This window comes from Melanostigma gelatinosum (assembly GCF_949748355.1).
Source record: "Melanostigma gelatinosum genome assembly, chromosome: 12".
Lineage (NCBI taxonomy): Eukaryota > Metazoa > Chordata > Actinopteri > Perciformes > Zoarcidae > Melanostigma > Melanostigma gelatinosum.
The window spans coordinates 10,709,608-10,770,555 of record NC_136645.1 but is presented as its reverse complement, the minus strand read 5'-3'; the positions used below and the strand labels follow the sequence as shown (position 1 = coordinate 10,770,555).

Here is a 60,948-nt window from a genome sequence, read left to right as displayed (position 1 = left end):
TGACATATTCATATATACCAAATACCATCACATGACACCAGGACCTACCCTGAATACTCTCTCTCTCTCTCTCTCTCTCTCTCTCTCTCTCGCTCTCGCTCTCTCTCTCTCTCTCTCTCTCTCTCTCTCTCTCTCTCTCTCTCTCTCTCTCTCTCTCTCTCTCTCTCTCGCGCATCCTATATGCTAATCAGCTGGTAGTTTCTATCCAGCCTCAGCATCCTCCCCCTCCCAGAAGAGGAAAGCCGACAGCCGGTGTGCGCGAGGTGTTTTTGTCCGCTACCATGGTGGAAATTACGGATATCGCGTGCCTTCTCGTCCCGCTGGTGATGCTCGTGGGGTCTACCTTCCAGACCGACGTGAAGAGCGTCAAAGAGGCGGAAAAACCGGGGAATTTCATGGAAGATGAGCAATGGCTGTCCACCATTTCACAGTACGGCCGCAAGATCAAGCACTGGAATCGGTTCAGAGATGTAAGTCCGCCGTGTTGATTGTGAGATGCGCGGTAATGCGGTATAAGATGCGCTGATGGGGAATGTGCACGGCCATTCAGAAACAGTAATAACAGTTCTCACACACTTTCTTAGCCTGCATAATACACACAAACTTGGTTCTGTTGTTGGAACATAACACACACAGTTGAAACACACACACGCTTTAGAGCAAATGTTTAAAAATAAATGTATATTATATGTGAATCGGATAGTTTGGGATAATGGTTGTCCCGATGCCATACTGGACGTTTCACTTATCTGACTCCTCGAAATTCAGGATATCTAAAGTGATATTTAATATAGCTTGACCAGGATTGCTCGGTCAAAAATAAAACCACAGTTATTACTCTTCCCACTTTTAGTATACCCGGTTAATATTAAGCAATTACTGTTTCAGTCCCACTTGCACAGCAGGAGTATATGCCTATTCCATCATACTGCCCTTAATATGGGTTAACTCAGATGTGTTTCCAGACATGTCCCGGGAGATTTCACGAACAAGAGAATTAAGCAATTAAAGCAGAGAGGCGGGAATTGATCGATGTGCATATTCACCTATCAGACTGAACTGGGTTGCACGGATTGATTAAAGCCTGCAGGCTATGGACGGTGATATATTGCTGTGTCAGTGAATGTACGGACATCATTTTGCCTGCAGGCTCTGTGAAATGATTACTAATGACCCCAACAGGATTTGGACAATAGTGCATTTGGATTATGTACCTTATAACTCCTGTTAATTGGGTTTTAATAGATCCAGGGTGGTAACTATCACGTGATGGGTATCATTATTGGATTTGAAATGTGAGCAGCTGGCTTCGGCCCCAGCATGCATGAGAACAATGCCAGATCTTCTTCTTTACATGTAATAACCATCGCAGAGAGGCTTTAGTGTCATTCTTGATCCGCATTCATACACCTCCTCGTGGACGTCCCTGAAGAAAAGGTGAATGCGTGTGAAGACTGGCAGCCGCCCTCCTGGGATCGGATTACTTTGACTGTTATTACTTGAGGTGAATGTCCTCGGGAACTGTACTAAGGGAAGTAATGAAATTGTAGGCATGGAAAGATTAAGTCAGAATTATTGTGGGATTATAACTCACTGGACGCTGCTCTATATTCACACAGCTTTGATCCAAAATGTTTGAGCGGCAACTTCACTCTGAATTCAGCACATGAATAAAAACACAAACACACACAGAACATGTGGAGCATCGGAAGATATAAGCGGTTGTTCTTAACTTTGCTTCAGGGGTTGCCATCTCGTGTAAAGATGTCACTTGCTCTGATGTCCCTTTTGTTCCCCTCTTGATTTAACATCAAAGCTGCTGGGTAACACAAAGAGTTCCAGTTGCACACTGGCTCTTTCATGTTCATTATTCCCAGAGGTGATTGTCTTAATGTGCGCCTGCAAGTGCTTAAGCGTGATTTTGTCAAGGCTGTTGCATCCGTGCGCGTTAAAGGGCAGGAGTGGTGGTGTCTCTGGTGATGATGATGATGATGATGATGATGACAGGGGAAACATCAGAGAAGCGAACCACTGACACTCCCGGGGGGGGGGGGGGGGGGGATCGACAATAAAAACCACTTTGATTTCAGCTTGCTGCCGTAGCAACAGCGGTCTCCGTGTTATGGAGTTGAAACGGAGCGTTCATCACTGAGGGTTTGATGACTCTATCCCCCTCACCAGTCCTGCTTCAGGGTGGAATCAGAGGAAACATCCTCTTTTAGGATTTTTTCATATCCTTCAAAATGCAAACTTCTTCAACTCAAACACGATTTGTGTGAGTATTTCCTTGATGATTCAGAATGAAAAAAAATAAATCGGAAACAGAAAATGAGCAGTTCAGTCTTTGTAAATGATATGGTTTATAAAGGACTGCCGATGACACAGTTATATTTTGAGATTACACTCTTTGATGTTGACTTGCACAGTCCTCTGAGAGCTGAATGTTGAATATTAATCCGACACTGGAAAGCAATAATCAAAGCTGCACAACATGAAAGACGACCTCTTTCATTCTCTCTTTTGCATGTACACAAACACACACGGATGCAAATCAAAGCATCACACGCATAAACACACACAATGCATATAGGCTACAGAACACACACTGTAAATATTTCACATGTATTCTCTCATGAACTGTAAAAGCAGAATCTGGATAAGAGGCTCTTTGTCTTCCAATAAAAATAGCTCTCACACTTCAATTCAATCTATTTCACAGGAAGACAAGGCGATTAGATTGAACAGTTACAGTCAACACACGATAGAATGGGATACCTTCAATCCTTTAATCTGACAGGTGCACTCAACAGTTCATTTCACTAATGCACCAAATCCAGTGAAAAAACAACAACAGGGGAACGGGGAAGGCATAGAAACTGAGTTCAGAGCTACAACCCGAACACTTGGTGTTATTTGTTCAATTCTTATAAGACATGAAGCACTGTTGGTTGAAATTAAAACAGATATAACATGGGATACATTTCTTTATTCCCTCTATTATTCTAAACAACCAGAAAGTTATTACAAATAATTACTAGGCCGCTATAGAATGGATGAATGAAGGATGGAGACAGTTTCTAGAAACAAATTGCAGATATAGAATCATAAAAATCCATCTTTCATCATGTACTCACTTTTATTTTCAGCTTCTTTTTTCAGACCAGACACTTAATACAATTTGTTCAGGAGACATGAATTCAGAGCCTCAATTATACGGACAATTAGATGTCAGCTGGGAACATCTCAGTCCAATCTATTTTCAGCGTGAAATTAAATGGGGAGAGTAATGCATTTTATGCATTGCGGATCCAATTTGGTATGTCTACCAAAGGCAAAATCAACAGTAAATTAAATTTTTTTGCTCAACTTTCCTTGGAATTACGATTCTGTCCATGAAATTACCAAGCTGTGAAATTGTTCCGGTATGTTTTATTCCTGTTGATTCAAGATAAACTCAGATATGACTGAAAATGGATAATGATTAGGACTGCAAACTAGAAGGAAGCTGTTTATTGTCAGCATCCCTCCCGCATGCAGGCATAGAGCTCAGTGTTTATGATGTGATTTTTGGTTAGCACTGTCTGTGCCTGGTAAATCCTTATCTTATAAACACATGCCTCTCCACTATACAGGCAGCTCTGGACCACTCGGTACCAATCCTTCCTGCACCTAAAACATTCACTTCAAGAAACTCAAAAACATCACATCCCTGTGCAGTAAATCTACAGAATGGGGAAAGCATTTTGCGGAAGGTTCTGGCAATCTGGCAAGAACATTTGACGAGAGGTTCACCACAGCTATACTCCCCTGCCTGATTTTAGCCTTAAAGTGGCACCAATCCACCACCATTTTAACACTCTGTCAGTGCTCCTTTTTTATCATTTCACTGTAGCATATAAAACATCATTGTGGATAATGGCATTTGCAACAGTGGAGCCAAATACTCCATTGAAGACCAGAAGAGCAGTAAATTATCATCACCGGCCCTGCGCTCAGGCTGGCTTTCCTATTGTGCAGCCGCTCTTCTACATCACGCTCTCCGATGTTAGGAAAGACTGCCACTGAAGCATTAAAGCTATGATGATAAGAGCTTATCAGGAATCCATTAGTCTATCTCGTCATACTTTGTTCTGGCATGAGTCGTTTCTTATCATACTCCAGATTCTTTATGGATCTGCAATCGTCCGGAGCTGTGTCGGCGTAGCAGATGGATCTCGATCCCTTCCAACAGTTTTGTGAGAGTTTGTCCGGACTACTGGTGCGCTGTGTGGTGTCTTGGCCTATAGGTGGTCTGTGATTGAATAGAAGAAGAAAAGAGAAACAGCTTGTCATCATGCCACGCTTGCAAGGCTACAGCTGCTCTTCACTGCAGTACAATAGCCACAGTTGAAGGGCACAAGGTGCCGCAGAGAGACAGGGAGGGGATTTTCTAAGACGTGACGAAAGCTGATAAATATCTAATTTGTGAACACAGGTGTTACTAATAGCTGCAGGGAAAAAAAGACACTTTTGTACAACATTCTTCCCTACAGAGGCTAGAAATTCCTGCTCTTCAGCATTTCACATGTAAGACTTGTCGGAGTGACCTGCTTCTGTGTTGGCTACATCTAGGAGTCGGTATGCCAAATAGATTGTTTGCTGCAGAGAACCCCCAACAACCAGGAATCTGCCTGTAATGAGCTCTTTGTGGGATACTGCCAATGACCTCCTGTAGTTAGAAAACCTTTATGTGCAGTAAATAGCCCAGTCATCTGCAGTAAAAGCCCCAACATTGTTTGATGTTAGTTTGATGTTAGTTTGTATGAATTCAGATACAAAACTGGACAGTTTGTAACTCGAGTTGTAGGCTGGGATTCAGGATTAACTCTCATTTGAAAATGTACTTGAATTATTACGAGACTGTGTGGGGCTTGTTGGGATTCTGTAAGGCCGGTTCAATAAATCACAGTGGTTTTTCTTTTAAAAGTGACAATAACTCTAATGTCAGTAGCTGTCCATACAGTAAATGTCACCCATGTGTTGATTACCTTTGAGCTTGAGCCAAACTATAGTCACAACCAGTGCAAGATCAGCTCCCATAGGAACAGTATAGCTGAAAATTTAGAACAGGTTAGAAATGGTTCAAAATATAGTCGCGCAAAACTGGAGCTTTTAGCACCTGAGAGCTATTGAGTGGGCTTGTTGAGAAAGTGTACGCTGTAATCAAACTCAGAAAGAACGCACACAAACCCACAGTGTTTGGAGGGGAGACGCTTGTTTTGAAACGAGCTGGTCGTCACAGAACTAACTTGAGACAACACATGCTTTGAGGGCTGCAATAAGAGCGATACTCAATTTCTTCCCTTTCTAAGAGCAAGGAAGGGATTCGGGTGTGTTTGACTGCTCCTACACCAACCGCTAACATGTCAGGCTAACTAGTTCATAACCTAACTTGTTATCATCGTAACATTTTCAAGATTCAAAATTATTTGTAGCTTTCAAATTATACAGTAAAATACAGTCGTAATGTGAATCTGAGTAAGCTCACTGTACTTGTTAGGCCCCAGCAATGACAGCCAGTCTGGCTCTTCCACTTGATGGGCCAGGTTTCTGTCCTATGTTGCTGCTGATCTGGTTGAGACTCTCTTATTGTATTACATTGTTTTTGACTCCCCTGTCTCCAATCATTGGCTGATTCTTATCCTTCTTGTTGCTCCTACCAAGGCCACTTCATTGATTTTCCATTGTTGCATGTCTGTTTTTCAGTTGAGCATGGGGTTTTCACTGAAGTGTGAAGGTCCTGCCGGTGTGTAACAGATTCTCCTGTGAGTTGCAGACTGTTTTCTTTTATTCTCTGCAGGGCACTGAATTCACAAGGGCTGATTTTATTTATAGATAGTGAGTACAGGGTTGGCATGAGTGCACAGAGACACAAAGTAAGATTTTTCTTTTACGCTGTAACTGTAGGTGTGTCTGTTGTGTGGGCATGACTTGTGCATGATGCAAAACTCTAAGGACGACGCAATAAAGTTTAAGATTTGCATCAGAATTTCTGTGAAATTCGTTGAATCCAGTAGATTTTTTCTCCTCTGCCTTTGAATATGTATATATATATATTTGGTGAAAGGGAAAAAGCAGTTCACAGTTTCCGTAATTGAGCGCAATTTTCAGCCAGCTTTTGTATTTCACCTTTTATCCGTCCTCCGTCACTCATTTCTACTTGAGGCTGAAGAGTGTAAGAGTGCATGTGAAGAGCCTTTCTTAAATGAGGCAGGGAATTATTATGGAATCAAGATAATTATCATGAATGAATACCTTTTGCCCAACACCTTCAGAATGAAAGAGGTTACTCATATACATATAACAATGAGGAGAAGTGGAATGCAGACAACAGGCTATGTCAATGCATCTGTCATAGTGTGTTTTATGATAGAAATGGTAATCTATCTGTAAACTGAAGCATAACAAAGGGACGCTCTAGGTTGTAATTGCATTTTTTGTGCAACCAGGTGCATCTAATGTCTCGCACACACAATCCACATATGGAAGTGTTTGGTGTAAATTTAAATTGTATTACACAAATCTGAGCACAATCGGAATTTTGGTCAGACTTAAACCTTCTTGTCCGAAGGTCCTCAATCATTCTCTGTGTGATTTTTTTCAATTTGTGGCTTAACATAGTATTTGAAAGCTCTGGGATTATTAGAAAAAGGAACGCTCTGTAATGATGAAGTCCAGCTCGCTGTCACTACTCGCAGTTTACAATTGCAGTCCCCAGAGTGGAAATACACCAGAGGCTCCGCAGATACAACATATCACAAAAACAGGATAAATCCATACAGAAATCAATCAGGATATCAGTGTAATGGAAACCAGGGTAATAATTGGCCATTTTCATGTTCAACTACCTTTAAAAGGGTGAAATTATAAAAACAATGCTTGGAGAATTATGTGCATGTAGCCATGGATGTAAAGTTAGTTCCTAATAAAGACCAATGAAAAATAATTCACCAAGACAATTGTACTCAGAGTGAAGAAATTAAGATTGACTCCCTCCTGCCGGGGAAGCAGACCAGATTCTCAATGTTTGATGCTCTGCACCAGCTCAGAGCCCTGTGTGCATGCAGAAAACAGCATTCTTGCTTCTTGTGCCCTGCAGCCCAGCGTGCATGCAGATAAGAGGAAAATAGGAAGAGAGTATTTTTGTGGGGGTTTTGTTTCATCTCGGGCTTGTCTCACGTGATCTGCAAACTCAAGCTAAGAGGTTGTGTGAACAGCAGCTGAGTCTTAGTGTGAATCTCAAGGTGGGAGGAAGTGATATTGTGCTGTGTGTAGCATCGCTGCTGAAGACAACCTCGGGGCAATGTCATTTTTTCATTTGATTCGGGGTTATATTTTTTACTACAACGGTCCAAAAGAGTTTATTTCAGTCGTGTGTTTCCACGAGATGTGTGTACATAAAACATCAGTGCATTTGTCATGTAAAGAAAATAGATGTTTGTGGCTTTTTTTTTGATAGCTGAAACCACTGCAAGTTCTTTTTTCACTATTTAAGATTGGGATAATTAGGAAGCTTTGCTGCTTGCTGATCAGCCTATCGATGCTTTCCATCTCTGTGAGACGTCCTCATGGTACATGGTCAGCCTCTCCACCCGCATCTCTCGGTGACCCTCCTCTTTGAGGGGGTGCGTGCGTTTACCTAAGGACCATTCGCTGTCGACAGAGTTGACTGGGAAGAGGATGGAGAAGAGGAATTCATTAGCAGAAGTGGTGGCCTTGCAAGCCTGGTCCTCGATGATTTCTGGAGGGAGATTAAGGAGGACCTTCAGTGTAGAGTGGCACTCAGTCTCTCTCTGCATAACAGGTGACTGTCTGAATAAACCCCAGATATTAACGCTAATTGTGAGAAAAGGTCTTGTATAAACCTTTATCCGGCAGACGGATCCCCGCATAACAGTGTTATTACTGTGTCCTTTGTTACCGATGAGGCGGTGATGCACTTCGCTGTCACTGTCAACACGAACAAACCCCTCAGGATAACCACAGTAAAAGCAGAATGCATCTGACAGTTCACATTTACCTGGAAACACCTGTCAGTCACACACACACACACACACACACACACACACACACACACACACACACACACACACACACACAATCTATCAGATAGAAACACACATTCATTTCAACGGGTTTCCTGTTTGTTCTTCTTTTTTAATCCGCCCAACAAACACGATATCTGTCGCTTTTTGAAGAGATATTTTTGTGTTTGTGGTGACGCTCTGCAGTTCCACTTGAGATGAGCCCAATTTCTACAGTGCTCATCGGGTCACGATCCTCATCCTACAGATATGAGGGATTGTGATCTGTTATTGTGGAGCTACAGGCAGCAGGGTGACCAGTCTGCCATGCGTGATGTGGAGTGTAAGCGTCCCCGCTCTTAGAGAGGAGATCTTTCTGATGTTAGATCACAGAGCTCCTGAATACAGCTGACTGCGGAGCTCTCGGCTTGCATCCGCTAATCACGTAGACCTGTGTGAAAAACGGCAGTGGTTTCTGCTTTGTGAGTCATATTTTCGAGTGATATAACTTCTCTGCCGTGTGCCAAACTTGTCACCAGGCTCTGCGACTCATGCTCACTTTCACTGTGCACTCAGGAGGATTTATTTCCCCTGAATATATATTCTGCAGCCTCTCTTTTATGAAATCATTGATTCCCAGTCCTGTCAGAGCAGCAGGAGAGTTCCCTCATCGGTCCTGGCAGGAACACAAACACAGAAAGGCTGCTAAATAATGCAGGCGCTGATGCATCAATAAAGGAGACAGGAGAGGCGTCAGATTAATGGCAAGGACGTAAACCCTTTGAGGTCCTACTGATAATGCGTGACTCCATCAGGCCCGACAAGGTTAAGCAACATAACCGGCAATTATTCATATCACTTTACTGGAGTGTTGAGTTCAAATCCAGACACCAGACAGTTTACTGGAAAGGGATTTGAAGGGGAAATGCACTTGCCGCTGCAGCGAGTATAGAGGATGAGCAGAGCAACAGCAGCGCAGTTTGGTTGGTTTAAAGACTCGAGTGGAGTCCTTGCTAGTGATGAAAATATTTACCTCTGCGAAATGAAACTGCGGGTCAAAGAAGAAGGTTCTAAGCTCTCATGAGGGCTGCTTATTTCATGTGTTGTGTCAGGATTTATCGCCTCCCTGGGAGCTGTTTGGCACACGCTTCCAGTTCAGTAAATGTTTACGGTGATGAGTGACTCATCTCCAAGGAAGAGGGGGGTGGCTGATTGTAAATATCGTGAAATGACTCATGTTTATTATTTCAGATGCAACAGGATGCTCAAAAAAGCTTCACATCTGTACATGTCTCCCGTGGGATGTTTAAAGCAAATACGATCATAAATGTGTCTCATTTAGTGCTCATGCACTGCTATGAATGTAGAGTTAATTGAAGTAAGTTTCAAGTTTCCGCAAGAGAAAATTAGTCGGAAAGGTCCATTCTTTCAATTTTGTATTCACTTATTCTACATTTGTTTAACATTAAAGGCCCTGGTAACAAAATCCCTTCATAAGTCTTACTGTGACTTACAAGAACATGCACATTTCTGACAAAGCACAAATTCAATTCTACAGATTTACAGAACAACCTTCGCATGAAAAAGATTGTTTGAAAAATAAAACAGCTTGGAAGCCCTTTTAGCTGCTGTACAACTAAACTCAATGAGAAGAACGTCTCAGTACAAAGCCCAGCGGCGAAGAAAAGAGAATGTCAACTTGAAGAATCCGGGATGATCTTCCTTCTGCAGGTTCAATTTGGGGATCACGGGTCAAGTTATTCGTTTCTCCTCCAGGATCCAAAAACAGTCTGTTGTTTGAACAGTCTGTTGTTTGACCAGAGAAGTTAGGTATGTTACTCAGGGTTTATTTTTTCTTGAAGGCATCAACGTTGTTTCACCTCATTTCACAAACGTGAGTCGCATGGACGACACAGGGTGAAGGTATGCGCCGATGTACATCTTGGTGACGTCGTGGCTGTGTCACTCTCTGGGGTTCCCGTGGGGCTCGGCCAATGAGGCACCAGTGTTGTGGTTTAAACCAGATCTTACGCTTAGGAGGGAACGCCTGATGGGGGTTTGGCGCGGTTTAAATCGCACATCCCTAATATGTTTTTTACTTGCTATTCTCACTGATTTTAACTGGGCAGGATTTGGAAAAGGTGATGTCATGTATGTCTGTGCACCAATAAGAGTTCTGGGTCGCTGTCAATCGAATCGAATAAAGTGTTTGATCAATAATATCTTGATAAGGATGTCGTTCCAGCTTTGATGTTGTTGCCTCTTTAGTTCTGCACTAAAATGAACATAAATTGTCTTTTTTTTTAACCTTTCAGTGTCATTGAATGCAGTTTAATACGCTGTATCTAAAATTACACTTTTCTTCTGAACTAATATTTGGTCTTTTCTCTCCTTTTGCTGTCATTTCACCAGGAGGTAGAGGTCAGTTTGTCCAGCTTTTCGACACTGCTTCTCCAGCTGCCTTTGTTAATATGTCTTATTCATTCATGACTCATTTCCTTGTCTTTATCTCTGATTCTTAGAATCCAAATTGGATTCTTTGAATCCAAATTTCAAATCTCCTTTAACTTTCCCATTTTTATGAGAATGACTCATGTTCTTATTAAGTGTGTGTGTGTGTGTGTGTGTGTGTGTGTGTGTGTGTGTGTGTGTGTGTGTGTGTGTGTGTCACACATATAGACATCGTGTGCAGATTTGTTGGGCTCATTTCCATACAGATGTACAACTACAGTCATACCCACATGTAAACTATATAATAATCATGTAAACTACTTCACTTCTCCTCTATGATGATGGAGTGTTGATATGCTGTCAACAACACTGCACTCAGGCCTTCATTCTGTGCATCTGATGACAAATAATTGTTTTCTTCATGTTTCCTTAGGATGATTATGTCCGTACCTGGGATGAAAGTCAAGATTCTAACGACAGTAAGTCTCCCACCATCGCATCTCTTTCCCAATGTGTGGTCAGTGGAGTCCTTGGATGCCGTTTAACATGAACATTTTGATGGAATACTTCTGTTAAAGCATCATGTAAATCCACAGCTGTGTAGTTGCCTCTTCATGAAGATAAAGATAAAGAGGTTTTTGTTGTCATCGTAGTGATACGAAGAAATTCCGTTTGAGCTCACACGCTCTCCTGTCGGGCAGTTTTCAGACTCTCTGTTTGAGCTCGCCATTATTTGTAAATGCCCGAGTGCAGGACGAGTCTTAAACATTTAAAACCATTTTATTTGACAAATCTTTTTCTGCACTCAAAGTGTCTAATCTCGCACACTGATGCAGTGAAAAGCAGTGAAAGCAAAGCCACGTGATTTATTAAAACCGAATGTCATTGACCTGTCGTGCTCCTATCGTGCTTCTCGGACCGTCAGCGGTTCATCCAGTTAGACGGCGCCGTGTATGCTCTGTGTTTGTGTTCTGGGGTCGGCCACTCGCTGGCCACACTTAGTTGTTCCTCGGCGAAAAAAAGGTTGAAAGATGTTATTGCTCAGTTTTTTCTGCTTGAGTGGATCCGATATGCGTCCCCCTCCCAGGAGATGCTAAACATTGGCTCGACTCCAACCCATCAGCACTTTGTTCTGCTCCCTCCTTTTTTTCCACTTTCTCTGCTGCAGTCAAGCAAGTGAGTAGAGGCTGACCGTCGGAGGTCTCCTCCTCCACTCCTGCTGAGACTCTTAATTGAGCCTCTGCAAGATGAATTCATGACAGAGTCGTGTCCTCAACCATTGTCGCTTGATTTGCAGCTTAAATGAAGTCGGCTGAATGGCAGAGTCCATTAGCGCAATTTCCAAGGGCTCAATGAAGGACTAATTATGATTTCCAATGAAAGGCCAGAGAGGGAAGTAAAAGCACAAGAAGAGAGTGACAGAGGTGTGAGCTAATATGCCTCGATGTAGCGTAAAGTGGCTGACGTCAACATTATTCCGGCCAACTCTGAAGTCATTGTGGTGACGGGAAATTGTGGACTGGGGAGATGAAGCAAGTTGACACGTGTAGGAGAGTGTGATGGGGCGAACATGAAAAAGGGAAAATGGAAAGGATGTCTTCGTGCCCTGTTCATCTGTCAAGAGGAAGCTGTTTGTTCACCGGAAAGTAGATAAAAAGGAGGTAATTTCCTACAAAATCACATCCACAAAAACCTGATCAACTGAACCTGTAATGAGCTGTGTAATGCTGTTGTGTCACTTATGTGTAATATGTTGATCTGAGGGGCTTCATTTATATTTTTGAATTCAAGTCTGTCAGGAGCAATACATCCTGAAAATTGTATTTTTATTTACAGACATATTGTTCAACTGTGCTCAGCTCTTATGACACTTTAGCAAAGCTTTGCTTGCCTTAGGTCGTCAGATGAAGAGTACTTTTGATTCCACACATGGAGCCCTTCATCTATCCTTTCTCTCGTTTTGACATGAGTGTACTATCTCCCTCCATTGATCTGCCTTCCTTTATGAGTGGCCTAATGAAGCGAAGGAGCAAAAAGAGGAGATTTGTCCCTCTGAGACATCACTAAATCAGCGTGATGTCTTCACTCCAGAGCTCCGATGAGCCTGCGGGCCTCATTTCTTAGCCAGTCAGCCCAGACTGCTACGCTGCTGAGGAGAGAGAGAGAGAGAGAGAGAGAGAGAGAGAGAGAGAGAGAGAGAGAGAGAGAGAGAGAGAGACGGGGCTTTTGAAGTGTCAACACTCTTAACACACAGGCAGCCAACGCCAACAGCAGACTGAGGTGGACATTTGCATGCAGGCACCATAGTGGATGATCCCACTTCAGCCAGCGGGGTGCAGAGTGAGGGAGACACAGTCAATTCATCAATCCAGCAACTGATTGAATAACCTCGCTGTTAAGACGGTAAACACTAAAGGGGAGCGGTTGTAATTTGGACTTGTCAGAACAAAGAAGTGTGTACAGCACTCACAGAATACCTGTGTTTTTATGTACATGAGTTTAGGAGTTCAACAAGCTTATCTCAGCCAGAGAGGTCTGGTGAAAGGTGTAGACACTTTCTTGAAAATCTATGGATTTCGATCAATGGCAGACACAAAGGACAAAGAACATGCTGAGTCCACACTCACAAGGTCTAGGGTTTGATTCCTCTTGAAGCTATTGATAGATACTGTTGCTTGGAGCTCACACACACACACACACACACACACACTTCTGCAACTCTCAACTTCCAAGCCGCTACAATCCTCCAGGGTCTACTGTTGCGCTTCTCACCTTCACGCTCCACAAATGTGTCCGGTGTCAGCCCTTCCCGCTCTCCCTCCTCACCACCTGGGGCTGCTACCATCACATCCAAAGCCCTGCATGTTTCTCCAACTCCAGAGGGGAGTCAGGCTGACTAAAAGGCGCTACGTGTGACCATAGAGTGGGATGGGGGCTCTTAATGTGACAAATACAAATAATCGTTGTCATTTTATTGAGTAAGAATACACACACAAAGCTGTTTTGTATTAATTATGAATAACGTAAAATGCTTTATTGTATTCAAATACTTGGTCAATAATTTGTTTTCTAGGATTTAAATCAATACTGATGTCCAATTATACTCTTAATACCTTTGCCAGTATGGCTGAGAAATTGGCATTAAATGTCAATGCAAGTGGTATTGAAAAGGTCTTAAAGAGTCGTAAAGTAAACTTGGAGAACCCTGAGGTACCCTGATTTAAAACGAATCTTTTTGGATCCTCACATCATCTTCTTGCTGCTGAATGTCTTCTCTTCAACATCCTCTAATTACGCACCAACATAAATCCTTTTTAGTTATGTTATTATTCATATTCATTTTTTCAGGAGAATTAAAACCGCACTTATCTATATTTTCATGTTTAGAAAATCTATTCCAGCACTTCTAAATTTGACAAATGAGCACGTATCTTATTTGTTTAATCTTCACCAAGACTGAATTGTAAGAGCGAACATTTGCCAATCGCCTGCTGGCTCAAGCTTCACATTTAGTGGCATTGACTTGACAAGGAAGTGAATTTCCCAGCATCCATGTGGAGCCATTCCTTTACCAATGAATCAAATGGCTGTATAATTCATGTCGCTGTGAACCCACAGGGTGCACTTCCTCTAGCTCTACTGAGCATTTTAGTGTCTTTAGCATTGTTTTGGTTTTAAGGCTTGCAATTTTCCTCGGAGTTGGAGGAGCGGAGCTAAAAGGAGGGTGACTATTGGGCTTAGATTCATGATGTGGACAGAAACATGACTCAAAATAAATGCTTACATTCGTCCGTGTCTGCTACATACTAAATAAGTAACTTATGCTGTCAGCGGTGAGGATGTCGTTTTTTTACAGCTTGTTGCACCGCTCAAAAATAGTAGCCACAAATCAATTGATGCAGGTTTATGTTGAGACATTGATTCTCCTGCTGTCTCTGTGGGAATTCAAGCCTATTTTTGCATGAAATGGACTAAAAGACATGCCAGAGACATGTCTGGCTTCACTGCTACTTAGAAGATAGCACTCATGATGTTAAAGACTGAGTGTGTAAATAGGCGATAAGAGGGTTGATGATGAGGATGTGGCCTGAGCTCTGCTTCTGTTATCCTCAATCTGCAGGGATAAACCTCATGCAAATCTGGACTGTATTAGACTGAAGCACAGGGAGCCTAATTAGGAGAGCTTTGCTGCTGCAGGCATTAGTTTAACACCAAAGGAGAGACCTTTGAAAAGTAAAAATGGAAGTAGGTGCATCTGGGGTTGAGTAGAGAGAGGGTGGATGTGATGAGGAAAAATGATAAACACGCAGGTAGAACATCAATGAAGATGTCTGATTTGAAGAGACAAAAGGAATGAGAACAAAATGAAGATTGATAGACATGACTGCACAACGGGGGGTTTTCAGAAACGGAGAGGGAGCAAGTTCTCAGGAGCACCAGATTGAGCCGCAAATCACAGTCAACCCAGAAATGATTCCTGGACCACGGAGAGCCTGTTGCTATGGAAACGTCATCATCGCAGGCACCGCTTTAATCCGTGGAAGCCTGTTAAGTTAACATGAGGCTCAGGCAGCCACCTTATGCTTCTGTACTCACAACACCACGCCGTGCCAGCATTGTAGCCGCTCGCTACCAACGCGCTTTATTTACAAATGTACTATTAGAAGGCAGGATTATCTGCTCTCTGTGTGCTGCTTCAGTCTTAAATTCATTTTGCCTGTTGGTTAAATTGTCGTTGGACAGATTGCAAAATACGTTGTTTTGTGTTAATGCTGCATCCCCATGAGTACCTTAATCTCCTTGTCCTCTTTTGTGTCAGGATGTGTCGTAAAGGGTTTGATTGGCTGCTGCACCCTGATTCTGCTGATGGACTGGTGTGAATTGGGGGGGGGGGGCATAAGGCTCCACTGTTGACAGTCTAAATGGATGAGGTGTGCATCTGGGCATTAATGCCTCCGAGCCTCACTGTTTCTCAGTTAGAGCAGTCAGTCGGTGATACAACCAGCTCAGCCATGACAGGGGGGGGTGTATTGTTTTGGATTTGCTTCTCAAATCAGATATCTGTCGGTTTGCTTCAATAATCCTGTGATGTTGGCAGCGCTAATGTATTCAGCCACCGCAGAGGACAAGTGAGGAGATCCAAAGCCTGTCTGCGAAATGATAATAGTGCCATATAACCGGATACAGTAAGAGCAGGGGATGGATTTGAGCACCCCCGTCATGTAGACCGAACCTGCAATAGCAGTCTGTGAATAATCTGTGTTCCGGTGTTCTGTACTGGTGGATGGTGTAGGTGAATAAAGGGCGGGGGATGTGAAGAGAATAGAGTGTGACATCTAGGTCGGGCACCAGGGTGCCTGCTAGGAACAGACATCTGTGACATGTGAGTGTGTGTTGGGTACTGACACGCAGTCCAGCATTATCTGCTAGAGTGTGATGGATGGATGGATGGATGGATGGATGGATGGATAGGGCAGAGTGAGCTCGCCATGCAGGCTTGAACCTACATTGCAAGAAGTTAGTCTTAGTCTTAGCAGGTCACCTATTAAGCGTAATAATGCAATTGTATTCAAATAAGTAAATGAGAATAATAAATCTGCCAGTGACTTTTATTGAAATGCTGTGCAAATAGAGGCGAGACATTTGGGATTTAAAACTGGGAATGAAGAGACAATGGGCAGAGAACTATAGACAAAAGAGTAAGAGTGAAGCAGTGATGTATGCTTTATTATAAATCAAATTTTCTATTTTCTTCCCAGATGTAGACACCACCAAGGACCCCTGTCAAAAGGTTAAGTGCAGCCGACACAAGGTGTGTATCGCTCAGGGCTACCAGAAAGCCGTGTGCGTCAACCGCAAGAAGCTTGAACATCGGTGAGTTTGTAGCCCCTGGGCAAGAACTCCCAAATCACACACAAAAATCTTCCCTGCTGATGCACAGTAGCGTGGGATCAACACTCGCACGTTCACAGTGGCTTGTGCCGGTTTGGGATGTGATCGTAATAAAGCTTGTTTGTGCACCGGTGCAGTGCGACTGCCTGCTGTTAAATGATACGTTAATGCGTTCAGACAACATGGGGGAGGGCAGCTTTTCCTGTTCAGGCTGGTGCTGCTGTGTCTGTTCTCTGAATTAGCACAGCAGTTGCTGTTTCTGCTGAAGTGTTGGTGTGTCCTCTGTCCCGCAGACTGAAGCAGCCTGCTCTCCGGTCTCCTGAAGGAAACTGTCAGCCCTGTCCCATCTCCTCCTCTGGGCCCGTGTGTGGATCAGACGGACGCAACTACGCCTCAAAGGTACACAGAAACAAATGCATACCCATTTTAATCCTGGAAATGCAGCACAAAGTACAATGAAGAAAGATGGATATAGAATTAACATAAAAAACCTTAGTGGAGGCAATTTGAGAATTATTAAATGTAAAACTAACGGGGTTTTGTTTTGAGCATTTTCATTTTTGTTGAATACTGCGATATACGGTACATTCAGTTGTCAGTTTATTGGGAGCACCAATGCCGTCTAATACAACAGCTCTGCAATGAATGATACCTTTATGAAGGCCATAACGTTAGAGGGCTGTAGAATTATGTTGAATCATTATGAGAGGTGTTCAGTTATGACTTACACATTTGTATCAGTGAGGGAAGAGTAAACAATGGAAATATCTGTCAGTATAACACAACACAATTCAACAGCACCAGCTTCCAAAATGACCATGAAGTTAAATCAAGACTGCTGATGAAGCCACCGCACACTACCTGCCCAGCACCAAACAGACAGACTGAGTTAGCAACTGTAGCTGGGGAACATAAAGAAGCATTTAGAGTTGTTGGAGAGTAAAGCAGAGCAAAAGGGAGCGTGAATGCCGGACCCACGCTTGCCAGCTGGCCAGAAGCACAACTCTGAAAGAATGTCTTCACTGTCTTCTGGATATAAAAGTGTTTGCTAACTCGTTCGCCATCAACTTTACGAGATGTTGATTGTGTCAACTCTGTGTTTACAGCTTGTTTCTGTTGCAACCAGTCGGCCAACGAGCATGCAGTCTAAGCATACAGTAAAAACAAAAAAAGAAAAATCTTAATCGGTGTGAACTTGGGCATTTTTTTCCGAAAAGAAAAGACGGTGGAAATAATCACTGTGTGAAGCTGGAGGATGCATTGGCAGTGAAACTGTACAGCATCCCCCTCAACAAAGAAGTGGAAATATTGTACGTGTGGCGTCAGCATCACATATGTTCTGTATGCTGTATAATAACATATGTTGTGATATAGGATTGCTAAAATAGTCTTGACACCTATTACTCGTCAACAGACACAGACATTCATGCAGTACATATGTGCACCGCTCAGCCGTTGGTACATATATTCACAGCGTTGGCTCTTTGTTTCATCTGCATGCTGAAACAATGTGCTGAGCATTGTGGGGTAAATTGTGACATACAACTTGCACATTCAGAGCAGAGTAGTGCGAGGAGACTCTCAGGGGGGAAACTGAGGCCCAGAGCCATGATATATAGCCTCAGAAGGACCTGGCTGGTGGTGACAGAAACCTATGTGTTTATTGATTTGTGCTTCGTCTTCTGGATCACTATTCCTGACCTTGTGTGCAAGCAGAGGTTTGACAGCATATTCAGGAGCGAATCTCAGATTTGAATTAAGGAGTACAGTCAGTCACCTCATGAATATTTGCTCTATCTTGCGGCAATAACTCATTTTACTTCACCTTTGTGTCCCCTTGTTCTCGCTGACGCCTTGTGTTGCAGTGCAAGCTGGAGCAGCAGGCATGTCTTACAGGGAAGGATCTTACTCTGAAGTGTTCAGGTCTGTGTCCTTGTGCGACTGCTGCCCCTGCATCCATGGAGAGTAGACATGGTAAGACCAAATACATACAGAAGCTGTGACAAAACATATATATTTGACATGAATTCATTACAATACAAGGCGTCACGTCTCTGTTATTCTGTATGTCTCTCTCTCTCGCACACACGCACAACAAGAATCATCCTAAATACATGAATCGGTGCAACAAATATCATGTTATTCATCTCCCTCTGGCCTCCACAGAGAGCTGTACCGGACAGGATCTGGCTGATCTCGGGGAGCGTCTGAGGGACTGGTTCCAGCTACTGCAGAGCAATGCCAAGCAGAACAACAACAGCAAGACTGGGGCCAGAACCACTGCAGCCAGCACCACATCGGGTTCGAGCTACTGTTTCATAAATCCTGACTTCATTAAGAGGGAGTTACAATACTACAGTCACAGGCTGCATTCTATAAAAAAAAAAGTCAATGAACAAGTTTAACTCTTGTTTTAATTGGACAAGCAAAAAGGAAACATTTTTAAAAATCAGCTTCACGGTTCAGCTGGTGCTGCCTCCACCTTCGTGTTTGCTGCAGCTCTCCCTGGACAAATCTTGCACCCGATTGCTGGATATCCAACATGTTTGAAAACAGTTTCAGGGCTGGTAACTCCGAACACTTTTGGGTGGATGGATCAAGATAACATGTCATCGCATGCTGTGCTTCAAAAGCAACAGGAATGGAGCCTCGGGACCTGTTCGGCCACAAGTTAGTGCCCGATAAGCACCAAGTCTTAACCGGGCTGTAGAGTGAGAAGAAGGACATTCTTGTGAAATGTTGATAATGATGCAGTTTTTGTAGATGGAACCCTTTTTGTTGTGTTGTTGTTGAAACCGGGAGCATAATTAAGAAGATGATTTGCATTGGAAACAGGAGATAATTCTGAGCACACTGGCACGGTTTCATTTTCCATCGGTGCAGCTGTCTCTTGATCAAAATGAATGAACTGTCTTTGTGTTTGCAGTGCTGGACAGGAGCCTGGTTGCCAGCTGTAAGGACTCCATAGGCTGGATGTTTTCCAAGCTGGACACAAATGGCGACCTGTACCTGGACCAGGCCGAGCTGGCTGCCATCAACCTGGACAAGTACGAGGTCTGCATCCGGCCCTTCTTCAACTCCTGTGACTCCTACAGGGACGGCAAGGTCTCCACCGCCGAGTGGTGCCTCTGCTTCTGGAGAGAGAGTGAGTATTCTGGGGAGGAGGTGTGTGTGAGTGTGTGTGTGTCACTGTCCACAGACATACACACAGTCACGCGTCTCCGTGCTGACATATTCCCCTTGCATTCAAACTTCAACGCGTTCAACTGCCCCTCAGGTGTAGCCGACTGTGTGTTATGTGCTGGTCCGTCACTATTTGTCTTCCTTCTCCTCCTCTCGTTCCCCTGAGGGGTGAAACGGTCACCACAAGGAGCTTCCTGCTGCTTGTTGACAGCCTGGTTCTCCCACAGCTCTCAGAGACTGAGCCTGTGAGCCAACCAGCAAAGCAGTCCCACGCGAATACACTTCTTTGATTGAGAAGCAAACACACTGGAATTGGAAAATATTGATTCGACCCAGAAGATACTTCAATTTTGACTGTTGATTGTTTTTGGCAAAATTTAGGTATTGTCATTATCTCTGTTCTGTGTCTAAATGTGGCTAAAAATGTGTTCTGTTCTCTTGTAAAAAATAATATTTTCTGTCCTTTTTAAGAGCCACCTTGCCTGGCTGACCTGGAGAGGATCCAAGTATTAGACGGCGGCAAGAGAAAGTTTGGTACGTATCTGGCTTCTCATTCGAGCATTTAAGCCCAATTGGATCTGTCTTTCTTGGTGGAGGGATTTCATCCAGCAGATGACACGCAGGAGGCGGGGATTAGTCGCTGATCAGTCTGGTGGATTAGAACTTGATGCTGACAGACGGCAAAGGGAAAGCAGCCACCAGTGTGTCTTACATGTATGTGTGAGCGGGTGAATATGTGAACGTGCGCGTGTGCACGCATGTGCGCACTGCAGATTTTTGCTGGCTGACTGGACTCTGAGTCAGGACTCTCCAAGGACACGGAGCATGGCTGCCAGCCCGACGCTAGGACAGTTCTGTTTTGCTCCGTCTCATTTGTGTTTTCTTTTCTTTCTTTCTTTTTTTTTTTACATTATTCTCTGAAATGTTTAACGTCATGACAGATCCCTCCATCTCTGACGAGTATGACAGTTTACTCTCCTTTAGGCCCACAAGATAGTGATCCATGCACCTACAGTATGCTGTGCATGCACCTACAGTATGCTGTGCATGCTTTCTGCACTGTGTGGACACAGGCGGCGTTTCACATTCACGTAATGCTTCAGAAATTGAAAACTTCCCAATAGTGTGTCCCTCCCTGATGCCATGATGATTAGCTAGCCACCCCCCACATCCACACCACCCCAATATGCTGACTTAATACTTGCTCCCTGTCTTGCTCCGTGAGCATATTTGTTTTCATGGAATATGGAATTGGCTGCCACATACGCTGCATGCTTTACATTCTCACCTGGCCTCGGCGCCGTGTGTGATGAGGCACCATGCAGGATGGGTTGTGTGTTGAGGTGGCTTTGCCGTACCGACTCTTATTTGTTTGTGTTTTTGCGTGTGAACGCCAGGTCGATTCATCCCAAGCTGTGATGAGGACGGCTACTACAGGAAGCAGCAGTGTGAGAGGGGAGAGTGCTGGTGTGTTGACCAAAACGGAGGAGAAGTAGCCAGATCTAGGATGCGTGGCAAGCCAGACTGCGGTAAGTCCCCTGTGGTTTCAGCTGTCAATATATATATAAGAATAGAATTTGAAATTGAAAGCTGTGGCAGGGAAAAAAAATCTCAACATGTCCGCTGCGGATTGGCCCACTTCTCTACCGCACCCCCAACATGCCTTCTGCACAAGGCTTTCTTTATGTTAAAGGCCTGAGGCCCACTGCAACATAACTCACTGCAGGGACCAGTGGCACATTCATGTGTCCGGAGTCATTTGCATTCTAAAGCGCCGCTTTGTCGCTGTGAGAAAAGTCTTTCAAGATAAATGAGGGCTGGTTGGACTGAACCTGCGCTTGATAAGAATGGCTCCTCTGGCAAGGTTTAGAAACAGCTATTAAATGTTCAATGTTGAGAGGAAGACATGCTGAACATAATTTATTGCAATATAAAAGATTGCCAAAGTGGATTATTAAATCCCCCCCCCCCCACCCACCCTGCATGTTTTCTGCCCGTCTCTCTACAGATGATGAAATGGCATATTCAGGTGATATTGGCAGTGGTGTTGGATGGGAAGACGAGGAGGAGAAAGAGGCTGAGGAGACTGCAGAGGAGGCTGAAGAGGAAGAGGGAGAGGTGGGGGAGGTGGATGATGGGGGCTATATCTGGTAAACATGTAGTCCAAGCTCTCTACGAGAGCATCTTGATGGTCCTGAACACACACACACACACACACACACACACACACACAAACACACAGATCCTGCAAAGAGATGGACTGGGTGAAGCTCTCACACTCAGAACAACACTTGCTTATGAAAAAGCGAAGGGAGAGGGTTGCACGGGTTGGGAGAGGGAATATGCATATGTTATGGCCGTATTTAATGTTACAGGATGTACTTTAAACAGGCAAGGGAAGGGGACATATCACTATTAATTATAGGTCTAGAGAATTTTGTCCCTCATACTTGTGAATCTTTGTTCTCTTCTGTTGTAAGTCCTTTGAACTATCTTTGAGCAGTTTTAGCTGATGCATAGTGGAGACTCTAAGCAGTTGCAGGTGCTTGTCATGTGCTTGCATTGAAAAATGTAGAAAGACTGAGTGCATTTCAATAGTCCAAATTGGCCTCTTTCATCTTTTCTTTCTGCAGATTAACAACATTTAGAGAACCAGTTTTGAGTTGAGGCAGGAAACAGGCGATAAAGAGAGGAAGCCACGTTAGAATATTGAAAAGCACCCTTTGACTTTACCGTTTTCATGTCATTTGCTTCGGCTCATATGTGCACAGTAGTCATTCATGACTTAATGGAAAAAAAGTTTCTCACGCGTCACTCTTTCGCTTGTATATAATGTGTGTATCAGAAGACAGATTGTCACCTATTAGTCCTGTTATCAACGCCTTGAAAGACGAGCAGAATATACTGCTTCGTTGACAAGTGTACATCGTATCATAATGTGGATCAATTATTGTGTTTAATAAAAAAAATTGAAATACAATAAACTTGTTTATGTGGCCCAGCCGGCCACCGTACATGTAAGTCTGTGCATTTGTTCTTTCTTCATTCCATGTCAAATTTTAGCACCAGCAATGAATGGTGTTGTGCAGCATGTTTACTGGACCCTTCTCACAGCAAACCCTTTGACTACTTATAGCAAGAAAACCACAGCTGGAACTAATAACGTCAATAAGTGTGTGTGTTTATGTGTGTGGGTGTGTGTGTGTGTGTGTGTATATATATATATATATATATATATATATATATATATATATATATATATATATATATATATATATATATATATATATATATATATATACGTTTTTAGCAGGCATTGACCATTTGTAGCAGACCAAATGTGTATTTTATTTATTTTTTTATCCGTGGTTTCCTCATTTAAACAAGTCTTAAAACACTGACTCTTAAAATATCGCTATTATTACAAGTACAATCTGCCAGTTAGGTGATCAACTTAACCATTTTCAAACAAGTTAAATTACATTCTTGAAAGATAAATATTAATAACAAAGCCCATCTTAGCAACTACCACTTCAAAGACATAAATCGATGTGTGAGCACATTTTATTGTCAGCTCACTTCTGCTCTTGCCTTACCTCCCTCTGCAGTGGAGTGGAGCTTATATCTACGGGAAACCAGCAGAAATGAAATAGTCTGCATATCAGCACTTCGAACAGCACAGTGCCTTTAGAAAAACTGTCCTCGGCCCCCTCGGGACTTTGCTGAAGCCTCTCCACTGTGAAATAGAAACCTTACAGTTAGATTCAGTGTATGCATATTCCTGGAAGCTCGGGCCAAGAGAGCTTGTCTTCGCATTGTAAAAACTGACAGTAACCAATCCTCTGAAATGTAATTTCTCAGTTTCGCATTTCGGTGATAATGGAAATCCAGTAATGTCCCAGTGGGTGAAGCCGTAAATGTGTTAGCTGTAAGTGGGCATGCCTGCCAACAGATGTCTGAATACCTGATACTGACAGCACGTCTGCGGCTACCCAAAGGGACCAATCATTTTCAGCAACCCATCAGCAAGTAATGCGGATTATTCCTCCCGTTTGGTGAAAAACAAGCAGAACCAGATTTAAATTAAAACACATTCAAGGTGTAATGTCTTTTCTTCATATTGCAGCTGTTAAATGACGAAGGCGTAAATGGTTTCGGTGAAACCTGATGAACTTTTTCTCCCGTTGTTTTACCTGGTGCTTTGTGAATTTACATAGGGAATAATATGGGTATTAAATCCTGCTTTATTCAGCCCTCGCTCGAAATTTCTCTGGTACCCAGTACACCGAAATATCACAAGAATAAACAACTTTAATGAAAGAATTACATTACAGTATAATAAAACTATATCTCAGCAGGTATTAAAGTCAATTTAACATCAATATTTCACAGTTTACTGCATAATTCTGGGTGAGAGTATGAACATAATACATTTATGATTTTAATTGCATTTACTCCTTCAAACTGACTTTGTAACAGTGAGGAATGAAACAACAACGGTTTAAAATATTACACATAATATCAACTTGATTATTTAATACGAGTAGCCATATAATCCATCTTGATTTCACCATCCAATCCTCTTCTCTAGCATATCTCAAGCTGCGGGGGTCCTCGGTTATAGTTTGCTTTGTGCACTCTGTAGCCGCCACACTGTGCCGACTTCTTTTTCTGTGCTATCCAACACCCTGAACAAATTAACATCCTTTGTCTGGTGAAAACGCTGCAACAGTGTCTGGAAGACGCTCACTGGGATGCTAAAGTTGAGGTGCGGGTAGGTCACTTTGGCAGCGAAGTCCCTTGTGTTGCTGGACACGATACCTGCAAAACAGAAAATAATCCTTATAGTCTTAAAAATGCATATGCAGCAGTGCAGAAAGAGCGATCTGGTGTGTATAGCTTCTCTCTACACAGGGGTGCATTGTTACAGTATAGTGTTCTATGGTCATCATGTGCCCCCCACTGATCAAAAGGAGTACAGGATTTTGTAGTTGCAGGGTTTCTTACCCAGCAGCTCTCCTGAGCGTGTCCGCACCACAGCACCCCCGCTGGTCCCGGCTTGTACTGCACAAGTGGTCTGAAGCATCACAGGCTGGTCCTTCCAGGTGATGGTTTTGGAGAGGACACCAGAGGTCAGGGACGGACCACATCTCCGGCCCAAGCCCCCATATCCCACCACAACTACAGATTCCCCTGCAGGCAGGCAAATCAAGCTGAACATCAGTCTTATAACAGTTTATTTGGGCTAAAGAGATCGATCACTTCTGGCACCGACTGTAAATCCAGATGTTACAAAAAAGTAACTATTTTGACTGAAGTCAAACCTGGACTGTAACTCTGAGCCATGCAAGGGACCACAGCCTCTGTGACGGAGTCCCTCAGCTGCACCAAAGCCAAATCATAGGATGAGGAGGCTTTGGTGGCAAACAGCACATCACCCACGACATCACGGACTCTGTGAAACAGAAGTGGCCCAAACAAACAGCAAACATTACATTCTGCATTGTTTGTACCAAATCAGAAATATTACAGCTTGTTGAACGGCGAAAAGGAATTTCACGTTCTTATGTTGATAAAGTTAAAATAAACTTTCTGATGCGACTGAGCCATCGTTAGGGTCATTAGTTCCACCTGTGTCTTTCCTGCTATGGTCAAAGTGTTTCGATTTGAGAAGAACAGGTTTTAGTTGTTTTTTTGGGCTACCTGACAGCCCACATTTAAAAAGGGGTTAACATGTGCTGTCACCTGTCCCTGTGATGGAACTTCAGGTTGACTGTCGACTTCCCGTTGACGACGTGGCGGCAGGTCACAACCAGCCGAGGGGCGACGACCACCCCTGAGCCCCAGAACAGTCCGCTGTCCACGAAGCACACAGTGGGGCATTTCACAGCTCTGGTCTCGTGGGCCGCGGCGGACACCAGGAGGCCCCCCTCACCCAGGTGGGGCCAAACACCTCGGAGTGGATCTTGACCTCTCGTGCAGCGGATGATGCTCCTGAAGATCGAGTGGACCGAGCAGACCAGCGTGAGGCCTATCCACTCGTTCTCCTTCCACCCAAACGGAGACACGATCAGTCCGAGGAGACGCACGTCGTCCGGGCGTTTCACCGCGAACAACCCTCCGCCCTCTGTACCGGGCAAGCAGCGGGCGTCTGTGAGGATGACGGCGTTGTCCTCCCCGGACAGGTTGCTGACGATGCCCCTGCTGAGGCTGCTGCCGAAGAGGTCCAAGCAGAGGGAGCCGAAAGGTGAGCCGCACGCAACAACCGGGCAGCCTTTGCGGAGAGACGAGCCGCTCTGCCAGGGTATGGTCCCCGCATTCGGGCCGCTGTCTTCCGCCACGCTTAGCTTGAGCACCGCGAACCAGCTGAGGGACTGCGCGTCTGCGATCAGCTCCTCGTCCACGTGGAAACGCCACTTGTCCGCATCTTGGAAAACTGCCTGGAAAGCCCGCTTGAACTCCAGACAGTTCACCAGCATCAGCAGCTCGGCCGCGACCTCCCGGTAAGGTGTTGTTTTGCTCCGGGAGGGTGAGGACAAGCTGACGCTGATTTTAAGTTTGTCACTGAAACTGCGCGGCGACAGGAACCCGTGGTCCGAGGAGAGGGAGTCTTTGTCGGTGGTAAAACGGGAAAACGGGACGCCCGTGCATAGCACTGTACCAGACTGCCGGTGGACGATAACTCCGCTGCAGCTCACCGGTTTCTTTGCTGAAAAAGCCTCAAACACCTGGACGACACAGCAACACTTCTCCACCTCCTGTACCTCCATGCTGCATGTGAACTTTAACCACGCTACTGCATAAGCGACTAGGAGACTCGTTGAAAGGCTGCACAGAGTCCAGTGGTTACACAAGACTCCATACTGTAAACTTCAACTCGTCTTCTATCGCTAATAGTATCCACAGTAGTGTTTTCATAGCCTGGATTATGTCGTCTAGCTTCCTGTTTGAGTCTCATTGGTCCACGAGAAAAGAAACAGAGTAATGTGATTGGTCCGAATGTTAATGATAAAGCGCTGAGCCAATGGGAAATAAGGAGGCGGGAACCAAGTTTATTGTGCTACATTGTAACCTACCTTTTAGTTATTTGAATGTTTTGGGCATCATTTGAAAAAATTAATGTTTCAAAGTATCCTAAATTACCTTTTAATTAACCGTAATATCTAAAACTCAGCGTTTTAATGGCAAAAAATGAAATAATTGCAGCCTGTTAATAGTTATTTTTTATTTTTTAAGAAAGCAGAGAACCGAATAAATTTAAATTGAACAGACCACTATATTTACCAAAATTACGGATTACTTTTGGATCAGCTGTACATGTTAAATTATACTGCAAACACTGTACAATATAAGTTTCCTTTTATAGGCATTTGAGTTTAGCTGGGTTCGATGTTTAATTATTTCTTAGCAGTAGATTTTAAGTATTTTTTACATTTGTAATAACAGTATCTTAAAACTAGTTTGACCACAATAATAATAATGATATTATGGTGTAGTAATACATCTGACAAAATAGATACAAATTTGCAAGACAAGAAAGATTTATAGGATTGTCAAAAATATTTATTAGGCTCAAACTTCACACGTTAAATAACAATGTGACCTGCCTTTTGTAACGGACACATTACGTCAGAGCTCAAGACTTGATGTAATGTAAGGCAGGCCACCTTTTTATTGCAAAATATAAATAAGAGCTTATATATAAAATAATGTATAATATTGCACTGAGAGGTAATTTCATGCATATCTTTTGCATTCCCTATTTGTATGCACTACCCAAGTACTCTCATAATATCACTGCATGTTTTGAGCAGCCACTAGTCACAAAGTACTCGAGTTGTTTCACAGCAATAAACTATCACGAAAACCGGTAGTTTGGCATCCACCACATCACCTGGCTGTGCTTATGCAGTTTACATATGCTGCAATTATTAGACACCGTTCTGTGCTGTCAAATAAAGCTCATCACAGCAAAATGTCAGTTAATGCACTTGTGGTCACATTCATATAATTGGCCTGCAGTTGTAAACCCTTAAACAATTAGAAAAAAACATGAAATCAGTAGAACTGTCCGTATCCTTGGAGGTAGCAGGCTCCTGTCTTAACACTTTTCTTAATAACAAATATGGCACCAAATCTCTGCAGCACTTTCCAGAAAACCTGTTTTCTTGGATGAAAAATCTTATGGTTCTTCAAGATTCCCATGAGTTTGAAATAAGTAGGGTAAACATAAAAGATATAATTATAATATTCACTCTCAATCAAAAGTAACCTTAAACTCAAAATGTTAACCAAATTGACCTTCACTGTAAGTCTACACCAGCAGCTAAAAATAAACCCGGGTCACAAACTGGTTCACAGCGACGACATGTTCTATATGGCAGACAGAATTCTCTACAGGCTTTGAGTAAAGGTAGAACCCACACCATGAAGATTGTTCTCCACACTCAATCTGAACAATACAGACGGATGATTCATTACTTCTGGACTCGCCGTGGTATGATTGATTTCTTTGAAGAATACAAAGTATATTAACACAAAACACTCGTAACACATTCCTACTGGGACAGTTCAAGTCCTAAATATGGTGTAGGTAACAAAATATCTCCATGGCAGGTGTTTTTTTTTTAGTGGAACATGTCTTTCTGTGTGCAGGTAGCATGGTGAATGGAGTTTGTTAAAAGAGCATGAATCAGTCAATATACTGGGATAGCCAGCGGAAACCGTCTCCATATCCTTGTCTCTTCAGCACACTACACATGTAAACCTCCATTGGCCTCAAATTCAGCTCCTTCAGTGACACTTTACCCTGAAAAGAAACAAAAGGACACATTTCAACCTATTTTACCATCGACGTAGAACATGTACGATATCCTAAACCTGATAACCCGAAAATTAACACTTTTCTTCTGTGCTGAAAGGGAGGTATGATCTGGCAATGCGAGATTTCAGAAGAACACTGTTATTATTCGGTGAAAATGTCCCTGAACGACCAAGCAGCATGGACACAAACGTGCTATTTAATGAAGTCATATCAGAGAAAGGAGTAACTATAGGAAACATGCTGTTTTAGTGTTTCTGCTTTCCCACATCATCCCTCATGTGTGGATTACCTTTCCAGTTGTCTGGCCATGAAGGCCAAAGATTCCTCTGAGCCCATCCTCACTGATGGCCTCGGGGCGGTCTATCTTATTCCCCAGGATGAGAAACGGGACATTTGAGATGGTTTCATCCGTCAACAGGGCCTGCGGACAGAAAGGGTTCAAATATACACCAAAGAGAACTGCGTTGAGCGTCATTATACAGGTGAAACCAATATAATTAACTTACATCCAGTTCAACTTTAGCCTCTGCTAGTCGCTCATGATCTGCAGAATCCACCATGTAGACTACACCGTTTATGGCCGGGAGGTAGTTCTTCCAGATCCTTCGTGCTGTGAGAGCGACACAATGTCAGCATGTACGTGCACACAGCTGCCAGGGCGTCAAACTGCATCTTTCTTATTCCTACCTTGTATATGACCTCCCAGGTCAAACGTTGTAAAAGTCATCCCAGCTATGGTCAGCTCCTCGGATGCTGAGGACAGAGGGGAAGCACTGGCTTTAGACAAGCGATGGAACAAAACTGACAGCAGAACTGGCGGCATGTCAAATCGCTGAATGTACTTGGATGCAGCGTTGGCACGTGTTGTCCCAGCCGGTCGTCTCTGAGCATGTGCAGGAGTGTAGTTTTTCCAGCATTGTCTAGTCCGAGGAACACTAGCTTGCCACTCTTCTTGTACAACCCTGAGGATACAAAGAAAACAAACCATATTCATTTAAAATAAGATCACTGTAAGCTGGAGGAGGAGGACAGGGAGGCCCTACATGGGAATTCTACTACATCTATGTTTGCACACATTGACCTCGACTGACAAAGGGACAGACAGTTATTTAAAAATGACAAACATATAATGTTTCTGACAACGTTGGGAAGTTTGCTCTCTGGACAGACCTCATCCATGCGTACATTCAGTGTGGTTCATGAGCTACAGCCATTTTAGTTTGGGTCTGTCAATTTATTTTACATGACGACAAAGTTCTGGTGCTAGAATATAGTATTGGTATATGTGCAGTACTTTACCTAATAGTTGCAAGACACTGCTGAAGCTCTTGTAGATCCAGTTAAAAATAAAAGACATTTCTCTGGACTGCCTGTAATACAGATCATACTGAAATTATTCACGATAGCACATTAATGAAGAACACAGCCCAGGACAGTGATTAGTTCAAATGGCTGTCGGACCTCAACGGAGCCTCCTCTCCCCTTAAGCACACAAGAGAAGATGAAAACAAGCACATCAAGACAGAATGAGCTAGAAAATAAGTAGAGCATTTAATGCAGTGTTGCAAAATGACAGAATCTAGCACTGAAGCTCATTGTTAATCATTATTCCCGACCCTGGATTACTCTGCTGGTATGTATAAACTCTGCGTAATCACACAAGCTTTAAAGCACGAAAGGAAAGGAGGGCAAAGTAAACCGCAAACAGGCTTCAACTGATTTTTAGATAGTTTGTTTCTCAGAGCGGTGTCACTAAGTTACGCTGATCTTCCTTTGACTATTTTTATGAGGGGTTGTGGCAAGGACACTTGATCTCGGCAGTAGCCCCCTGCTTCCCCCTCTCACTCACTCACACGCACGCACGCACGCACGCACGCACACACACACACACACACACACACACACACACACACACACACACACACACACACACACACACACACACACACACACACACACACACACACACACACACACACACACACACACACACACACACACACACACACACACCTGCCACTCTATATGAGACTTCATGTGCTTGTTGCAATGAATAGTGAGGCCTTCAGTGACTAAGGCTTCGGCAAAATACCCAACTGTTGATTACTTATCATGCAGTGTTTCAGTATTGGGTCCTTTTGTAAACACCAAACTTCCATTTATAAAGTATGATTTAAATCCAACGTCTACGGAATAAACACTGCAACACAACAGGCAGCGTGCACTTCAGGTAACCCTCTATAATGTCGGTATTCATGAAATCGCACCAGGTTCTCGTGCAAATCTCAAACTAGTATTCGAAAATAAATATACATGTATTACAACAAAACAGGCCACACAAGTCATGACTGGACTCCTCGGAAATGTTAGTTTCAGCGATTTTACTGGCACAGTTGGGCTTATCACGTGAAGCTCGTAGTAGCGACATCAGCTGTCATACAGCAAACAATGATACATTTAGTAAACAACATACGCGCAAAGAGATGTGCAATGACTCGCTGAACTAAACCTTCATAATGTCAGGAAAGTGCTTCAACAAGCAGAAAAAGACACTTAAACCGCGGAGACTCAAACAACGTCAGCCTGACATATACATTGGGGGTATTAACGATACCTTTGTCTGTCGTATTTATGTACTGCCCGTCAATTGGTTTTTGGTCCAACCTGTCCCGTCGACCGTCATGGAGCATACGGGTTTGACAGTTATCCGGAAATACGTCACTAGGATGGCATGTAGAGCGCGCGGGAGGCGGGGCTCATGCCAGTAATGGTTTTCTTAAAAATGTAACATAAACGCGCACTCTATTTCTACTGCTAATTATCTTCAGAATGTTTTAAACGTAATTTTATACATTAACACGTGCAATGTTCTAGACACAGGTTCAAATGAAGTGCTCAAGCACAATGTAAAGTTATGTTAAATACGACCATGTATTTAGAATGTGAGGGCCCAAAAATATACTTCATTGTAAATGTTTAGTAACAAAATTCCCCGTCTGGACTACTAATACAAATCTGGAAATGATATTTGTTTTTCTTTATTGGTCCATATAAACTGTTAAAGAAAATAAAAAGGAAGAGCATACGCCTGATAGTATAGGTTTATCACAAACAAATTAAGACGAAGGTATTGCCTATTATGACAAACATCACAAAGATGAATGTAAAAAACATTAAGTATAGCAGTAAATAAATGCATCAAAAAAGAAAAGTAATGTAGGGTACTGGACACTAGGTGGCAGCCTTATAACAAAGAGAAGTTCAGTCCAACGCAGTTTTTTAAAGACAAAGCAAATATCAACTTGATTTCCTTAAAGTTCTCTCACCAACAGCTCTGCTCATTAACCTTGCGGTCATGGCAGCAACAGAGAAACTAGTGCTCGTCTCCTGATTCAGAATAGATTCTGTTGCAGACAAAGAAATCCCACTTTGATGATAATTTAATCAGAGAAGCTTTATTTAAGCAGTTCAGAATCTCATACATGATGGCACAACTATCTACAAGAGTAGTACAGCTCCAAAGACATGTTAAATAAGAAAAATGAATTGGTCAAGACATGAGTACTTTTTTAACTTTTTCTTTTTCTCCAGTATCTAACCATCTACAGGGAAACAACCAGCCCAGACCCAGACATCCCATTGGTTCCCATCGGTAAGACCATCTTCCAGTACGAGATGAGCCTTTCACTCTGCTCCAATCCAAACCGCTGCTGGTTTACTTCCTCTCATAGTAGAACCATTTCTCTACTGCAAATCAAAACGCCAATCTCACATCAGATTAATCATGTTCAGCAGAAATAATATATTATTTACAGGAATATTTTCTTTGAAAAGCTACCTGATGAGGGGATGGGTTCTTCTTTTCCACAAGGACTCGTCTAAAAATAGAGTGACACATCAGTTATGATGGAGGAATAAGGTATTGACATCTGTCGTCGTGTTGAAGAAAAAAAAAGGGAAGAACAAAATCGTACTTACTCCACCAACAACAGCTTTAGCCTCCTCCACTGAACAGCAGTACGGGCTGTCACTGGCCGACACACACGTGTTTTTGCTGTATTGCATGATAAGACACAGTCATTCGTAGTTTAGAAGCTATAATTGAATCCCCTTCAGTTAACATTTGTCCTAAAAAGCAGCTGTAATTTCAGCCGTGGTCAAAGTAGTAAGAACAGTGTTTACCAGATCAGTTCACCAGCACTGCTCTTTTGGGAAATGAGGGCTTTCCAGAAGTTGTGGGTGCTCTTGATTACTTCAATGGCAAAGTCCTGAAACAGAAAAAAGAGTTACGTGCTTAGAACAATCTGTTTATAATTTAATTTAATTCCAGTTCAAGTGAAGTTTGCACACGTTTAACTGCAGTTCACGGAAAGTACGTTTAAGATTAATCCAAAACCATTTGTCAGTAGAAAGATAAAGCGGAATCAGGGCGTGTTCGGGTGGAGACCTTGTCTTTGAACTCGTCGTTGAACGCAAACCGGTTCTCCGGCTTCCCGTCTGGCACTTTGTACCTCCTGAACCAGTCCACCGTGGACTCCAGGTATCCAGGTTTCAGGCGTTGGACATCACTGATGTCTGAACGAGGACAACATAATGAGTTCAGTACGACTGATGGAGGACTGCTACGAAGAAAAAAAAAAAGAGAAGAGGGTTCTTACTGTTCAGGTCGCCGGCCTCAGGGTCCTCCACATTGATTGCAATCACTTTCCAATCAGTCTCGCCCTCATCGATCATGGCCAGGACCCCGAGCACCTTCACTTTGATCACCTCCCCGCGGGAACACACCTAGAGAGGACGTTCGAGTTTGCAGTTCATTTTCTGTTGACCTCAGCAGTGTTAGCCTTTTAATAAATGTACACAACAAACAATGAAATCGATAATCGCGGTGCCTTGGCGCCCTAATGAAAGGGGACAAACATCGGCTAGTGTCGTACCTTACTGCCGATCTCACAGACGTCAATGGGGTCGTTGTCACCGCAGCAGCCGGTGTCTCCATCTTTGTGGGCGGGATCTTCCCATGTCTGAAGCGCCACACAACAAAGCATGCCAGCTGAAGTTAAGTACAATTACATAACATTTGCTTTTGTACATTTTAAACGCTGCAAGATTCATCTAATGCCGTCACAGTTTTTCGGGAGGACACGTTGGAATTGGAAAAACAAAAACACTAACCTGAGGAATGGCTCCGTAGTTCCATATGTAGCCCTTATGTGGGAAAACATTGGCAACATATCGCAACTTGCCCTTCTTCACATCTTGCTTTACTGGGTTCAAAGGGTCTTTTGTAGCGATCTGAAAATAAAATTGCGTTGCTGTTACTTTTAAAGAACTGATTAGTGCTAAAAAGACAAAAAAAAAGGTATTATTTAATTTATGTTAAAGTGCATTTGTGATGTCTTACTCCAACCGAAGAACTACACATTTGAATCTAGTTGCAATGCAATACACAGCATGACTAGAAATAAATGTACGAATGGTTAATCCCAATGTTTGAACTTTCAGATGACGGAATAACCTTTTAGTTCATGAAAACATGTTAAACCCTGTTGGATCAAATGTTTAAGACATTGTGATTAACCGACACTCATACCTCCATCTTTGCGTTTGTCCACCTTGGTACTTCGACAACCACGTGGAAGATGTTCTGTAAGAGACAAGAATACGGTACTAATCTTTAACTGCTCTGAAATAGTATCGGACACAACAACTGCTGCTATAATGTGCCACATTCTGGCTTTGGTCAAAACGTTAATAGGATAATTGTTTCATAACGATAAGATAATGCCGAATCTACAGCAATCACAAGAGGTATTGACGCAGCACTGAGGAAATAAAGAGTAAAGGCCGTTGCCTCAGGAAATGGACTCTGACCTTTCTCCTTATTTAAGCTACATATTCATAACAGCACTACAGGTTACATGTTACGCAGTGAGTTTATCTAAAGGGTACACAAAATACATGTATGTATTCGTCAAGGGGACAGATGCTACCGTACCTGCTTCTCATCAGCGTATATTGGTATGTCATGGAAGGGCGAAACATACGCTCCCTCAGCATTCTCTGTGAAACAGATGAAGCAAAGTATGAACACAGACAGCGGACGAGCTGCTCTTATCTGTCTCTTATCAACAACAAATGTCCTACACCAGAACACATTGAGTCATATCATCGGGTGGAGTGGATTTGCCAACAGAGTACAGATAGGTTTTCATTACTGCTTACTTTCACTTCTAGCTGAAGGAGTTACGTGATGGGGGAAAAAAACACAGATTACAGTTGATGTATTTTTGTGTGTATAGCATGGCCTCTCTCAATTCATGGTGCAATGACAAATCTATGGTAGCGCCCCAAGTAGTACAGGCCGTGTGTGTTTAAAGTACTGCATTTTAAAGGCTTGACTTGTCTAAAGACTATGAGGGGAGCTACAAGACATTATAAAAAATGGTAAAAGAGGCTAAACTATAATGTGTATGTGCCACTAAAGTGAGCATTAACCAGTTAACAGCTCACATTTCTGTGTTATGTAACGTTATAGCAATGTGGTTTATTAACGCCTTATAATCAGAGAGGGCGTTGCCTCACCAACTCAAAGCTTTTATGCTTTTAATGCCCGATGACGTGTTTGAGTACCTCGTCAGATTTCCCGAAAATAGCAAACTTCCTTCTCCACAGTCCACCCCGCAAGAATGGTCTGCGATCAGCTTTACGGTGACGTTATGTCATCTTGCTCGGGACACCGGTGAAACCGGCGAAACTGGTTTGCGGCAATTAAAATGGCTCAAACAGAGTATTTAGAACTATGCGAACAAGTGGATGTTTGTGTCAGAACATGAGTCCAAACTATCACTGATAGGATGAAACAAATCGGCAACAATAATGAATAAGTGACACGTGGGAGCTCGCAGAGCTAGCCGGTGGGGTTTTGTGAAAGACCTCACAGTAGCAAACTATGACAACAACTTCATCATTTCTACTCGGTTTCTACTCACTGAAGAATAAGCGGTAGCTCAGGGAGTTGGGGTTCCCCCTCTCTTCCACTGTGAAGCTCATGTTTGGGTACAGGTCTGCTGGCTCTTCGATGGAGGATCGGCGGCGGAAGGAGACGTCCGCGTTAGGTACAGGGACAGTTGAAAGAGAGGGCACGGCGCATGCGCGCTTTGCTTGTGATGCCTTCAGAAGCTATCGGAATTATCAAAATTTAGCAGATGAAAATACCAAAAATGTGGATAAAAACATAATTTAAGACAAAAACTATGGATGAACAGCGATGCAAATTTAGTAATATGACACATGATACACATGATCTGGTATTGTGGTTATAACCATACCATAGGAGTGACGTAGATACGCCGTATAAGGCTCTGCGGCAGCGACCTGTCAACCACAGTAAGCCCCTTCTAAGCATACTCCGCTTTGTGGTCTATTATACTCTAAATGAGACCATAATTTACTAAATTAAAACCAGGCTGTATTGTAGAAGACTTAAAACTAAGTAGAGACCATAAAATAATATTTACAATGTCAACAATAAATCAAGTGCCGTATCGGTAATTTTCTCAGACTTACTCATATCATTTTATGTTTTTTACAGTATCATGTCAGAACAAACGGTTTATTTGGGGAGATATTTTAAAAGTGTTGTTTTTGATGACATATAACTTTAAGCTTTGTTTTTGGTTGCTTTTTCTGATGGGAGCGTTCTTCATACATGATATGTTCAAGGACCGTCGGAAATTATGTAAATATGACGATCATTTTTTTCAGATCATTCTGGGTATGACAAACGGTGTAGTTCCCCAGCATGACATGGATAGAGTGATTAACCCCCGCTGGATCATCGTCCTCGGTGTGTGCACCCATCTGGGTTGTGTGCCCATCGCCAACGCCGGAGACTTCGGAGGCTACTACTGTCCGTGCCATGGCTCCCACTACGATGCTTCAGGAAGGATAAGAAAGGGACCTGCTCCTCTAAAGCTGGAGGTTCCCTTCTATGAGTTCACTGAGGAGGACGTAGTCATAGTGGGATAAATACTGGAGCTCTGTCTCAGTTCCTCCCTGTAATATGTATTTTTTAGATGGCTCCGTGTGAGAATGACATAAAACGTGTGTATTTACTATTAAAGACATATTTCCAACTCTATGATTGAGCTCTTGTCTTTTCCCTCGTAAGTGAGTTGTTTTTCTTTGATTGATCTGCATCACTTAGCTTGATGTCTTTTGATTCACTGACATTTTATTTATTGTTTTAATCTCTATAGAGTTCTTTCATTCCGCACTATTTTTAGCATTTAGTATTTTCCAAACAGCATTGTGTAACACAATGTATGAGGGCCGGGTGTGATCAGGTCCAACCCCTTTGCTGCAGCACCAATCCTGATATATTGTGTTGGAGCTGTGTGATAAAGTCAAAGGTGGGGCCCGTTTCATGGTTACCTAAAGTTGAGCTGGTAAAAGTGCTCATACACATGAACAAGAGGCCTGGGGAGCACAATGATTAGGATAAGATGATGGTACGATCAAGAAAAGCCACCGGCAATCTAAAAAAGTATCGACAAGTTGTGAACACATTCAGGAATGTGTCGGCCTGCTGATCAACTGGAAGGAACTATAGATCGAGATAAGGATGTTGTTGGTTTGTGACTCCAAAGAATGTGTAGATTGCTTTATCTCAGGATCTTTTTCATCCTTTTTGAGTTTGTGTCAGTGTTGGGCTGAAACTCAACCCCACAAAGAGAAGGCTGGAGCACGTGCGTCCGGCTGCTTTGTGCAGTCGACACGCTGCAATAAGAAATCTACCAAGACTGGTTTACAATTATAAGGAATTTAATTCCACTGATGCAAGTACGATTACAGTTAAACATTGGAGTACATACTCCTACGAAATATTAAATCAATAAAACCCCATTTGCAAAAAAACTCAACTCAGCTCCTCAGGTATAAAAACACGTCCGTCGTCTGAGAGCCACTTGGCAGAAGCTTCATGTCTTTTAGCTACTAATCCTACATCATTTTATGTTTATCTTAATGATGCATTCCCAAGACCCTTATGTTTATGACTAATTATGAATTCTTAATTATGAATTATTAAACACTTTTATTATATCTACTAACTACAGTTTTTTGCTCAAATTTCTTACAATTCCCCCCTAACTCACAGTTCACTGTGAGATAGCTACTCAAATGTAGTTAGTTACTCAAATGTCCCTGGAGACCTCCCCCCTACTCAATCCAGGGAGAGGCTCCCTATCTATATATATCTAACAGTAGCAAACAATTCATGCATACAGATATCATTTCAAGTATTCCTGTTCAGTCAGTTTCACCCTACGCTTCCCTCGCTTATGCAAAAAAGGAAAAAATCGAATGCGTAAAAAATGGAAAAATCGAATGCGTTGAAAATCACTGCCTTCCATGTCTTGGGGCTGGCAGGATCAGGATACAGCCTGTAGGCTAGAGAACACATACTGAGAAGCCTTGACTGTTCTTTTACACTTGACAAAATTACATTTCTTAATCTTTACACCCTAAAATCCCCTTATAACCCAATTAAACAAAAAATAAAATCTCAAAATACTCATCCAAAACAATCCGTCTATTTCCCAAATTTCCAATATCTCACCGGATGTTTTAGAAGTCCATCTGGGCCTTTATCAGGTCCTTCAGGATCTCCGAGAGGATGGTCAGGAACCGCTCGTGAAGTCCCTCTGGTGGCCTCATCTAGACTGTGGCCATCAGAAACTCCAATTCTCCCTCATCCTCGACACATAACTGGTTGCCCTGGACTGGTGTCTGGCTCATCGTTGAAGCAATAAACCCCTGTAGAAGTCCACGGATGCAAGGGAACCCCCATCCACAAACGACTAGGAGGCCTACGACGACAGCACACAGAGTAATTACGATTGACAAAAATGTATGTTTCCACTGGCCAAACATACTTTCCAACCAGTCGGTGAATGGATTCGTGACACCAGAGTTCTCCGCTAGCTCTTGGCTGAGTGCTGTCAGTCCCTCCAGAGCCCTGGTCACCGATCCATCAGGAGCTGTGTTATTTGGAATTAAAGTACAGCACGCAGTCCCAAACATCTGGCAAACGACACCTTTCTCTGCTAAATCATATCTAATGCCATTCTGTTCTGCAAGGTCATAAACTAGTCTTCGCCAGCTGTGCATGCAGTCCTGATATGGCGTCCCTGGTGAAGTTTACAAAACGCTGTTGGTTATAGTAAATGTAGTTGATCCAATCGACATTTTTATTAATAGTCACCCTCTGAGAGAAAACAGATTCTAAATCGGCTGCTATTTGATTTCTGGCTTGAAAGTTGCTAGACACCCCCCTTGGCACCCTTATGACATCTTATGTACACTTGCTCATCAAGGCTCCCTTCTAGCTACCGGTATCTCTTTTGGATCTTCTGTTAGCATGTGGGCGTGGAGAGCTGAGTTCTCTATAAGTTGCATCATTGACAGGCAAGATATCGAATGACAATATAAGTTGCACCAACGCACATCTACCTGTCCAATCTTTAGGCAGGATTGGATATATGGTTCTTCCTCCACACCACCACCATAAATCAGCTCTAGGTGCTGTCTGTCTTAACACACTGTTATATAGATAGTCGCTAGCATTGTGACAAAGTGTCATCAGTAAACAGAGTTAAAATACAACTAAATTCAGGACTTAGGGGTCTGAATCTTGAAGGAACTGGTGTTGCTAGGGGTCTAGGTCCTGAACACACAATACAATCTGTACTTCTCTGACTTGAAGCCGTATATTGTACCCACCATAAATTCCCATCTGCCATTCCAGTTTCCACCCCCGTACCTCATTCTCTGCGTCAGTCGTATGTCGAACCTGGTCTTTTTGACAGGCTTAACAATAATCCTAATGAGCCCTTGTGGGGCAGGACTATCAGTAGTTGCCTTACCCTGTACTACGTAAAGTCCTCAGTCAGTCAATTTTGGGTCTGTTAAGGTAAGTCTTAAAGGATTACACCTACCCCCCCCTTTCTACACATCACAGTCATAATATGATAACAGCTTCCCATACTTATTTGTGGCGGGCCCACACTGGTCAGTTATGATGCCCAAGGTTAGGAAACTACTTCTCAGAAGTCGAACTGGACCGTTGATGTTGTACCTTCTTTGAACGTAAGAGTGAGAGTTACATTTTCATAGGTGAGTGTCGTCAGAGAAGCCTCTCTACGTGGTCGGAGATCGGTTTGATCAGCTACTGAGGCTAAATTTCGAATCTTGATGTAGTCATGCATGTGTTCTGGTTCCTGTCTGTGGTTAATTCCCCATACTAAGAGGGAAACTACTGAATCAGGAAGCAAATAATTACAGACTTCCATAACCCACTGAACCTAGAGTCTCCTACTGGACGCCCTCGCTTAAACTGTGGGGGAAACGTCATCCTCAGTACTGTCTAAACCCCTCTCTTGAGGTGTCTTTAGCTTCAAATTTTGCCTGTTTGATGTTCAATCCTGTCTCTGCGAGTGTCTTACTCGTTACCTTCGCTGCTGCACAGTGAGTGAGGTGGTGCCAAGTCGCTCCCATTTTACCTTTTCTGCATGTGAGGTTGCCAATACTACCTCCCATGGACCTGTCCACCTTGGTTCACTCCACCTGTGCTTGTGGACTCTTATCCACACCAGACTGCCTGGTGACACGTCAGCCTGCTTCCTTTCGTCAGCTGCTGCTTCTGCATTTGTCACCTGAGAAAACAACACTCGGCTCATGTTAGTTAGAGCTCCAGTATATTTCTCAATTTATAGAGCTAGCAAGTCTAGGCTAGGACCTATCACTGAGTTAGAAGACTTGGATTTAGCTGTATTTAAATTCAAAAGTTGTGGTTTATCATGACGTTATTAATCTCAAATTGTGAGTAGTACCTTTACTGAAAACTATTCTAAATGTGGATCTACAAAAAATGTTTGACACCTTACCATATCCCCCCTTCACCACGATATCTCTGCAGTAAGAGATCACGTGGTAATCATCTATGTATCTTGGCTATACACTGAACCTCCCCATGGTCCTGGTGACAGCATGGGCATCTGTTGATGTCTCATGGGAGGAGGTCCAGATGGACCTGGTCGTAGGTACTGCTGATGTTGTGGTGGGAACGGAGCATGTTGTGGTGCTACACTGATCGGTCTTCCTGCTCTTTTATGAGGGCAATCTCTCACCCAATGACCTTCTCTCCCACATACGTAGCACACATCTTTACTTACAAGACCTTCATGCCCCCCTTTATTGTTACCTCTCCCTCTGTTGGATGCACCACTTCTGCATCGTGGTGGAGGCTGATGGTACACCACCATGGGGGCTGGTACTGCTGGATTTTGTTGCTGCTGGGCTTCTGCTGCTATCATCTGTTTCTTGGCCTGAAATTTTCTACTGATTTCTCTGTCGGCCTCTGCTACTTGAAGTTTCAGCAGCCGCCGCTGCATTCTCTCTATCTCCTCGTCTTCTTTACTTTCTGCTCGTCTTTCCTCTATCTGCTGTTGCAAATCTTTTCTGATGCGTTCTACTTCTCTAACTTCACATTTTAGTCTTCCCACCAGTTCTCCTACTTCCGTTACTTCACATCTTAGTTTTCTTACCAGTTCTCCTACTTCCTTCCTCTGCTTCTTTAATTTAAACATTATGCAGCCTAGGAGTATTCAATTGTGTGTATTAAATGTGCACGCTTGTCATCACATGAATCAAAGTCAACTCACCCTCTGTGCTGTATTGTGTGCGGTCGTTGACTCCAAAACTGGGATCCACTGCTCCACTTCCCAGATCTGGATCCACTAGACCACGCACCTTGACTAAAACAAACACAAAACTGCCCAAAGTTCAGCAGTAAATGTTAGCATACGTCTGTAGTGTAAGAGAGGTCAACGATCTCTCAAATGTTAGCGCCGTCCGTGTCAAAATTGATTCTTAGGAACGATGTAAAATAGTAAATGTACGAAAATTAGTCAAAACTGGATATGTGAAGGAATCTCGAATCCAAAATTCCAAAGTTAGAATTCCGAAATCAAACTCAACATCTAAATCAGAATCAAAATCAAGGTCACAATCCAGTTCCAAATCAAAATTCAACAGGTTTAAAATCGGAAGTAAAATGAAATTAAAAAACAATAATTAATCAATTAAATATTAAATTCAACTTCAAAAAATCAATAACTGTATTCAAAGATATCCAATCAGAAATACCAATGCAAGTCAAACTGTTGAACTGCACAAATTTCTTACATCAGACAAGATGACAATTCTATACCAGTAATGGCAGCAGCAAAGAGTGCAAACTGCCAAGTAAGATAAAGAACTATTGAGTCACACTCCAGTCACTGATGGATTTAATCCTGACGAACAAAGTGTGCCATGTACAACTGTATGAACCAGTGAAATACACAAACCTTCTACTTTTTATTGATGAAATCATTTGAATACAAAATACTGTGCACAGATGCAGGTAAAACCATCATCTTAAACTGACATTACCATCAAATCAATCATCAATATAAACATCAAAACTATTTCAAACTGTACAGTTGGCGCTCATTCAGTGAATAACTTTTTGTATTGAAATCAGTGTAGTAACTTCAGAGGTGACTCGTGCTGAAAGCTTTTATCACAAACGGAAACTTTACTGCAACCAGAACAGCTAAAGGGGATTGTTTCCTGTGTGGGTATTCATGTGTACCTTTAGATCTCTGTTGCACACAAATCTATCACAGCAAACTGATCAGCTGAAAGGTTTCTTTCCTGTGTGGGTTCTCATGTGTCTCTGTAAATGTGAACTCTGTTGAAAAGATTTCTTACAGACTGAGCAGCTGAAAGGCTTTTCTCCTGTGTGGGTTCTCATGTGTTTCTGTAAAGTTGAACTCTGGCGAAAATATTTCTTACAGACTGAGCAGCTGAAAGGTTTTTCTCCTGTGTGGGTTCTCATGTGTTTCTGTAAATGTGAACGATGGTTAAAAGATTTCTTACAGACTGAGCAGCTGAAAGGTTTTTCTCCTGTGTGGGTTCTCATGTGGCTCTGTAAAGTTGAACGCTGGTTAAAAGATTTCTTACATACTGAGCAGCTGAAAGGTTTTTCTCCTGTGTGGGTTCTCATGTGTCTCTGTAAATGTGAACGCTGGTTAAAAGATTTCTTACAGACTGAGCAGCTGAAAGATTTTTCTCCTGTGTGGGTTCTCATGTGTTTCTGTAAAGTTGAACGCTGGTTAAAAGATTTCTTACAGACTGAGCAGCTGAAAGGTTTTTCTCCTGTGTGGGTTCTCATGTGTGTCTGTAAAGTTGAACGCTGGTTAAAAGATTTCTTACAGACTGAGCAGCTGAAAGGTTTTTCTCCTGTGTGGGTTCTCATGTGTATCTGTAAAGTTGAACGCTCGTTGAAAGATTTCTTACAGACTGAGCAGCTGAAAGGCTTTTCTCCTGTGTGGGTTCTCATGTGTATCTTCAGAGTTCCACTCTGGCCAAATGTTTTCTCACACTCAGAGCATCTAAAATGTTTTTCACCAGCGCTACATCTTGAATCACTGACACGGACTTCATCAGGTTTCACATAGTTTAAACCTGACTGAGGTTCTCTGGTCTTCTTCCCATCACCACCCTCATCAGTGTCAGAAGAGTATCCAGTCTTCTCATCAGTATCTGGTTCTGGATGTCTATCTGGATCCAAGTTCCTGTCTGGTTCTGGTCCTCCACAGTCTTCGCCATCAGCTTCTGTTCCCATCTGTTTAGTTTGTCTTTGATGAAGCTGTGAGGACTGAGCTTCCTCTTCTTCATCTTCACTCTTCACAGGAGTCAATGAGGACTTGACATCAGCCTCCTCCAGACTTTGAAGCTGCTCTCCTTCCTGACTGGTGCAGAGTTCCTCCTGTTCTTCTTTAATGTGTGAGGGCTCTGGGTCCTCCTGGTCCAGACTGGAGCTCCACTCCTGCTGCTCAGAGGGAACCTCTTCTTGAACCAACAACAGCTGCTGGACGTCTGCAGGAAAACAGTAAACACACACAGAGGGGTTACAAAGACATTTTAGAATTGAGCAAATAGTCTCCTGGACATACACTTCCAGAGTATCACTAGAACCAGATAATACAATAATGTAATCAACTTATGTGACCATGAACATTATGTAACCAAGTGGAACTGACGGGGTGTAACTATTGGGTCCGTCGGACAGGTAATGAGGTGCACGGTCCTGATTAGGTGAAAAGAGGCACCTGCTGGCAACTCGCGTCCTGTGTCTTTCTCTCCGCCGTGTGTGGAGTCATTGGGGGCGGGAGAAGGGAGCCTCCCGGGGGAGTTACTCGTTTCCAATGCAGTGGTTCCAGTGGCGAATGGACAGGTTGCTGTGCCGGTCATGAATGTAGGACATGTGGATGCGAACATTGCATCTCAGACCTGCCTTTGCTCAATACATTCAGTGGAAGTGGTGTCAGGGGGTAATGCCCCTGTAGCATTTGAACGAGTAGGGCCGAAGGAAGAGAGTCTTTTTGTGCGAACAGACTGGTGGGGTAGCGGAGCGGCAGCAGCTGCCCCCGGAGGTAGCTGCACAGGAATTTCCAGGGCTGACTGTTGAACAGGTACAGAAAGTGAGGCAGCTCCTGAGTAAACATTCTGGGGTCTTCGCAAAGTCAGACATGGATTTGGAATTTACAAACGTGATAGAGCATGAGATTCCAGTCCTGGATGAAGCCCCGGTGAGGCAGCGCTACCGGCGTATACCCCCAAGTCAGTATGAGGAAGTCAAAATGCATATTGCACAGCTGTTGCAGCAGGGCATTATCAGGGAAAGCAGTAGTCCCTACTCCTCCCCCTTGGTGATAGTGAGGAAGAAAGATGGGTCCCTAAGGCTCTGTGTGGATTACAGGCAGTTTAATGCGAGAACACGGCGAGATGCGTTCCCTCTTCAACGTATCGAAGAGTCCTTGGATGCTTTGAGCGGGGCAAGGTGGTTTACCACCCTGGACCTGGCGAGTGGTTACCATCAAGTGGGAGTGGCTGAGAAATATTGCAGTAAGACTGCATTCTGCACTCCTTTTGGCTTGTATGAATTTACACGGATGCCGTTTGGGCTCTGTAATGCGCCAGGTACCTTTCAGCGGTTGATGCAACGAATTTTGGGGGATCAGAGGTTCCAGTCGCTCCTGTATCTGGATGACATTGTGGTGTTTTCATCTACCATTGAGCAGCACCTTGAGCGCCTAGATTTGGTGTTGTCCCGGCTGGGGCAGTTTAATCTCAAGGTCAAGTTGAGTAAGTGCTCATTCTTTCAGTCCGAAGTTGTTTACCTGGGACATGTCATTTCAGCTACTGGAGTGGCTACTGATCCGGAGAAGATTCGGGCAGTTGCAGAGTGTGGCGGAGTTGAAATCATTCCTGGGTTTCGCTAGTTTCTACAGGAGGTTTGTGAGAAACTTTGCTAAATTGGCAGTCCCCCTCCATGCTCTGTCCACACTGCTGTCAGCTAAAGGGGGGAGGAAAGTCTCTTCGCTCCCCGTGTTTGGCCAGTTGTGGGATGCAACCTGTGAAGATGCTTTTGAAACATTAAAACAAAAGTTAATTTCCGCTCCCGTGTTGGGATATGCAGATTTTAGCAAGCCATTCTTCCTGGAGATTGACGCTAGCCATCAAGGGTTGGGGGCTGTTTTGTCGCAAGAGGGGGAGGGACAGCGACGGCCGGTTGCATACGCAAATCGGGGCCTCCGGTCGTCGGAGCGGAATATGGAGAACTATAGCGCCATGAAACTGGAGCTGTTGGGGTTGAAGTGGGCTGTTACGGATAAATTTAAGGATTATCTGATTGGGACCAAGTTTACAGTGTTTACTGATAACAATCCGCTAAGCCATTTGAACACCGCAAAGCTTGGAGCTGTAGAACAGAGATGGGTGTCTGAACTGGCTCAGTTTGACTTTCAGTTGGTGTATCGGCCAGGTTGCCAGAATGCGGGGGCGGATGTTCTCTCTAGGGAGTATGTAGAGCAGAAGGGGACAGAGGGGGGGGAGGAGTGGCGCAAAGTTTTCAGGACACACGTAGTGTTCTGTCCAAACCCCATCGAACGGCTCTGTGTCAGGAAACCAGTGCCAGCCCACAGCAAGCTTCTATGTCTAGCGTTCCCTGATTTGACATGTCGGCCTTGGCTAGTCTGCAGCAGGTAGATTCCGTAATATCAGCTTTTCGAACATACTGGGTGAGGGGTGTGAAACCTGGTAGGGACAAGAGGTTGCAGGAATGTGACAAAATAATTGGACTTCTGAGACAATGGGGAAGGATTGTGGAGCTTGGGGGTGTGCTGTACCGGATGCTGTGTGATCAGAAGGAGGGAGAGATTAAGCAGCTTTTGTTGCCAGCAGTATTGCACCGAGAGGTGCTTGCTCACATGCACTCTGACCATGGGCACCAAGGAGTGGAAAGAACATTCAAGTTGGTTCGAAGTCTGTGCTATTGGCCGGGAATGTTTGCAGACATTGATGCTTTTTGCAAGACTTGTGAACGTTATATTGTTGCCAAAGCACCACAGCCAAGGGTGGTTGCAGCATTGGGGAGTTTGTTGGCTTTTAGGAATATTGGATTCAGCCCTATGGGGTCCCTTCAAGGTTGCACTCTGACCAGGGGAAATGCTTTGAGGCTGGAGTTGTCCAGTCTCTGTGGGTTGTATGGAATGAAAAAAAGTTGCACAACCCATGCCCAGGGGAACGGACAGTGTGAGCGCTTTAATAGGACGCTGCATGATCTGTTGCGTACCCTGCGCCCGGAGCAGAAAAGGAGGTGGGTTGACTACCTTCCGGAGCTGCTGTATGCTTATAACACCACTGAACATCAAAGTACGGGCTATTCGCCGTATTTTCTCATGTTCGGGAGGGCTCCAGTGGTTCTGCTGGATGTCTGGCTGGGACAGGATAGGGAGGATTTTGACGGTAATATGCACGAGTGGGTTGAGGAACATCAGAGGAGGTTGGGCTGTGCCTACGCTCGGGCTAGAAAGAACATGGAGCAGGCAGTGGAAGCTCGTAAAATGTATGCAGGCATGCCTGTAGGTGACCATCCTTTACAGCCAGGCCAATTTGTGTGCGTTAGGAATCGTCAGTTTTCGGGTAGGCATAAGATTCAGGATGTGTGGCTTCCCACCCCTCACCGAGTCATAGCTCAGCTGGGTGGTGACCTGCCTGTGTATTCTGTGGTCCCGATTGATTTCTCGAAACCCCAACGCAATTTACATCGACATGAGTTGCGTGTTTGTGGGCCAGGCGTACAGATGGCAGAGCAGGAACTGGGGGATCGGGGAGTGGCTGGGTCCTCACTTCCTGATGTGGAGTCCGATTCGGACGACTCTCTGCTTGCGATGGTCTGGGCCGATGGGCCGGGGGCGCAGGGGAGCATTGGGAGGGAAAAAAAGGAAAGTGAGCGAGAGGTTGGCTTAGAAGGGCTGTCTCCCCCCCGTCCAATGGGGGCTACCCCCTCTGTGGGCGAGGAGGAACTGAGTGCAGGCGAGAGTACACATGTCCTGCATCCGCCACAGACACTGCCATTACCTGTGCCTTCGCCATCACCTCCACTTCGGAGGTCCAAGCGTGCTACTGCGGGGTTCATTCTAACCCGCACCGGCTGCAGGGGTCTGCGGTAAGCCATCTAAGGGAGGAGGGAGTAGCTCCGGTGGGGGTGACGCAGTTGCAGCAGACTTGCGAGGCGGTGCTGAAACAGGTTCTTTCAGGGTTAGCTGAAGGATTGGGGAAGGGTGATGTGGGATCTGGAGGGGACATATGCCATCAGTGGGACACTGAGTGATGAAGGGGGGGGGGGGGGTGTATGTAACCAAGTCGAACTGACGGGGTGTAACTATTGGGTCCGTCGGACCGGTAATGAGGTGCACGGTCCTGATTAGGTGAAAAGAGGCACCTGCTGGCAACTCGCAAATCTGCTGTCTTTCTCTCCGCCGTCACGAGCGGCTGTGCTGAATCTTCTCTCTGTCTCTGCCGCCACAAGCGGGGGGGGGGGGGCGCGAGTCCACCTGTCCACCTGCTTTCTCTCCCACAACAAGCGGAGCCGTATGGTGAGGCCGCATACGTTGCGTCAGTAGCGCAGTGTCTGAGAGGCATCAGTTACGGAGGGGACAGCGTGTGTTTGGGGGATGGCTGTTTCAGGTATATATCATTTTATGTATTTCATGTGCTGGGGAAATTCAGTATAATTAAGGAATATGTAATGGTGTATTTGTGTTATTTTAGAGTTTCCTGAGCAGTGCACCCAATGGTAGCTGGGGGGGAATCCAAGTGGGGGTGGCTGGGTTGCTGAACAGGTGTGTGGAAGTATAATCTTTTGGGTTGGTTTTCTGGTTATTGGTGAGTACTTATGTTTTTGTTTTAATTTCTTTTCTAGTTAGTGGGACGCTGCCCTGGTCTTTTTGTTTTGTTTATTTGGCTTTAAATTGTTTGTGATACCTATCTTATCGCCTGGTCTGTGAACTCCTCCTGCCTGCTAAACCAGCTGTCACTGGTTACTCCACATAGTTTGTACCAATAAAGCATTTATATTTTTATAACACTGCTTCCTGTGTGTATGTGCCTTTACGGTGTTGTGAACCGGATCTCTGTGGTAACTAGGTGCTACAATATGAACCATTTTAAGCTGCCAAATCCATGTGGTGTTATCAAAGAGAATAAACTTGTACTTTAAGTTGAAATATTTTCTGTCATCTAGAAGCTGAGAGAACAAATCAGCATAGGCATAGATCTATGGTTTCACAAAACACAAGAATTGATTAAGTAGCCCTAGCAACAGACACAAAGTCAGGGCTCCGTATACGCATCTCTCCTCTGTGTTTTGTGAGCCCTGTATCTTTATACTTTATTTGAACTTGTCCAGCACAGAGACTCATTATCTTCACCCACACACAAGCCAGGGTTGGGCCACATTGTGTGTGGGAGTCCTGGAGTCTCAGGGATGGGGAAGGTGCTGTTCCTGCAGGTTCCCACCGACTAACCCGATTCACAACACAACTAGTTATAAGTTTTAAGCTACCACCTGCGTGTCAGAGCTCCCTCTTTGTACGGGGAGCGCCTCACCCGGAGATTCAAACCTTTGCTCTATGACACACGCAACACTATTGCAAATGAGCACACACACACACACACATAATACTGTTATGTTCAAAATTTCTCAAACAAAAGGTAAAGGAAAAAGCCCCCCTCATTGTTCCAGAGGAGAAGAAGCATGCAGAGGAGGAGAGGCAGCCCCCCCCCCGCTCTCTTTCTTCCATCATTAAGCAGGGCCGAATCAGCTGGTTGAAGTTTAAATCAAAAGGAATTTAATATACCAACAAAAGAAAATGCAGTTACAAACTGAATTACACTATCAGTAGTAATATTTCATGAAATAGAGGCCCCATCCGCACCACACGACAGACTGGTGTGTCCGCCTCATGGTCCAGATGAGGTCTGATTATCTCCGGGGATTCAGTTTCTTTGTCCCTCCAAAGTCTCTGAAATGTCTCATATTACACATTCCTTAGCCCATCGATCAGCTCAGTGTTTGGCTGAACCCGTCGGACTTCAGTCGGCCACTTCCTTCACTAATTCACCCCCCTTCTTGAAGGATGTGCTCAGAAACTCTTCAGCAACATCCCCCTCTCTCTGACTTTATGGCTGTGTCAATTCTCTGGTTTCTCTCACAGTGCACAACAAATTCAGTAACTCTCCCTTTAGTTTAAACCTTCTACAAGTAAACATATTGTAACACATAATATCCATCGCTAGGAGCGCTTTAAAACTTAAATTCCTCACAATACTTATACGTTTAATGCCTGTAAATACCGCAAGCATATTTCTACAATAGTGAGAACCATCGCCTATACAAAATAAAGTGATTCGTTTTCATTTTACCCTGTTACTGTATGGCTTAATATTAACTTCCACTGTTACTGTAAAGCCGTTAGAATTGTGGCCTATCTTCTATTTACAATTAATATGCATTCAATCCGGTTCAATTATTGAAATCATGAAGGTTCAGGCTCCTTAATCTCTCTCATTACTTCAGGACCTTTGGGAGCAACTGCACGTGGGACAGTTGGGACCGGAAGTACACTGGCTGTGGTCATTACAGTGAACAGTGTGATGAGAGGGCACGTGAGCCCTTGTTGCTGTACTTCATCTCATTGGAGCAGAGGCTGCAGTTAGCATACCCTGCCTTATCAATGCATTTAAAACACTGACAGCGGGAAGCTGTACTGCTCTCTCTTCACGTCTGTTTAGACCTCCACCTTTATCCAGGCCCAGCTCCACTCACATCTCAGCCCTGCGTCAAGCTGCGCTACACACACAACATCCTCTTCCTGAAGCTCTCTGACCTCATCATCTCATCAGTATCTGGGCCTCATGTTTCAAGTTATTATCACCACGAAATCGCCTCATTCTACTTTGAGTTCAACAAAAAAACTGCAACCAGAACCGCCGGTGTTCCGGTTTAACGTTAATGAGTGACCGCGTGGACTGAACCGGAACACGGAGGGTGATTCATGTTTCATCACGTTACGCTTTTTCCTCCTAAATCTTGATAATGATGAGCGTTAGCCGTTGACAAAGTTCCGCATGCAGTGGACGTTAACTTAACCCAACAAGTCTGAACGGTAACGGAACTTAAACTTTAACGGAGGGAAATGAAGACGGTGTAGACATCTTAACGCTGATTGGCCAGGACTCGACACGTGTCGCATCAAATATGTTTTATTGCGAAGATCACGACATCACATGTTCTCCTTGTCTCACTCCAATCTGAGAAACGCTGGCTGACCAGTTGACCCCTCCCCCCCCCAAACAAATAAAAACTCTACGGATCTACACTCACGTGGATGATATATTTCGATTCAAAACGGCTTATTTCGCCGAAAAGCGACACGTTTGCAGGTATTCAATCAGGAGAAGAAAACCACGAAATGCAACAGAGTCTCACTCCAAACTACATTAAAAGTTATCAGCCGGAGCATGAACAGTGTTAAATAAAGTGAACCCACGTGCTCTTTGTATCCGGATTTCCGGGTTGAGAACAGCGTCCAGAAGTTCCCGTTGTCGCTTATTCGCCTCTTTTAAACGAGAGAGTTCCGCCTCGTACTCTGCTATCGTTCTTTCAAACAGACCAAAGATCTCTTCATCAGCCGCAGTTCGTCGCTGGTTGAATAAAGATCTCAACATTTCTACTTTAGACATTTTCACTAAACCACAGAAAGTTTTCCTCCAGACGAACTCCGTTAAAAACACCGTTTACTCTCATTAAACTCTGACTAGCGCTGTGTTGGTCACTTCCGTCCCCGTCCGTCTGTTTCCAGGTAGCATGCTAAGCTAACTTCAATAGCTTTATAGGCTACCACGAGATTAGTCCTCTTCTTCTGCTTCTGCTTCTTCTTCTTCTTCTTCTCCTCCTTATTCTCATTCTTCTTCTTTCACTTTAATGGCGGACAACAAACCAATGTTTAAGGCGCCACCTACTGGACCGGAGTGTGTAACATCATGCCTTTATGACAGTTATCATTTAAACACAATAATAATGTCATTTATAAATATAATGAAACAATGAGAAATAAACTTCATATTGCAGTCATATTCTGGCCTTTTAACCCGTTCCATTCAAAATATTAAATAAAGCCCTTTTAAGCTGAACTTGTTTGTCCCCTGTCTCTAACAGTCCTTTGATGCTCCACTCCCTTCCTGTATCTACCACTCTGTTCTTCAGTCTCTCTTTCCACCCTGAACTTCCTCCACTCTATCAGCTCATGTTCTACAGTTTCTTTACAGTTGCATATCTCACATTTATCCCACTCTGTCTTTTTCATGATGTGTATAATGTGTCATTGAGTCCTGTATGTCCGAACCTTAATCTGAAAGTAACATCTTCTTTTCTACTTTTACTTCCATCACTTCTCACTCTGACTGATGTCTGAATTGTGTTGTAATGTCTACCCTTATTGTCATTATTCCAAATTTCCTGCCAATATGTCCCATCCAAAGCTTTTACCAGAGAATGTCGAGTACTCCCAACCATTGTACAGGACAGTCGATGCTGTGTTTCCGTTAAGTCCACCCTGAATTCTAATCCAGTGTGATAGTGCTGACTCAGTTCTCCTCACATGTAATGGCAGTTCCCTGGATTTCACCAGCAATGCATTAATGGGTGTGGTTTTGACTCTGGAGATGAGTCAGAGGAGAACCATCCAGAAGAAAAGGTGAACAGATAAAAGTCCATTCAGACAGGTTCTACGAGGAACATCCGGTTCCGCTGCAACTTGGTGGGTAACAAAAGCCCCTTAAACTAATAAAATAATATATCATTACTCCTATCTTCAGTGACCTTCCATCTGGTACATATGTAACAGTTGTGGGTCATGGAACGAGACGACTCAAGTGATTGTTTTCCAACATTTATTTATTGAAGACAAAATATCACCAATGAATTGCCTTCAGACCGTTTTCTGCCCCTCTGCTCCCTCAGCAACGTGTGATTTAATTAATTTTCTTCAAATACACACTGACCAATCAGAGCTCGGTACGTGCACCGTTGATGAATATTACATCATCACAGTTTAAACTGACAAATGCAAAAAAAGACAGCTGGCAATACATCTCAGACTGTGTGAATTAGTAAATTACTGTAACAGATTTATGACATCACTGCTTCATTTAGAGCACGATAGATCTGACTATAAGTACATGTGTGTATTATGGTAAATTAATGTGTTGCAGATGTGTTTTCATGGTGTGTATGACAATATTTTAGCCTTGTTCTTTCAGCTGTAGCCTTAGTGGTGCCAAACAGACTTGGGAGTAAATAGAAAAGAAATGTGTAAATATTCTCTCATCACACATTCACTGAGGTGTGTCGGCTTCTTGAGTCGTGTCTTACAGTCTCCGGCTACTTTAATGTTTGGTGTGGGTGATTTTAAGTGATGGAAGGAAACTTCCTTACTGCTTAGAATTATATTTATATATATTTTTATTGATTTGCCCAAAAGTCAGTTTCACATCGCTGGGGTCTCGGCTGAAAGAATAAGAATACATCAAAGTAAAACATTGACGTGAATACACGTGTTATTATCGTCAGATCTATCGCGTAGATGAAGCAGTGATATTATAAATCGGTTAATTTTCAGAATGACAGTTAGTGATTTCTTGCCAGCTGTCCTTCCTGCATTTGTCAGTTTAAACTGCGTTACTTTCAGCATGAATTATGTTCATGTTCTATGTTGGTCTCAGAGTGCACCAGACTGCTGCATTTAACTTTAAAATGTACAACATTTTCTTCCAGGTGAGCGTGTCCCCGGCCCCCTCTAGAAAACCAACACGAACTAGAAAATAAAATCTCAATTAGTGGATCAAGCTAAAGACAGTACCAAATCTGAGCGTGGACTCAATGAGCCATGCTCTCAAATTGAAAGAACACGCTCTTGGATAAAGATAGGATGAAAGCTCCATCGTTCCTCCCCTGTGTGATGGTTCATGTGGTGTGTCAAATGTATTTTATACATTTTGTATAAAACCGTTATCACAAACAGAACTACTTTGTCTCTTATATGATAAACAGTGCCATTGATGAATAAATCATTCCTTCATCTGATGAGTGTACTTCCAATAATAAATGAATCCAGGTATTCAGCTGTTTTCACAGTAACCTGTAACCAAGACTGTGATGGCGTCTGTGCAAATTTACAATATGTGAGTTCATATTTGATAAAGAGTCTCTCCAGCGTCATACAAACAGTTCACATTCTTTTCAAAAGACCTTCTGAGCATGTGGGCCCCTGAGTCAGAGTATCCCAGTTCTTCCACAGACACTAATCCACGTAGTGCACCTGCGCCTGGAGATCCTTGGAGATGTACCCGAGAAGGGTCGCCGTCAGCTGCTGCTTCAGGGTGGCGTTGCCCATCACTCGAGCAGTTAGCTGAGCCAAATCTGTCCACTGAATGACTCCCAGCACGGCCAGAAGATACCATGAAGCTTCTGCTGCTGCTGAGGACTGAGCTCCATTATGATCTGAGGCAGCGGTTTGAACTGTCCACTGGTCAGCCAGCAGCCCAGAAGGCCTCCGACAGCACCGCCTACAGGAGAAAAGGGTTTCAAACATGTGGAATTATGATTGCACACACAAACACACAGCATGACAAGGATAGAGTGATTAACCCCCGCTGGATCATCGTCCTCGGTGTGTGCACCCATCTGGGTTGTGTGCCCATCGCCAACGCCGGAGACTTCGGAGGCTACTACTGTCCGTGCCATGGCTCCCACTACGATGCTTCAGGAAGGATAAGAAAGGGACCTGCTCCTCTAAAGCTGGAGGTTCCCTTCTATGAGTTCACTGAGGAGGACGTAGTCATAGTGGGATAAATACTGGAGCTCTGTCTCAGTTCCTCCCTGTAATATGTATTTTTTAGATGGCTCCATGTGAGAGTGACATAAAACGTGTGTATTTACTGTTGAAGACAAATTTCCAACTCTATGATTGAGCTCTTGTCTTTTCCCTGATAAAAAAAGTGAGTTGTTTTTCTTTGATTGATCTGCATCACTTAGCTTGATGTCTTTTGATTCACTGACATTTTATTTCTTGTTTTAATTGTTGGAATGCTGTTAAGCATTCCAACTATTGTTATCCTGTTTCTTTATTGTTGGAATGCTGTTAAGCATTCTCGCTCTCTCTCTCTCTCTCTCTCACTCACTCACTCACTCATTCTTTCTTCTCGCTCTCTCTCTCTCACTAATTATTTCTTCTCTCTCTCTCTCTCTCTCTCTCTCTCTCTCTCTCTCTCTCTCACTAATTCTTTCTTCTCTCTCTCTCACTCACTCATTCTTCTCTCTCTCTCTCTCGCTCTCTCTCTCTCTCACTCACTCACTCACTCACTCATTCTTTCTTCTCGCTCTCTCTCACTCACTCACTCACTCACTCATTCTTTCTTCTCGCTCTCTCTCACTCATTCTTTCTTCTCTCTCTCTCTCATTCTTCTCTCTCTCTCTCATTCTTTCTTCTCGCTCTCTCTCTTTCTTTATTCTCTCTCTCTCTCTCTTTCTTTCTTCTCGCTCTCTCTCTCACTCATTCTTTCTTCTCTCTCTCTCTCTCTGTGTGTCTCTCTCTCTCATACAGTCTTTCAGGTCTTAGGGATCTTTAGAGGTCTTTCCACCCTCCTCCCCCCCCCACACACACGCTATTTTTAAATAAAAGCCCCACAGAATGAATCCTAACTGAAATGCTTGTGATGAGCCTGTCATTTAATAACCGGTTTGTGTTTATCGAATATCATGATTCTGTCTCCTCTCCGCTTCTCCCCCACCCCCCACACCCCATTTCAAAATAAAAGCCCCAGAGAGTGAATTCTAACTGAACTGCTTGTGATGAAGCCTGTCATTTAATAATCTCTGTTTATGTGTGTCAAACATTATGATTATGTCTCCTCTCCCCTCCCTCCTCCACCCAGCTCCACCCTTTCCAAATAAAAGCCCCATGGATTAACTGTATGAAAACATTAAGCTCAAAATTAGGCTTTTTTGTTGAAATAATGAATGCTCTTACAAATACTGCGACAACTACTACTGCTGCTAATATTTCGAGTATTACTACTACTACTGCTGCTACTACTTCTACTACAACTTTTGCTGTTGCTACTATTACTAGTGCTATTACTGCTACCATCAATATTATTACTACCACGACTGCTATTACTACCACTAGTACTATTACTTATACTACAACTGCTACTACTGCTATTCATGCTACTACCAGTACTAATACTACTACAGCTATTAGAACGACTGCTACTAGTACTACTACTACTGCTACTTCAAATACTGCCATTACTTTTACTCTACTCTACTATACTAGGACTCTACTTCTTCTAAATACTAATACTTCTTCTAAATACTAATACTTCTACTCCTAATGATACTTCTACTACAACTACGACTTCTACTACTATGCTTACAAATATCACTACTTAAGCATTAAGCTCAAATTTAGGCTTTTTTGTTGAAATAATGAATGCTCTTACAAATACTGCGACAACTACTACTGCTGCTAATATTTCGAGTATTACTACTACTACTGCTGCTGCTACTTCTACTACAACTTTTGCTGTTGCTACTATTACTAGTGCTATTACTGCTACCATCAATATTATTACTATCACGACTGCTATTACTACCACTACTACTATTACTTATACTACAACTGCTACTACTGCTATTCATGCTACTACCAGTACTAATACTACTACAGCTATTAGAACGACTGCTACTAGTACTACTACTACTGCTACTTCAAATACTGCCATTACTCTTACTACTACTACTACTACTGTTATATTAAATAGTACGACCACTACTACAGCTATTACGACTACTACTGATATTAGGCTGCTACTTCTTCTAAATACTAATACTTCTTCTAAATACTAATACTTCTACTCCTAATGATACTTCTACTACAACTACGACTTCTACTACTACGCTTACAAATATCACTACTGCTACTACTACTACTTATTCTAATGCTACTAATACTTCTACTCCTAATAATACTTCTACTTCAACTACAACTTCTACTCCTATTACTACAAATGTCACTACTTCTGAATTTGTTTAAGCTACAGAAATTGTTCAAATATCAAAATGTTCAGCTCTTTCAGGAGAGGGGTGCGTTGACTTTTCATTTTTGTAATCTTTAAACTTTTTGAATTAAGCTTTTTGCAATTTTCTTTTGAATGGGATCTCTATGGAGAAAATCTTCAAATCCTGTTATACTTCTTCAACTTTCAAAGCCTTCTTCTTCCTCATACTTTCAGCTACAGACACCATAGTTAGACATTTCAACGAGAAGGTTTTTCAGCAGTGCAGTTTAAATGCTTTCGGGCTTCAACATTTTTCAGACAGATAGTCTCCCATTTCTTAATTGTCAGCAATTTTTTCACAATTAATTTCAGCTTTCAGCATTCCAACGCATTTTCAGCAGGAAATGCTATTTTTAGTTCCTCTATTTCTTCGTCCCCCGTTTCGTCACAACGCTTCTTCTTCTTCATTTTTTAAGCTACAGAAACCGTTCAACTATCAAAATGTTCAGCTCCTTCAGCTCATCTCTGCTATGCCTTTTTCTATTTCTAACCTTTAAACTTTTTTGAATTATTAAGCTTTTAGCAACTTTTTTTTGAATGGGTTTCTATGGAGAAGATTTTCAAATCCTCTTAAACTTCTTCAACTTTCAAATCCTTCAACTTCCTCATACTTTCAGCTACAGACACCATTTCAACTTTCAAATGTTGAGAAAACCCTCAACTATTGCCAACATGATTCAGCTTTTTGATATCTTTTAAACTTTTTGAACTGCAGCAATTTAACTTTTATGATTTTTCAGCCCTTTTCTGACTTTATAATGGGTGTGTATTGCGCAGCTTAGAGTGCGTGATGTCACCGCTAGAGTGAAGAGCAGCTTGAGATTCTTGTGAAAAAAACATTTGTATTTTGCCACTGTGTCCACAATCTTCACTCTTCATGCATACTTTCTGGATGTAGAAGTAGCTAATATTGTCCTTGTCGTAGAAAAATGACTGTGGAATCCCACAGATTTCCACATTTGACACGGAAGCCGTTAATTGAGAGGAAAACCAACTGTCTGCTCAATAGAGACCAATGTTAAATTTTGCTTCAAAAACATCTTCCACAGAACACGGTACCCCATTTCTAGATCGCCAGTTAAGCCACATTTTTTACACTACAGACACAATTTTTACAGGATCTGTTCTTCCCCCCCACACAGACTCACACACACGCGCACATACACTCCTCTCCCTCTCTCTCTCTCTGTCTCTCATACAGTCATTCAGGTCTTAGGGATCTTTAGAGGTCTTTCCCCCCTCCTCCACCCCCCCCCCCCCACACACACACACACTTACACACACATGCCATTTTAAAATAAAAGCCCCACAGAATGAATCCTAACTGAAATGCTTGTGATGAGCCTGTCATTTAATAACCCGTTTGTGTTTATCTAACATTATGATTCTGTCTCCTCTCCCCTTCTCCCCCACACCCCATTTCAAAATAAAAGCCCCAGAGAGTGAATTCTAACTGAACTGCTTGTGATGAAGCCTGTCATTTAATAACCACTGTTTATGTGTCAAACATGATGATTATGTCTCCTCTCCCCCTCCCTCCCCCACCCTTTCAAAATAAAAGCCTCATGGATTAACTGTATTTAAACGTTTCGCTCAAAATTAGGCTTTTTTGTTGAAATACTGAATGTTATTACTAATACTGCGACAACTACTACTACTGCTAATATTTCTAGTATTAACACTACTACTACAACTTTTGCTGTTGCTACTATTACTACTACTGCTACTGCTATTACTGCTACCATAAATATTATTACTACCACTACTGCTATTACTACCACTACCACTACTATTATTACTGATACCACAACTGCTAATACTGCTATTCCTGCTACTACCAGTACTAATAACCAGTACTAATACTACTACAGCTATTAGTACGACTGCTGATACTACTACTTCTTCTAATTACAAATACTTCGACGACAACTTCTACTGCTACTGCTACTACAAATATCACTACTGCTACAACTAGTACTTATTCAAATGCTACTCATACTTATACTGCGAATAATACTTCTACTACTACTACAACAAATATCACTACTGCTGGAATTCTTTTAAGCTACAGAAACCGTTCGAATATCAAAATGTTCAGCTCTTTCAGGAGAGGGGTGACATAACTTCATATTTGTAATCTTTCAACTTTTTGAATTATTCAGCTTTTTGCCGTTTTTTTTAAATTGGATATCTATTTGCAGCAATGTTTTTGAGATTCATTTCAGCTTTCAGCATTCCAACGCATTTTCAGCAGGAAATGCATTTTCTAGTCTCTAGAGTTCTTTCATTCCGCACTATTTTTAGCATTTAGTATTTTCCAAACAGCATTATGGAACACAATGTATGAGGGCCGGGTGTGATCAGGTCCAACCCATTTGCTGCCGCACCAATCCTGATATATTGTGTTGGAGCTGTGTGATAAAGTCAAAGGTGGGGCCTGTTTCATGGTTACCTAAAGTTGAGCTGGTAAAAGTGCTCATACACATGAACAAGAGGCCTGGGGAGCACAATGATTAGGATAAGATGATGGTACGATCAAGAAAAGCCACCGGCAATCTGAAAAAGTATCGACAAGTTGTGAACACATTCAGGAATGTGTCGGCCTGCTGATCAACTGGAAGGAACTATAGATCGAGATAAGGATGTTGTTGGTTTGTGACTCCAAAGAATGTGTAGATTGCTTTATCTCAGGAGGAGTGCAAACTGCCAAGTAAGATAAAGAACTATTGAGTCACACTCCAGTCACTGATGGATTTAATCCTGACGAACAAAGTGTGCTATGTAAGAAGAAAGAAGAAACCATTTTTATTGTCAAATACATTTTTTTTTAAACTGTATGAATCAGTGAAATATACAAACCTTTTACTTTTTATTGATGAAATCATTTGAATACAATATACTGTGCACAGATGCAGGTAAAACCATAGTCTTAAACTGACATTACCATCAAATCAATCATCAATATAAACATCAAAACTATTTCAAACTGTTCAGTTGGCGCTCATTCAGTGAATAACTTTTTGTATTGAAATCAGTGTAGTTGAACCGCGGTTAATCATGTGTAACTTCAGAGGTGACTCGTGCTGAAAGCTTTTATCACAAACGGAAACTTTACTGCAACCAGAACAGCTAAAGGGGATTGTTTCCTGTGTGGGTATTCATGTGTACCTTTAGATCTCTGTTGCGCACAAATCTATCACAGCAAACTGATCAGCTGAAAGGTTTTTCTCCTGTGTGGGTTCTCATGTGTATCTGTAAAGTTGAACGCTGGTTAAAAGATTTCTTACAGACTGAGCAGCTGAAAGGTTTTTCTCCTGTGTGGGTTCTCATGTGTGTCTGTAAAGTTGAACACTGGCTAAAAGATTTCTTACAGACTGAGCAGCTGAAAGGTTTTTCTCCTGTGTGGGTTCTCATGTGTATCTGTAAAGTTGAACGCTGGTTAAAAGATTTCTTACAGACTGAGCAGCTGAAAGCTTTTTCTCCTGTGTGGGTTCTCATGTGTGTCTGTAAAGTTGAACGCAGGTTAAAAGATTTCTTACAGACTGAGCAGCTGAAAGGTTTTTCTCCTGTGTGGGTTCTCATGTGTATCTGTAAAGTTGAACGCTGGTTAAAAGATGTCTTACAGACTGAGCAGCTGAAAGATTTTTCTCCTGTGTGGGTTCTCATGTGTGTCTGTAAAGTTGAACGCCGGTTAAAAGATTTCTTACAGACTGAGCAGCTGAAAGGTTTTTCTCCTGTGTGGGTTCTCATGTGTGTCTGTAAAGTTGAACGCTGGTTAAAAGATTTCTTACAGACTGAGCAGCTGAAAGGTTTTTCTCCTGTGTGGGTTCTCATGTGTATCTGTAATTTTGAACGCTGGTTAAACGATTTCTTACAGACTGAGCAGCTGAAAGGTTTTTCTCCTGTGTGGGTTCTCATGTGTGTCTGTAAAGTTGAACGCTGGTTAAAAGATTTCTTACAGACTGAGCAGCTGAAAGGTTTTTCTCCTGTGTGGGTTTTCATGTGTGTCTGTAAAGTTGAACGCTGGTTAAAAGATTTCTTACAGACTGAGCAGCTGAAAGGTTTTTCTCCTGTGTGGGTTCTCATGTGTGTCTGTAAATGTGAACGCCGGTTAAAAGATTTCTTACAGACTGAGCAGCTGAAAGCTTTTTCTCCTGTGTGGGTTCTCATGTGTGTCTGTAAATGTGAACGCCGGTTAAAAGATTTCTTACAGACTGAGGAGCTGAAAGCTTTTTCTCCTGTGTGGGTTCTCATGTGTGTCTGTAAATGTGAACGCCGGTTAAAAGATTTCTTACAGACTGAGCAGCTGAAAGGTCTTTCTCCTGTGTGGGTTCTCATGTGTCTCTGTAAATCTGAACGCCGGTTAAAAGATTTCTTACAGACTGAGCAGCTGAAAGGTTTTTCTCCTGTGTGGGTTCTCATGTGTGTCTGTAAATGTGAACGCCAGTTAAAAGATTTCTTACAGACTGAGCAGCTGAAAGGTTTTTCTCCTGTGTGGGTTCTCATGTGTCTCTTCAGAGTTCCACTCTTGCCAAATGTTTTCTCACACTCAGAGCATCTAAAATGTTTTTCACCAGCGCTTGAATCACTGACACGGACGTCATCAGGTTTCACATAGTTTAAACCTGACTGAGGTTCTCTGGTCTTCTTCCCATCACCACCCTCATCAGTGTCAGAAGACTCTCCAGTCTTCTCATCAGTATCTGGTTCTGGATGTCTATCTGGATCCAAGTTCCTGTCTGGTTCTGGTCCTCCACAGTCTTCTCCATCAGCTTCTGTTCCCATCGGTTTAGTTTGTCTTTGATGAAGCTGTGAGGACTGAGCTTCCTCTTCTTCATCTTCACTCTTCACAGGAGTCAATGAGAACTTGACATCAGCCTCCTCCAGACCTTGAAGCTG

The 60,948-nt window shown here is 43.0% G+C and overlaps 5 protein-coding genes across 5 annotated transcripts in view; 1 reads left to right on the top strand and 4 right to left on the bottom strand.

Annotated features, from left to right (window-relative positions):
* Positions 1-254: 254 nt before the first annotated feature.
* spock2 (SPARC (osteonectin), cwcv and kazal like domains proteoglycan 2) lies at positions 255-21,743 on the top strand (the record flags this gene model as incomplete). The annotated part of the gene is made up of 10 exons (XM_079280278.1): positions 255-470; positions 10,948-10,993; positions 16,274-16,388; positions 16,700-16,805; positions 18,272-18,380; positions 18,573-18,707; positions 19,333-19,551; positions 20,061-20,123; positions 20,987-21,118; positions 21,598-21,743. Exons 1-10 carry the CDS (start codon positions 282-284, stop codon positions 21,741-21,743), a joined length of 1,260 nt encoding a protein of 419 aa, XP_079136404.1. The 5' UTR covers positions 255-281.
* A 2,151-nt stretch (positions 21,744-23,894) lies between these two features.
* tysnd1 (trypsin like peroxisomal matrix peptidase 1) lies at positions 23,895-26,494 on the bottom strand. The gene is made up of 4 exons (XM_079279938.1): positions 25,335-26,494; positions 24,914-25,044; positions 24,597-24,782; positions 23,895-24,410 (listed from the first exon to the last, which is right to left on the bottom strand). The coding sequence occupies exons 1-4, from the start codon at positions 26,357-26,359 to the stop codon at positions 24,208-24,210; spliced, it is 1,545 nt and encodes a 514-aa protein (XP_079136064.1). The 5' UTR covers positions 26,360-26,494; the 3' UTR covers positions 23,895-24,207.
* Positions 26,495-27,136: 642 nt separating this feature from the next.
* On the bottom strand, positions 27,137-31,109 carry sar1ab (secretion associated, Ras related GTPase 1Ab). The gene is made up of 7 exons (XM_079280009.1): positions 31,028-31,109; positions 29,713-29,783; positions 29,256-29,375; positions 29,101-29,166; positions 28,920-29,023; positions 28,703-28,834; positions 27,137-28,398 (listed from the first exon to the last, which is right to left on the bottom strand). The coding sequence occupies exons 2-7, from the start codon at positions 29,768-29,770 to the stop codon at positions 28,282-28,284; spliced, it is 597 nt and encodes a 198-aa protein (XP_079136135.1). The 5' UTR covers positions 29,771-29,783; positions 31,028-31,109; the 3' UTR covers positions 27,137-28,281.
* Positions 31,110-31,852: 743 nt separating this feature from the next.
* On the bottom strand, positions 31,853-35,534 carry ppa1b (inorganic pyrophosphatase 1b). The gene is made up of 11 exons (XM_079279593.1): positions 35,403-35,534; positions 34,409-34,473; positions 34,004-34,057; positions 33,586-33,705; positions 33,348-33,434; positions 33,072-33,198; positions 32,861-32,988; positions 32,596-32,681; positions 32,392-32,467; positions 32,252-32,291; positions 31,853-32,160 (listed from the first exon to the last, which is right to left on the bottom strand). Exons 1-11 carry the CDS (start codon positions 35,461-35,463, stop codon positions 32,129-32,131), a joined length of 876 nt encoding a protein of 291 aa, XP_079135719.1. The 5' UTR covers positions 35,464-35,534; the 3' UTR covers positions 31,853-32,128.
* Positions 35,535-45,481: 9,947 nt separating this feature from the next.
* Positions 45,482-60,948, bottom strand: part of LOC306785678 (uncharacterized protein) — a gene marked incomplete at its 3' end in the record, with an annotated part of 19,154 nt that continues 3,687 nt past the window's right edge. Inside the window, exons 2-3 of the mRNA XM_079280133.1 lie at positions 60,261-60,948; positions 45,482-45,618 (exon numbers count right to left, since the gene is read on the bottom strand). The exon at positions 60,261-60,948 is cut by the window's right edge and continues 140 nt beyond it. Of these exons, the coding sequence (XP_079136259.1) occupies positions 45,482-45,618; positions 60,261-60,948 (825 nt within the window). The remainder of the gene's footprint in view (positions 45,619-60,260) is intronic.

Excerpts from the sequence above, each read along its gene's own strand:
- tysnd1 (XM_079279938.1), bottom strand. The coding sequence starts at position 26,359 with ATGGAGGTACAGGAGGTGGAGAAGTGTTGCTGTGTCGTCCAGGTGTTT. Across the intron at positions 25,045-25,334 it reads AAGTTCCATCACAGGGACAG|AGTCCGTGATGTCGTGGGTG; the intron begins GTGACAGCACAT and ends TCTGTTTCACAG. Across the intron at positions 24,411-24,596 it reads ACGCTCAGGAGAGCTGCTGG|GTATCGTGTCCAGCAACACA; the intron begins GTAAGAAACCCT and ends TCTGTTTTGCAG.
- sar1ab (XM_079280009.1), bottom strand. The coding sequence starts at position 29,770 with ATGTCTTTTATTTTTAACTGGATCTACAAGAGCTTCAGCAGTGTCTTG. Across the intron at positions 29,167-29,255 it reads CGTGCCAACGCTGCATCCAA|CATCCGAGGAGCTGACCATA; the intron begins GTACATTCAGCG and ends CTCTGTCCTCAG. Across the intron at positions 28,835-28,919 it reads AGGCTAAAGTTGAACTGGAT|GCCCTGTTGACGGATGAAAC; the intron begins GTAAGTTAATTA and ends TTCTGTCCGCAG.
- ppa1b (XM_079279593.1), bottom strand. The coding sequence starts at position 35,463 with ATGAGCTTCACAGTGGAAGAGAGGGGGAACCCCAACTCCCTGAGCTAC. Across the intron at positions 33,199-33,347 it reads TCTGTGAGATCGGCAGTAAG|GTGTGTTCCCGCGGGGAGGT; the intron begins GTACGACACTAG and ends CGTCCTCTCTAG. Across the intron at positions 32,989-33,071 it reads TGAGGCCGGCGACCTGAACA|ACATCAGTGATGTCCAACGC; the intron begins GTAAGAACCCTC and ends GTCCTCGTTCAG.